The sequence below is a fragment of the Anabrus simplex genome, chromosome 6 (genome assembly GCF_040414725.1).
Source record: "Anabrus simplex isolate iqAnaSimp1 chromosome 6, ASM4041472v1, whole genome shotgun sequence".
Lineage (NCBI taxonomy): Eukaryota > Metazoa > Arthropoda > Insecta > Orthoptera > Tettigoniidae > Anabrus > Anabrus simplex.
This window is the reverse complement of record NC_090270.1, coordinates 237576689-237648777: the sequence shown is the minus strand read 5'-3', so window position 1 is coordinate 237648777 and position 72089 is coordinate 237576689. Positions and strand designations below refer to the sequence as shown.

Here is a 72089-nt window from a genome sequence, read left to right as displayed (position 1 = left end):
ATTAAAGAATTAAAGGTTATCTTGTGTAAACTAATGGGTGCTGGTTTGCATTTATTTTAATTGATTTTACACTGTCAGTGTTATTTTCTTCTCTACGGCTTTTGAGCCTCTGGCACGCATTCCTGAAGGTAAGTGTATTGTTTTATCTCTCATTCTGTTGATGTTTGTGATGTCTTATTTGTGTTTTTCCCTTGCTTTCTTTGGCATCTCACTCGTGCTAGCTTTAACTATCTTCTGGGGCTAGCACGCTATCAACCTTCATACCTTGTGGGTTTCCGTTGGGTCTGTAAGGTTAATGCTGAACTTCCGTGGGGTTATGGGTTTACCGTGCGGGTGGCGCACGCTAACCACTTATCCATCTCCTCAAAATAACCGACATCAACGACTTAAGTTGCTTTTTGGACATCGTCTTCAAGTTATCGCGTACAACTAGAAGCAATTACACATTGCATCGTCATATACCGAAGTCTTTATTATGACGCGAATACTCTATAACATTGAAAGGAAGTATTTCCTTCGTCACCAAAATATCGATAAAAACAAGCAGTGGTCATATGATTTTGAATGTGGGACTGATAACGATGTACACCTATCTGTCAAAAGAACTGGAGCAAACTCGAGCATTTTAGATTACACATTCCACTCATGTGTAATGGCGATTGCATATGTAGAAAGGCGCATCTTGTCTCGAGTTCAAATACAGCACGCATCTAGTGTCCATGTAGGTGTACATGTAGTAGTCGTCAGTTTCTGTACTTAGCCTATTCATTCGTGTACTTACCGCTGCATACAGTGCCAGAATGTGTATCCTTTTTAATTATATTATAATGAGTCAAAATAGATTTAGGTAGAAATGAAAGAAATAACGCCCTAGTCGCTTGTTGACACGTATTTCCGGAATTGGATAGGCACGAGGTTTGCTATTCGCATACTCTGCCCTGACAATATTCAGCTCCATCTACCTGTAGGCGTACGAAACGCTGCTCGCCATACAATGCCTAGACAACGCTCCCGAGGTCCCTCGCGAGAAATAGTGCATGCGCTACTCTCGAGACCTCGTCTCAGACTGCCTAACACTACTCCTAGTATTAGCACCGCTTCCATCACCAACGCCACCAGCATCCATGCCTTCTTCCCAATTTTCTTTCACTTGATCCTTTTACAAAATTCCGCTGTCTTCCTCCTCTTGCACTGTCACCTTCCAATCCTCACTCGATACAGCTCCAACGCAATCCCCATTCTTCACCACTCACTCAGCACATCCGTTTACATTGCTTACTAAATCTAGACTCCTATTAGATATATTGATAGCCATGACCATCGACTCGCTTAATTTGAATTTGAAAGGATATATGCAAATTTAACCATGATTCTTGAATTAGAATCATCTGCGGATGAAACTCATTAATTAGAAGGATAAGCTCGTGCCTCTTATGCAGTACACTCATACAGTTCCCTTGCAATACTACCATTATCAGATAGAAAAATACTATTACATTTGTCATTGATAATTTTCACAATGTGAAAACCCCGTTGTAATTCAAGCGGTAGGACTTGGGCTTTGTTTTTGGCCCCATATTCATTTCTTGATGATTGTGGATATGAACAGGTATATGAAGGGGTTTATTTGTTCACTACCCCATATGACCATTTTGGAAATCTGATTTACCTGTTACAATGCTTGTACTTTCGTCAACTATGCGGTTATGTAAAATGTTTGTAAATCCTTCCCTGGTGGTTTCGGGGTCTAGTTTGAACTTCTTTACATTCCTCTGCAAGACATTTCATAACAATTAAGTCTACATAGACTTTAAAATCAGCTGCAAAGATGGGCGAGTTCAGAGTGTCTGCGACATGAAAAGTGTGTTTTGATTTATTATCAAATCAACATTTATTTGGAAATCCATGAAATATTTGATGCAAAGCAAGATCAATAGTGTCTTTAACCCTTTAACTGGGAAACACCTGATATAATAGTATTCTCTGCTCGCCCAATGTAAAATATTGTGAAAGTAACTTCATAACCCCAGTGTCTTCCATTAGGCGTTATGTACTCACAGCCTGCTCACGCGTATGTCACAGCTGATCCAGCTACAATTAATCCTTCTGATATGAACACGTAGAGTAATAATGCACTTGTATCAGCCATATCGAACATTTCTATGTTCTTCAGGGAGATTTTATTTATAGGTTGGCATGATAAATTTGGTGTCAGTAGTTGGCATGATAAATTTGGTGTCAGAGGTTGGCGAGGAATCTTGTTGACATTGTCTTGAATAATGTCACGCAATGTGATTGTGCCTCTAAATCAATGATGGGCAATGCTCTCACTCGAGATTTGCATCACAGATCTCGGGACTGATTCTCCTGTGCTGCGATCTTTGCGATGTTGTAGTGACTACAAGTGTAAGCTTGATAATGTACCATAAGCAGTTATTGCGAGGAATAATATCCTCATATGAAAACGTGTGTACTGATAAATTCTGCCAGAAACCTGGAAAAATAATGCATGTTCACCAATGAACCCCTTAATACTATTAACGAAAGTGAAAAGAGAATGTCAGAACCTAAGCTGTTCAAGGCTTATTTGAGCTAGACATCTTAGCTGAACAATTCTGAATAATTTGTGAATAACTGTAAATAGGATTTACACCTACCTGGACTCTAGAAGAAGCATTATTCGAACTTGAAATGAGGCAAGATGTGCCTAGCCGCATATGCAACCACAATTACGCACAAGTGGAGCGCGTAATTTAAAATTCCCAAGTATGCTACAATTCTTTCGACAGAGTAGTGATGGGCAATGCTCTCGAGACAGATCCTCCTGTGCCGAGATCTGTGCGACGTCCCAGTAACTGCGAGAGAAAGCTTGATAGTATATCATAAGCAGTACTCATATGGAAATATATGTGCCGACATATTTCGACAAAAGCCTAGAGAAGTATTGCATGTTCAACTATGTGCCCCATAATACCATTAACGAAAGCAAATAATGAAAACCTACAACCTGTTTTCTAGCCACTCACCGGGTCAGGGATGGGATGAATGAAGCTCCATCTTGAGGCGAGGATAGGAATTGTGCCGGCTGACGAGGCCTGTCGCACTCCTTTGGGGCAATGATTAATGACTGACCGATGAAATGAAATGTGTTGCTGGAATTGACAGAGGATAACCGGAGTATCCGGAGAAAAACATGTCCCGCCTCCGCTTTGTCCAGCACAGATCTAACATGGAATGACCAGGATTTGAACCACGGAACACAGCGGTGAGAGGCCGACGCGCTGCCGCCTGAGCCACGGTGGCTTCCTAATGAAAGCGAATAACCCTGCATAATTTGTGAATAACTGTAGATAGGATGTACCACATATTGTCTCTAGGATATACACTTACCGGGATACCCCGCAATTGTTGTTGACAAAATAGCTTCTTCTGATTCATGCCGGGCCGGAGGTGTTCCATGATAATTCCCCTTCAGCGATGTGTATTTTTAAGTGCCGGATCATCCCAGAAGTATTTCTGCTGACGTATTTTACTTCTTTTGAGTAAACACAGCGAGTTGTACTATTTCTTCAAAATAACCTACATCCACGACTTACGAGTTGTTATGTAGCCTTTTGTAACGTGGACAGTGAATAAATAATTAATTTGAAAATAGCTTAAATAGGTTAATAGTAAATAAGTAGTTCGTGACGGATAGACGAGTATGACTAGTGTTATTCCTAAATGAAGAGTAAGCAACCATGCCAAGGTGTGAAAACAGTGAGGGCGTGGATAGACTGGTCCACCCAGAACATAATTAATAAGATATTTGTAGAGTAATTATTCATAAACCAAAAAGCGAATTATGAGGCAAATAAACATCAATTGCCAAAAATTTCCGATGGTGGAGCAGGTGATTATTCTATAAAGGCGTAATTATCATCATGCCCCAATACTATTTTATCAAGGAAAAATTTGGAACAGTAAAAGCTATAATTAAGGATCGAACCACAACTTGAAGACAGAGTAAGCGTGAAGCGTGCTGAGATAGTTCCAGAACGTCATCCGTGGTAGATACAGTAATGACAAGGAAATAAGGGAGAAATAGAATACTCTGAATATTCGTAACAAGAAGATTGATACCAAAATATATTTATAACACCATAAAAGGAATAAGGAACAACATTGAGTAAGTTTTCACTTTAGTTAAACACCTGGGATACGGTGGGTTTTTTTAACATGAAAGTTAGAAATTTAAACACATAACAAAGGCTCCATAGATCGTGACTAGATTTCAGGATACGACATAAGTTTTAACGAACTCAAAAAATATTAAGGAAATCCATTTAACACCAAAAAAGTAAGCACAATAGTTAAACGCTTCTAACTTCGACAATGAAATGCCAAGGTCACTATTACCGATGCTTTTCATGTATTTAAAAATTGTATAACGAGAAACTTCTAATACGCTCTCAAACTCAAAAGATGCTTACAAACATTTGAAGTGTGCCTGCGCTATGAGTTGAGTGTATTTTCTGTTTCAACATGGGTTGTTCCCTCTCCTGTTCCTTCCCCTTCCCTTCTCAAGCGTATCTTGGTGGCTGGTTGTGCCCAGCTTTTGTCTCTCATGTTTTATTTGTCGCTCTCTAGAGCATCTAGTTTGGGGTTCCTTTCGAACCCGAGGCTGCTGGGCTGCGAACATGGGAGCGAAAGTCGTGAGTGAATGTTGCATGTGTATATTTAGTGAAAGGTTAATGCTTGTGGCCGCGAAAGGGTGTGTAATTGGGTTAGAGTTGTGCTTCTGTGTGTGCTGTGCTGTGTGGGTGTTCGTAGCCCAGGGACCTATGACCAGTTGAAGGCCGTTTCATTTCTGTAATATGTATTTTTTAAAATATTACATTCTAGGACTACTTGTATTTCTGTTATATTACCCGTGAGTAATAGATATTCTGTTCTCTGTTGTATGAACGAGGCCAATAGACTTTTATTGGTTTACTTTTGAAAGGGTTCTTCAGTTATGGTATTGTAAATATTTTGTTACCATTGAATAAATCACGGATAAATTTACGGATGGAAAACTTCCTAACCTCGGTCCACCTCGCTTCCTCTCTGGGCATCTTCCTCTTTTCTTAGGCCCTAATGCTAGCACCTTCTCACCACTTTACAAATTTGTGACCACCAGGTTTACAGTTAAAACATTAAATGTTTTATAAAAAATAAGAACCGACAATAAATTTAATTTAGCAAAGGGGAAAGGTGTGTTGGAGGATTGGCAAGGAAAACGAAGGAAGAATGGGGCTGCATTAACTTTAGAAAGTAGTTACGCAACACGCACATAAGGCGCAATTAGTTCCCTAGGTGACAGTCACTTAATTTGATTAAACTTCAAGTGTTTGTCCACACAGAGTGTGTTGCAGCATAACTATTCGAGATTTAGAGTTATGTTAAAAAAAGGAACTCATAATACTGCGCACTCGAATTGCCACACAAAGACCTAAAGTTACAGCTGCAGAAAAAGCCTGAAATTTAAGTTATAGTAGCAGAGTACTGCATGGGTAATTGCTCACCTAGCCTGATGTAAACAGTTCAGATGAAACATTGCGTAATAAAGTAAAAGATCGTATGGACCAGCCGTTAAGAATAGAACTGCTCCATCCATACCAGTTCGTCAGTCGATGCCTGACTGCCAGTTCAAAACCAGCGCATACATTTACAGTCGAAGGTAGCGGAGTCGAGAACATACAAGAAATATGCGTGAAGTAGCCATGACATAGAAGAAGGGAGGATAAAGAGCAAACCACAAACACAATGAAATATCGGCCGGGTAACCAGGCAGCATGAATCAGATGTAGATGTAAACAGAGTAGCAGACCGGTGAAGTTAGCAGACGGAAAGATAAAGCACAGAAGTAGTACATATGTTAGGGAACACGTAATAGAATACGTTGCGTTTCGGACATCTTCTTAGTAGGTTGTGGCGTACACCTAGAGTAATGGAGCAAAGACAGTTCAACAGCGGGCCAATCAGAGGTCGCGGAACGGGTCACGTGATGCTGGCGCCATAGCGCGATAAATTTGAATGTTGGTGGGAAATTTGAAATTTGACGGAAAACTTGAATTTTGTAGGGAAATTTGAATTTTGGGTGGGAGAATGGATTTTGGCGCGAAATTCGAATTTGTAAAAAAAGTCACGTTTTTTTTGTCACCACGTGCTTTTTGACTGCTGCCAAGCGACCATCATTAAACAACAGAGCATCGCTAACCTCAGTGTTGCAATCTTGGCGGCACTAAACCTCATAGTTGCCACCTTAAGCACGCAGTGGCGAGCAATTTTAAAAATTCCACGTGCTCTTGTTAGTAAACAATGCCACATGCATTTGACAGCAGTCAGCAGGCATCTTTATACAAGAACGCATCGCTAAACTCAGTGCTGCCTCCTTTACGGCACTAAATCTCATGGGTGCAACCCTTGGCATGTGGTGGCGAGATTTTCAAACATTCCACGTGCTCTTGTTTGTAAGCAAAGCCACGTGCTTTCGACAGCTGTCCGGAGCCATCTTTATAGTAAAACGCATCACTAAACTCAGTGCTGCCATCTTTACGATACTAAACCTCATAGCTACCAACTTCAGCATGTGTTGGCGGGCAATTTGAAATTCCACGTGGGCTTTTGATAGTTGTAAGCGGCCAACTTCAATCAACAGAGCATCATGCTGCCATCTTCACGGCACTAAACCTGACGGCTACTACCTTATGGACGTGGTGGCGGGCAATTTGAAATTCAACGTGCTCTTGTTTGTAAACAGAGCCACGTGCTTTTTGACAGCTGATAGCTGCCATCTTTACGGCACAAACCTCATCTATAGGCATGTGTTGCCGGGCAATTTGAAATTGCAACTGCTTTTGTGACAGCTGTCAGCTGCCGACGTTAAACAACAGAGCATCGCAAACCTCAGTGCTGCTATCCTTACAGCACTAAACCTCATGGTTGCTATCTTAGGCATGTAGTGGCGGGCAATTTGAAAAATTCCACGTGCTTTCTGACAGCTGGCAGCTGCTATCTTTAACTACATACACATGGCTTACTGCTATCTTGACGGAAGTAAACTTTAAGGCGCGGGACTTAGCCACGCCGCAATCAAGCAAGCTAGCTGCCATTCTCAACTTACTACGATCATAGTTATAAAGCATGCTGCCCTTCTCAACATAGTTACCGAGCTGTCCTTCTCAACATACTATTATCTTAGTTTTTAAACCAAGATGCTGTTAGAGATACTGGCTATGGGCGATTGCACAAGATGGCGGCTACACATGAGCTCTTATGAGACGACCTAAGGGGCGATTGTCGGCTATACACAGGCTCTTATGGAGAAAGCTATCTTAGTGGCTACTGCAGAAGATGGCGGTTATACACAGGCTCTTATGAAGAAAGCTACTTTAGAGGCTACTGCGCAAGATGGCGGCTAAACATAAGCTATTATGACTTCCTCCTCCTCTTCCTCCTCTGTCAATAGCGTTATGTCTCTATCAAACAAGTTTAAACATGCATTCTACTGTGCAAGATGGCGGTTATACACAGGCTCTTATGACGACACCTAGCTACGAGGCTACAGCACAATATGGCGGCTATACTTAGGCTGTTATGGCCTCCTCCTCTATCAAGGCATAGCTTTATATTACTCTCGAACAAGTTTAAATATGCATTACTATAACGACGCGATCTTATGCTGAAGGCTAGAGTGAGCACGTGCTATTATTATGATTTTTTAACCTCCAGCGGTGACGTCATCATAGTTATACATGTTTAGCCATGATCGTTTTCTCAAGACTTAATAGATAGAATGAGTAGGTGTAAGGAGGCAAAGGAATGCAATAAGTACAACATATTGAATGCAATAAAATATTTATTTACAATGTACTACAACAGTTTTCGTTATGCTGCTGACAAGGTTGCTATGCTTCTTAACAGCTTTCTGCGAAGAGTGAGCATGCTTCCGAAATTTTAATGCCTCCTGAAACATTGAAATTAAACAAAACATTTAGAAATATATTATACTAAGTATGTTACGCTTTACAAAGAAGATAGTGCGGTTCTTACCTTGTTGTTATTCATGTGGTGTGTTCCTCTTCTGAATCATCGTCATCATGTACTAGAAAAGTTCATCCATACACTGTGTACAGTGTTCAATCCTCGAATTTGTCCATCCCAATGATCACCACCATTTTCCCCTTGATGCTTGTAATGACGTTGACAGGTTCTGCATAAAGCTACATCGATTGGCATCTTACTATGGAGAGGAAGGATGTCTCGAAAATTATTTACGAAAGGAGCAGCGTACTTAGATAAAAATCCTGGTGGTAAACATTGAATCAGATATTTTGGCATCTGAGATAAGGTTTGTTGTACTCTTTCTGTTCCATAGGAGACGATGTCGAAGCACACACTAATGTTGATGATAAAGGACTATTCCGTAGGAGGAGGAACGTAGCTGACCCGTGAGGTGGAGAAGGAACACGGCTATGTCCGGTCGGAGGAGGAGGAGAAGGAGGAGGACTAGGAAGCTGTTATCTTAACACCTGACACATTTAAAAATAGTGTCGGGAAGGGATTATGTTACATAATAATACGCTTACGGCGTAATTCGTCTTCTATTTCTTGAATCTCTGGTACATACACTGTGTATCCAGCATCCTGATAATCCCTTAGGAGTTGTAATCGTTCAACGAGTAAGTTAACGTCTTTACAGTATCTTACATGTGCATATGGTAACAGAGGTTTGCTAATACGTGTAGACAGTTGATGTGTTGAAAAGGGAAGAACTTGTTTTAATGCGGTATGTGCTTCTGCAATGTTATCAGCAGATCAGCAGATAAAACTTAACACGGTTTGATTGAAAGGAAGCGGTTAAATCTTCTTCTTTTTCTTCCACTGATGTATCTTGCTTCTGTTCTTGAGATGTTTGCTCAGCTACAGAACATGTTGCTGGGTTAGAAAATAAAGCAGAATGAAAAAGCTCCGATGGAAAATAAGCGTTGTGTTCTTCTTTATGAATCTCCTCTTTATCTGGTGGTGTGAGGTTAGTAACAGAAGTTGTAGTAAGCTGTGACGATGTTATATCGTTTTGATCACGCTTCTTTATATCGCGCTTTCGACATTTAGTTTATGTTTCTATGCGTTCTACTTGTAAATTACTTTAAAAAGTATGTTTAGAATTTAAATATCGTGTGAGATGATCACGTCTCCTTATATAGCAATACATTGTTTGCATGCATATATTTTGAATTTATTCTTTACAGCTTTATGTCGTTCCAAGTCTTGAAAAATTCACATCTCAAATATCACACATAAACATAATAGATATTTTACAGGTAGATATGATGTATAGTTTTACACTCCAACCGGAAAATAACAACACCGGTAAATAACAACTGCCTATCTAACTGTAAAGCTGCGTCTGATATAGAGGAGGGGGAGGAACTATGCCCGTCAGAGGAGGAGGAGGAGCAGGAGGAGGAGGAAGCGGCTATCTTTACAGCTGTTTAAGGTACGCCCTCTTACACTCGGTTTTCGAAGCAAACGCTGGGATACACCCTAACTATGGCTACGAGCCTACTACCCTCAGAGTAACAGAATTTCGTTAAATAGCACATGGTTTTTCAAATTGCCCGCTACTATATGCATAAGGTAGCGATGTTCTGCTGTTAAAATTCCGCGCCCACTTGTTTAACCCGCGAGTGATCGCTAGCCGAAATGTAACGTGAGTGGTCGCGCGTGAGACTTTCACATTAAAATAAATATGATATTTTTCACAGTTTTGTCGGGCGTAAGGCTGAAATTTAATACTGAAATGAAACGCAAGTTCTACCTTATATATTTTAGACAAAATTGAAATGAAAAATGAAATGGCGTATGGCATTTAGTGCTGGGAGTGTCCGAGGGCAAGTTCGGTTCGTCAGTGCAGGTCTTTTGACTTGACTCCCGTAGCTGACCTGCGCATCGCGATGAAGATGAAATGATGATTAAGCCCCCGTGCCAGTGAAATTAACCAATTATGGTTAAAATTACAGACCCTGCCGGGAATCGAACCTGGGTCTCCTGTGACTAAAGCCCAGCACGCCCATTTAGCTATGGAGCCGGATATAAAAATGAAATGACTAGCTGTCTATTAAAGACACAAATTACTACTCAAAATAACATATGCAATGTATATAAAAATAACTTCTGTCCTGAAGTTGTAAAAAAAACATCTCACACATGCATTATATCTAGTAATATTTACGCAAAAATCAAGGTTTCTGAACACAATAACATTTTCAAAAACAAAAAGTGCTCATAATACAAACGCGTACTACAGGAGTAAGTTTCCCGCTCCACTTTAACATAACACCAACGGCATTAGTCGTGCGATGAGAGAAACTCTCACACAGCGCGCACGGACATATAGGAACCTTTGTTCTGACTAGGGGAGGGGTTGCATACCCTTCAAATGTGAATCACTCTATTCACGACAGTTATAAACTCAGCTAGAAGAGGGAACATTCACTCCCTTTCATCACTGTGAAGTGATATCACAATAAAAAATAATCTCATATAGCGACCACTCGCGAGTTAAAGATGGCAGCTGTTGCCTTGATAGGTGTTAAAAATGCACGTGGATTTTAAATTCCTCGCCACGACGTGCATAATGTGACAGCAATGTGATTTAGCGCCGTGAAGATGGCAGCAGTGAGGTTACCGATGCTCTATTGCCCTTAGAAGTGAGGTTAGGGTCCGTCAAGATGACAGCTGTCAAAAAAGCACGTGGCTTTGTTTACAAACATACCAAACTTCTTCCGCTAGAGTGTACAACCATAGCATATGTGTGTGTTCACTGCAATCTTAGCAGGACCTATGTACACAAACTTAACGACGTAGGCGCGGAATAGCTATGTTTAAAAATCTTGTGAACGTAGCCGCAGTAACAATAGCGATGTTTAAAAATCTCGTGAACATAGCAGCAGGAAGTTTTTATTTTGTACCGCTAGAGCGTGTACACATCACCTATCGAATCGACTATCGTACTAAACTTATTCCGACAGAGCGTGCAACGATCGCATGTGTGTGTGTTTGTGTGCTGCTATCTTAGCATGATCTATGTACACTAACTTAATGACGTAGGTGCGGAGTAGCTATGTTTAAAAATCTTGTGAACGTAGCCGCAGCAACAATAGCGATGTTTAAAAATCTCGCGAACATAGCAGCAATTAAGTTTTTTATTTTCTACCGCTAGAGCGTGTACACATCACCTATCGATTCCACTATCGTACTAAACATCTTCCGACAGAGCGTGCAACGGTTGCATGCATGTGTGTGCTGCTACCTTAGCATGAGCTATGTACACTAACTTAACGACATATGCGCGAAATTTAAAATCTATGTGCTTTTGACAAGTTCTAACTACGTGGGCGTGGATTTTGAACTTCGGGTGATGACGCACCATAATACGTGAACGTGACGTTACGACCACGCGCTCTTGTTTGTAAACAAAGCCACGTGCTCTGTTTACAGCTGTCGTCTTGACGGACCCTAACCTCAATTTTACGGGCAATTGAGCATCGCTAACCTCACTGCTGCCATCTTCACGGGGCTAAATCTCTTTGCTGCAAACTTATGCACATCGTGGCGCGGAATTTAAAATCCACGTGCATTTTTAAAACGTCAAGGTAACAGCTGCCATCTTTAAACACGTGCGCGCGGAATTTTAAACAGCAGAACATCGCTAACCTCACTGCTGCCATCTTAACGGCTCTAAACCTCACTGTTGCCACTTTATGCAAGTAGTAGCGGGCAATTTGAAATTCCACGTGATTTTTAACAAAAATCTGTAACTAAGAAGGTAGTAGGGACGTAGCCATAGTTAGGGTACATCCCAGCGTTTGCTTCGAAAACCGAGAGTAAGAGGGCGTACCTTAAACAGCTGTAAAGATAGCAGCTTCCTCCTCCTCCTCCTCTGACGAGGCATATAAAGAAGCGCGATCGAAACGATATAACATCGTCACAGCTTACTACAACTTCTGTTACTAAACTCACACCACCAGATAAAGAGGAGATGCATAAAGAAGAACACAACGTTTATTTTCCAACGGAGCTTTTTCATTCTACTTTATTTTCTAACTCAGCAACATGTTCTGTAGCTGAGCAAACATCTCAAGAACAGAAGCAAGATGCATCAGTAGAAGAAGAAGATTTAACCGCTTCTTTTCAATCAAACCGTGTTAAGTTTTATCTGCTGATAACATTGCAGAAGCACATACCGCATCAAAACAAGTTCTTCCCTTTTCTACACATCAACTGTCTACACGTATTAGCAAACCTCTGTTACCATATGCACATGTAAGATACTGTAAAGACGTTAACTTACTCGTTGAACGATTACAACTCCTAAGAGCTTATCAAGATGCTGGATACACAGTGTATGTACCAGAGATTCAAGAAATAGAAGACGAATTACGCTGCAAGCGTATTATTGTGTAACATAATCCCTTCCCGACACTATTTTAAATTATCAGGTGTTAAGATAACAGCTTGCTCGTCCTCCTCCTCCTCCGACCGGACATAGCCGTGTTCGTTCTCCTCGCAGTTACTGAGGTTAGCTCAATCCCTCCTCCTACGGAATAGTCCTTTATCATCAACATTAGTGTGTGCTTCGACATCGTCTCCTATGGAACAGAAAGAGTACAACAAACCTTATCTCAGATGCCAAAATATCTGATTCAATGTTTACCACCAAGATTTTTATCTACGTACGCTGCTCCTTTCGTAAATAATTTTCGAGACATCCTTCCTCTCCATAGTAAGATGTCAATCGATGTAGCTTTATGTAGAACCTGTCAACGTCATTACAAGCATCAAGGGGAAAATGGTGGTGATCATTGGGATGGACAAATTCGAGGATTGAACACTGTACACAGTGTATGGATGAACTTTTCTAGTACATGATGACGATGATTCAGAAGAGGAACACACCACATGAATAACAACAAGGTAAGAACCGCACTATCTTCTTTGTAAAGCGTAACATACTTAGTATAATATATTTCTAAATGTTTTGTTTAATTTCAATGTTTCAGGAGGCATTAAAATTTCGGAAGCATGCTCACTCTTCGCAGAAAGCTGTTAAGAAGCATAGCAACCTTGTCAGCAGCATAACGAAAACTGTTGTAGTACATTGTAAATAAATATTTTATTGCATTCAATATGTTGTACTTATTGCATTCCTTTGCCTCCTTACACCTACTCATTCTATCTATTAAGTCTTGAGAAAACGATCATGGCTAAACATGTATAACTATGATGACGTCACCGCTGGAGGTTAAAAAATCATAATAATAGCACGTGCTCACTCTAGCCTTCAGCATAAGATCGCGTCGTTATAGTAATGCATATTTAAACTTGTTCGAGAGTAATATAAAGCTATGCCTTGATAGAGGAGGAGGTCATAACAGCCTAAGTATAGCCGCCATATTGTGCTGTAGCCTCGTAGCTAGGTTTCTTCATAAGAGCCTGTGTATAACCGCCATCTTGCACGGTAGAATGCATGTTTAAACTTGTTTAATAGAGACATAAAGCTATTGACAGAGGAGGAAGAGGAAGTCATAACAGCCTATGTTTAGCCGCCATCTTGTGCAGTAGCCTCTAAGCTAGCTTTCACCATAAGAGCCTGCGTATAGCCGCCATCTTGTGCAATCGCCCATAGCCGGTATCTCTAACAGCATCTTGGTTTAATAACTGAGATAATAGTACGTAGAGAAGGACAGCTCGGTAACTATGTTGAGAAGTTCAGCTTGCTTTATAACTATGATCGTAGTAAGTTGAGAAGGGCAGCTAGATAGCTTGCTTGCGGCGTGGCTAATTCCCGCGCTAAAAAGTTTACTTCCGTCAAGATAGCAGTAAGCCATGTGCATGTAGTTAAAGATAGCAGCTGCCAGCTGTCAAAAAGCACGTGGAATTTTTAAAATTGCCCACCACTACATGTCTAAGATAGCAATCATTAGGTTTAGAGCTGTAAATTGTAACGGTTCAAATCCCGTTACAAGATGATATCTGAATTTTTATTATTTTATCTGTATTATTATTATTATTTTATCTGTATTATTATTATTATTATGTCTGTATTATTATTATTTTATCTATGATATTATTACTATTATTGTAATTATCATTCTTATTCAATTCAATTTTGCAATGTTTGCCGCTTGCAGGATTGTACTTAGATGTATGCATATATACGTATGTGTAGAATAACACTCAAGAGATGTACAGTGAGAATTGTTATATATCAGATGTTGGATATGGCATTGCTATATTGTGCAATACTGCTGACATTTCTGTCAAGTCATCGCCACGTCATGGCTACGCCATCGTGAGCATTTAGCAATGCGCTCAGATACTCAGCCGCCCCAGTGGATTCCATCATTACATGTAATACTTGTCGCGTATGTGGGAGTAGGTCATCGTTATTTCTGGAGATTACGTAGGTGTGCCATGCAACGTCTATAAAAGGTGGATGCATATTCTAGCGTCAGTCATTAGTTAAACGGAAGCTGAACAGTGAAGAAGTCAAATGGATGAGTGGACAGTCATTATTCTACTGGAAGCAGAGGCCACAGTTGGACATTGTGTGAACGAGATGGAGAAGACTCAGTGAGCCATTAGTCTTTGGTCATTGAGAGAGTGAGGCTAAAGTTGGTCGGTCACCTAGTTGAAGATACGGACGCAAAGGCTTACCATGGAGTCACAGAGGGACACACTTGCATAGAAGTGATACAGGACAGACTTACAAAGAAGTCAGATGATATGAAGAAGAAGCAGTCACATGGATACATCACCAAATTAGGAGTGACACGTATACAGTAAACACCAGATTTAAGGAATACGTCGTAATTACACTCAAAGTGTTGAAGGTACAGTCAAGTGAAACAGTGAGGGATATATTTTGTATAAATTGTTAAATGTCCGGTCAAGAAGAATTCAAATTCATGCCTAGTTTCTTTCAGTTGCAATGTCATAATTTCATATTCTCATCTGTTTTATCGCAACAAGACTCACTATTTTTGTATATTATTTAAAGAATATATTTTGTTCTATCAAATGAATTCATAGTATTATTTCAATGACAGAATTAGATAACCTCAAATTTAATGAGGAAACCGAACGCCAATCTCCTTTTCCCAGAACTTATATGGTATGTTGTCAAAAGTAAGCTTATTACCCCACACCCTGGATGGAGTTAAGATTCTCATTCTATTATTGCTGCACTGAGTGGTAGCTGGCGCCCTTCAAGTAACGTATGTGTAAGTAAGCAGGTAAGAAGTAAGTGTGAGTCCAGTGTTCGGCGATTGTGTATTTAATTTAATGAATATTAATATTCATAATTTACAATGTAACTTTCAGATATTTCATATTTTTCAATATATATGCAGTTTTATTCAAAAAATAGTCAGCGAGTTAGGAACGTCTTACAAAAGATAGCAGCATTGAGGTTGGCGATGCTCTTTTGTTTAAAGGTGGCAGCCAACAGGTGTCAAAAAACACATGGAATTTTTTAAATTGCCCGCCACCACATGCATAAGGATGAAGTTTAGTGCCGTAAAGATGGCAGCTATTAGCTGGCTCTGTTTACAAACAAGACGACGTGGAATATCAAATTGCCCGCCATCACGTGCCTATTGTAGTAGCCGTCAGGATTGGTGCCGTAAAGATGGCAGCACGTTGCTCTGTTGATTAAAGATGGCCGCTTACAACTGTGACAAAAGCACGTGGAATTTCAAACTGCCCGCCCACCACATGCTGAAGGTGGTGGCTATGAGGTTTCAGTGTCGTAGAGATGGCATCACTGAGGGTAGTGATGCGTTCTTGTTTAAAGGTGGTTGCTGACAGCTGTCGAAAGTACGTGACATAGTTTACAAACTAGAGCACCTGTCATTTTTCAAATTACCCGCCACTACGTGCTTAAGGTGGCAACTATGAGGTTTAGTGCCGTCAAGATGCAGCACTGAGGTTAGCGATGCTCTAGTTTTCAAGGATGGCCGCTTGACAGCTGTCAAAAAGCACGTGGCTTTGTGCACAAATTAAAATTTTGCGCCAAAATACTAATCTCCCGCCAAAATTCTAATTTCCCGCGCATCAAGTAACCCGCTCCGCGGCCTCTTATTGGCCCGCTCTTGAACTGTCTGTGCTCCACTACTAATTAGACAATTATGACGTGAATACTCTTATAACATTGTAAGAAATTATTTCCTTCGGCACCAAGATATTGGTAAACACAAGGATTGATCATATGGATATTGAATGTGGGGTCTGATAATTAGCGATGGGCAGTCTTAGACGAAGTCTCGAGATTTCTCGAGACTAGCGCAGGCCCTAAATTTCGCGAGAAATTTCGAAAGATCTGGTGAGCGTTGTCCCCGCATTTTATGGCGAGCAACCTGTTCTAGGCCTACAGGTAGCCTGAGCTTAATGTTATTTGTGCCGAGTATACGAATAGCCAACCCTGGGCCTTCACCTTGCCGTCTATACGTGACAAAAAGCGGCTAGGTCGTTCATTTGTTTCATTTCTACCGAGGTCGATTTCGATGCAGTATAACATAACTATAAAGGATAAGCATTCTGGCATTGTATGCAACAGTGGGTACACGACTGAGCAGGCTAAGTACAGAAACTGACGGCTATTGTAGGTACCCCTAAATGGATACTAGAGACGTGCATTGTTCGAACCCGAGACCGGACAAAATGCGCCTAGCTGCATATGCATCCACCATTACGCATGATTGGAACGTGTAATCTAAAATGCCTGAGTTTCCTCCAGTTCTTTCGACAGGTGGGTGTACATCGTTATCAGACCCCACATTCAATAACATATGACCACTGTGTGTGTTTACCGATTTTTGGTGAGGATGTAAATAATTCCTTACAATGTCATAAGAGTATTCGCGTCATAATTAGGTACTTCAGTATATGACGTGAAAACTTCAAGACGATGTCCGAAATGCAACGTAAGTCATGGATGTACGTTGTTTTGAAGAGATGCCAGCTGTGTTGTTTATTCAAAACGAATAAAATACGTCAGCAGAAATAATTGTGAGATTATCCGACACTTACAAACAGTAGCGGTGATGGGGGGGGGGGAGGCGGTTGCCCCCACTTTGAGGAGAAATCATTACATTTGTATTCCATTTTTCTTGGCTGAATCTGGTAATTATTATTTTTAAGCAATTTATGCAAGCCCTGTTTTATTTTCAGCTCTTACTCTATTTGCTTGAGTTATTACAAATCTTTTTGGCGGAAATACGCACAAAATGTCCTTGTCGCGACTAACCGTAGTGAAGACTTTGCACTTGCTCTGAGAAAGATAGCAGCCTTTTATTTGCCAAAGTTATGGACACTGAGATATGATTCACCCGCTTGCCGCGTGCATTCGTCAGTCTGACATTCTTTTTAGTGTCTATTAGTTTCTTAGTATGTAGTCAATGAATAAATCATTTTAATTGTATAATCACGCCTAATTCTATTAAATTGCAATACATTGTAATTGTTCCTTTGATGAAAGTTTTATTGATTAGTATTCAATCAACATCTCAAAAAAACTCTTATTACCGCACTTAAGTTCATAAACTGTAACTTCTCTGTCGAAATTCGCTCAGAGAGCTTCAAAAACTTACCATTTTGTATATTGTTATTTCACTTTTGTGTACACCCCCGTCGCATTATCCCACAATCCTAGGTACTTTTTTGTTGTCTGTGCAGTTTTTGCCCCCTCACTTCTAATTCCCAATCGCCGCTACTGCTTAAAAACGCATATCTACGAAGGGGAATCGTCACAGAAACCTCGTGTGGGTGGGGGCGGTATAATATTATCCACGGTATCCCCTGCCTGTCGCAAGGGGCGACTAAAAGTGGCTCTTAACTTTGGAGTGTGGATTGGCGACCACAAGACCCTCAGCTGAGCCATGATGTTGATTCCACTTACTTGTGCCAAGTTCTTCACTTTCATATATCCTATCCAACCTCCCTCGGTCAACTCTTGTTCTTTTCCGACCCCGACGGTAGTACAGCACTCGAAGCCTAGGGCGTTTTTTTAATTTTCACGCCCTTCATGGCCCTTGCCTTCCTTTGGCCGACACCTTCATTTTTTGAAGTGTCAGAAACCTTCCATTTTTTAATTAGTGTTGTATAGGGGATGGTAGCCTAGTTGTACTTTCTCTTAAAAAAATAATCACCACCACCACCACCAGTTGTCACGGAACACCTCCTGCTTGGTCTGCACCATAAGAAGGTATTCAGGCAGGTGTACGTCCTATCTACCGTTATTAACAAATTATAACATATTGGTTATTCAGCTAAGATGTCCACCTGAAATAACTCTTGAACCGTTTAATATACTGACATTCTGTTTTCACTTTCTTTAGTGGTATTGAGGGGCTCATAGTTCAACATAGTGATGGGCAGTCTGAGACGAGGTCTCGAGATTTCTCGGGATTTCTCGAGACTAGCGCGGGCACTATTCTCGCGAGAAATTTCTCGAAATCTCGAGAGGCTTGTCCCCGCATTGTGCGGCGAACAGCGTGTTGTAGGCCTACAGGTACTCGGAGCTGAATGTTGTTTGTGCCGAGTATGCGAATAGCCAACCACGGGCCTTCTCAATTTCGTAAATATGTGTCAACAAGCGACTAGGGCGTTCATTTCTACCCAGGTCTATTTTGACGCAGTATAACATAATTATAAAGGATATGCATTCTGGCATTGTTTGCACTGGTAGGTACACGAATGAGGGGTTTAAGTACAGAACCTTACAGCTACTGTAGGTACACGCACCTGGATACTAGAGACGTGCATTATTCGAACTCGAGACGAGACAAGGTGCGCCTTGCTACATATGCAACCACCATTACGCATGAGTTGAATGTGTAAGCTAAAGTGCTTCAGTTTGCTCCAATTCTTTCGACAGGTAGCTGTACATCGTTATCAGACCCCACATTCCACAACATATGACCACTGCTTGTGTTTACCGATATTTTGGTGACGAAGGAAATAATTCCTTACAATGTTATAGAGTATTCGCGTCATTAAAAAAATAAAAATAATTCGATATATGGCGGTGCAATGTGAAATTGTGTCTAGTTGTACGCGACAACTGAAGACGGTGTCCGAAACGCAACGTTAAGTCGTGGATGTCGGTTATTTTAAAGAGATGTCACATAGCACAGCCAGCTGTGTTGCTTATTCAACAGAAGTAAAATACGTCGGCAGAAATACTTCTGGAATGATCCGGCACTTACAAACGCATAATATCAATGAAGAGGAATATGCACAGAACACCTCCGGCCCGATCTGAATCACAAGAAGCTACCCTGCCGACGATTGTGAGGAATCCAGGTAGGTGTACGTTCTAATAACAGTTATTAACAAATTATACAGGTTATTCAGCTAAGAAGTCACATAACTCGTGAACAGTTTAAGATACTGGCATTCTGTCTTCACTTTCGTTGGTATTAAGGAGCTCATAGTTAAACATGCAGTGCTTTCCTAGACTTTTGACAAAATTTATCGTCACACACGTTTCCATATGAGAACTGCTGATGATAACTATCAAGCTTGGGTTCGTATTTACTGGGACGTCGCACAGCTCGCAGCACATGAGAATCGGTCTCGAGAGCGTTACCCATCACCCCTCGAGCATTTTAGATTACACGTTCCACTCATGTGCAATGGGGGTTGCATATGTAGCAAAGCACATCTTCCCCGTCTCAGGTTCGAATAATGCACGCCTCTAGTATCCAATTAAGTGTACATCCTATCTATAGTTATTCACAAATTATGCATGGTTATTCAGCTAAGATGTCCACCACAAATAAGCCGTGAACAGTTTAAGATACGGTACTGACATTCTGTTTTCACTTTCGTTAATGGTATTAAGGGGTTCATAGTTGAACATGCAGTACTTCTCCAGGCTTTTGACAAAATGTATTGGCTCACATGTTTTCATATAGGAACGTTATTTCACGCAATTACTGCCAGTGATATCCTATCAAGTTTACAGTAGTCGTTACTAGTACGTCGCACAGCTGCACTACAGGAGGATCGGCCTCGAGATTCTCGCGAGAGTCTCGAGATCTGCGACGTCAGTCTCGAGAGTCCCGAGCAAGAGCGTTGCCCATCACTAGTTCAATATGCAGTACTTTTCCAGGCTTTTGACAAAATTTAACGGCACACACGTTTGCAGATAAGAACTGCTGATTAGTGATGGGCAGTCTGAGATGAGGTCTCGAGATTTCTCGAGACTAGCGCAGGCAGTACTTCTCGCGAGAAATTTCGAGTAATCTCGAGAGCGTTGTCCCCACAATGTGCGGCGAGCAGCGTGTCGTAGGACTGCAGGTAGTCGGAGCTGAATGTTGTTTGTTCCGAATATGCGAATAGCCAACCAAGGGCCTTCTCATTTTCGTAAATACGTGTCAACAAGCGACTAGAGCGTTCATTTATACCGAGGTCTATTTTGACGAAGTATAACATAATTATAAAGCATACGCACTCGAGCATTGTATGCACTGGTAGGTACACGAATGAGTGGTTTATGTACAGAACCTGACGGCTACTGTAGGTACACGTACCTGGATACTAGAGGCGTGCATTGTTCGAACTCGAGACGAGGCAAGATGCGCCTTAGTGCATATGCAACCACCATTACGCATGAGTGGAATGTGCAATCTAAATTGCTGTAGACTATTCGCGTCATAATCAGGTAGTTACCGTACTTCGATATATGACGGTGCAATGTGAACTGTGTCGAATTGTACGCGACAACTTGAAGACTATGTCCGAAACGCAACGTAAGTCGTTGATGTCGGTTATTTTTAAGAGATGTCACATAGCACATCCCACTGTGTTGCTTATTCAAAAGAAATAAAATACATCGGCAGAAATACTTCTTGGATGATCCGGCACTTACAAATGCATAATATCAATGAAGAGGAATCGTCACAGAACACCTCCGGCCCGGTCTACCCTGCCGACAACGATTGTGAGGCATCCAGGTAGGATTATATCCTAATAATTATTAACAAATGATACGGGTTATTCATCTAAGAAGTCCACCTGACATAACTCGTGAACAGTTTAAGATACTGGCATTCTGTATTCACTTTCATTAATGGTAAGGAGCTCATAGTTCAACATGCAGTGCTTTCATAGGATTTTGACAAAATTTATCGTCACACACGTTTCCATGTGAGAACTGCTGATGATAACTATGAAGGTTACACTCGTAGTTACTGGGACGTCGCACAGCTCGCAGCACACGAGAATCGGTCTCGAGAGCGTTGTCCATCACCCCTGTTACACGTTCCACTCATGTGTAATGGGGGTTGCGTATGTAGCAAAGCACATCTTCCCCGTCTCAGGTTCGAATAATGCACGCTTCTATTATCCAAGTAGGTGTACATCCTATCTACAGTTATTCACAAGTTATGCTTTGTTATTCACCTAAGATGTCCACCCCAAATAAGTCGTGAACAGTTTAAGATACTGACATTCTGTTTTCACTTTAGTTAATGGTATTAAGTGGTTCATAGTTGAACATGCAGTACTTTTCCAGGCTTTTGACAAAATGTATTGGCTCACACAGTTTCATCAGAGAACGTTATTTCACGCAATAACTCCTAATGATATACTATCAAGCTTAGTCGTAGTTACTGGTACGTCGCACAGCTTGCGCTACAGGAGGATCGGTGTCAGGATTCTCGCGAAAGTCTGGAGATCTGCGAAGTCAGTCTCGAGAGTATCGAGCAAGAGCGTTGCCCATCACTACGGCTGATGATGTATTATCAAGCTTACGCTTGTAGTTACTGGGACATCGCGCACCTCGAAGCACAGAAGAATCTGTCTCGAGAGATTTGCCCATTACCCCTGTCGAAAGAATTTGAGCAAATCGGTCACTTTAGATTACACATTCCACTCACGTGTAATGGTGGTACATTTGCAGCCTTGCACATCTTGCTCCGTCTCAACTTCGAATAATGCGCGCGTCTAGTATCCGGATAGGTGTACACCCTATCTGCAGTTATTCACAATTATACAGGATTATTCAACTAAGATTTCCAACTCAAATAAGTCGTGAACAGTTTAAGATATTGACGTTCTGTTTTCACTTTCGTTAATGGTATTAAAAGGGCCATTGCTGAACATGTAGTACCTTTTTCAGGCTTTTGACAAAATTTATCGGTTCTCACGTTTCCATATGAAAACGTTATTTCATGCAATGACTGCTTATGGTACACTAGCAGGTTTACACTCATAGTTAGTGGGACGTGGCACAAATCGCAACACAGAAGAATCAGACTCGAGATTCTCGCCATCCGTGACGCCAGTCTCGAGAGTATCGAGCGAGAGCGCTGCCCATCCCTACTAATAACGATGTTTCCCCACAGTAGCCGTCGGTTTCTGTACTTAGTCATCTAATTCATGAGCTTACTCCAGCGTACGATGCCACAATGCATATCCTTTGCGTCATACTGTATCAAAATAGACCTCGGTAGAAATGAAAACCCCAGCTGCTTGTTTGACACGTATTTTCGGAATGAAGAAGGCCCGTGGTTGGCTATTCGCATACTCGTCACAAACAACATTCGTCTCCACCTACCTGAATACCTACGACTAGTGATGGGCAGTCTGACATGGTCTCGAGATTTCTCGAGACCAGCGCAGGCACTATTACTCGCGAGAAATTTCGAGATATCTCGAGTGCGTTGTCCCCGTATTGTGCAGCAAGCAGCGAGCCGTACGCCTACAGGTAGTCGGAGCTGAATATTGTTTGTGCCGAGTATGCGAATAGCCAACCATGGGCCTTCTCAATTTCGTAAATACGTGTCAACAAGCGACTAGGGCGTTCACTTCTACCGAGATCTATTTTGACGCAGTATAACATAATTATAAAGGATAAGCATTCTGGCATTGTATGCACTGGTATGTACACGAATGTGTGGCTTAAGTACAGAACCTGACGGCTACTGTAGGTGCACGTACCTGGATACTAGAGGCGTGCGTTATTCGAACTCGAGACGAGGCAAGATGCGCTTGTTGCATATGCAACCTCCATTACGCTTGAGTGGAATGTGTAATCTAAAATGCTTCAGTTTGCTCCATTTCTTTCGGCAGGTGGGAGTACATCGTTATCAGACCCCGCATTCAATAACATATGACCACTGCTTGTGTTTAACCGATATTTTGGTGACGAAGGAAATAATTCGTTATAATGTTATAGAGTATTCGCGTCATAATTAGGTACCTCGATATATGACGGTACCATGTGAAATTGTGTCTAGTTGTACGGGACAACTTGAAGACGATGTCCGAAGCGCAACGTAAGTCCTGGATGTCGGTTTTTAAGATATGTCACATAGCACAGCCCACTGTGTTGCTTATTCAAAAAAAGTAAAATACATCGGCGGAAATACTTCTGGGATGTTCCGTCAGTCACAAACGCATAGGCCTAACAATGGAGAGGAATCGTCACAGAACACCTCCGGCCCGGTCTGAATCACAAGAAACTACCCTGCCGACGACTGTAAGGCATCCAGGTAGGTTTACATCCTAATAACAATTAACAAATTATATGTTATTCAGCTAAGAAGTCCACCTTACATAATTCATGAACAGTTTAAAATACTGGTATTCTGTATTCACTTTCGTTAATGGTATTAAGGAGCTCATAGTTCAACATCCAGTGCTTTCCTAGGCTTTTGACAAAATTTATCGTCACACACGTTTCCATATGAGAACTGCTGATGGTAACTATCAAGCTTACACTCTTAGTTATTTGGACGTCGCACAGCTCACAGCACACAAGAATCGGTCTCGAGAGCGTTGCCCCATCACCCTGCTGAAAGAATTGGAGCAAAGTCGGGCATTTTAGATTACACGTTCCACTCATGTGTAATGGAGGTTGCCTATGTAGCATAGCACATCTTCCCCGTCTCAGGTTCGAATAATGCACGCCTCTAATATCCAAGTAGGTGTACATCCTATCTACAGTTATTCACAAATTATGCATGGTTATTCAGCTAAAATGCCCGCTCCAAATAAGTCGTGAACAGTTTAAGATACAGATATTCTGTTTTCACCTTCGTTGATGGTATTAAAGGGGTTCATAGTTGAACATGCAGTACTTTTCCAGGTTCTTGACAAAATGTATTGGCTCACAGGTTTTCATATGGGAACGTTATTTCACGCAATAACTGCCAATGATATATCAAGTTTACAGTAGTAGTTACTGGTACGTCGCACAGCTTGCACTACAGGAGGATCGGTCTCGAGATCTGCGACATCAGTCTCGAGTGAGAGCGTTGCCCATCACTACTTTTGCAACACGTTCCTTGAAACAACCCCTCACACTCTTCTTTCAACTTGTCTATCCCATCTCCTTACATTCCTTCCTTTAATTTCAGATGGTATTTCATGACCAACAAGTTGTGGTCAGAGACCACATTTGCTCGTGGGAAAGTTTTGCAATCCGACACCTGGTTTCTGAACCTCTGTCTAATCATAAAGAAGTCTATTTGATACATTTCAGTGTCGTCAGGTCTCATCCATGTATACAGCCGCCGTTTGTGATTTTTGAACCAAGTATTAGCAAGGACTAAATTATGATCACTGCAGAATTCAACCAGCCGACTTCCTCTTTCATTCCTTTGTCACAATCGACATTCTCAAACTTTATTACCTTGTCTTCGTTGGCCTACCACTGCATTCGATTCTCCCATCACAATTAGATTTTGTCACCTTCGTATTAAATCTTCTATCACTTGATATATTCTTTTGATTTCATCGTCTGCTGAACCAGTAGACATTTGTTGTGGGCATTGGTTTTGTGTAAATCTTGACAACAAAAATCCTTTCTTTATGTTGGTTGTAGTAGCATAACCACTGCCCTATTTTCTTATTCATTATTAAACCAACTCCTGCATTTTCCCTGTTTGATTTTGGGTTGATAATACTGTAGTCGACTGACCAAAAATCCTGTTCTTCCTGCCAACATACTTCACTTATATCTACTACATGTATCAATATAGTATTTTATGTTACTACAAAGTTTTCGACGTTAGTTTCAAATTTACAAAGGAAAGCATCATGGACTATGTAGTTTGCCTATCAAATATACTTCAGATGTAGAATGCCATCAACTGAAAAAACTAAAAAATAGAGGGAGAGAATGAGTGATGAGAAAAAGCTTGAAGCCCTATAGAAAGACAGTGAAAGAAGTCACCAAGCTTGGATATGTCTTTTAGAATTTAGCAAGGCTGCTATTTGACAACAAGAAAAAAAGAAAAAAAGTAAAAATGATTGTATGGCAGTACTGACACCAAGAGAAGACATTTTCCTGTTGCTTCAACTTCCCCTTCCCAGAGTACCCTTGATTTGGCTTATAAATCACGGCAAAACTTAGCTAAGGCTGTGAAACCTACAAAGCACAGTTTGCCAATAAGCTCCAAAAAGAAAAATTGGAGTTGTTCATAGACTAGCAACACAATTTGGTCTGGTAAAAGATCCTGAAAATTGAGAAAGGAAGTTTACCAGAAAAAAAAGAAAACCAACAACAACACCCACCACTGCACTTTCAGAATTTTACAAGAGATGATATATCCTGGTGCGAGACGAAGACTAGAAAAGTGCATATAAGGAATGCTGAGGACTTCTTTAAGAAAGCTCAAGAGCTGATGTTAACCACACAAATTATATTTCTTCCAGAAGCAAAAATCCATGACATATAGACCTTATTTGACAAAAAAAAAAACTGGCAGAATATTCAGCCAATGCCTACATTTTGGCATCTTCACTGCATTCAGAGTGCTGGCCAGTACACTGCGCTCTGTAACGTGACGTCCTATGATTCAGACTGACTGCTTTTTCTTTTAACAGCAGCTCTGAAATCAGCCCAACAACGCCTATTCTTATCTAACTACCAAAAGCCTGAAAAACAGTCCAAGAATGTAGCAGTGGGGGATGGGTACTTGCCTCCAATCAACTCAGGAAATGACCAAAATATTTTATAGGTCAAGTTTCATCTATTGGCAGCAATCACTTACACTATGTTAATAAAGCTATTTTATTTCCCAGATAATGATTACGACAACGTAGATGCTAGTAATATTGCGAGCATATTGTCAGGGCCCACAATGTCACTAGAAAGCAAATATTTCACATTTGATAATGGTATCTCTATTTTTGAACTGTGTATGCCTGTGCCCCTTTTCTGTGTTTCGGGTGTGTGTGTACGCATGTGCAAAAATGTGAAATGTATCTGCTAGTTTGTACCTTAATATCATAAAGTATCCGGCACATATATTTCTGCACAGGTCCTAAATCATTCCCATTAGCATGCATACTTCCCTACAGCTGATGGCGCATATTACAGTAGAAGTACGATATAGCGAGTGCGGTATATAACGAGAATCGCGTTATAACGATAAATTTTGCCTGTCCGTTCAAAATTCCTATATTAAACCGTGCATAACTTTTCCGTTACAGCGAGAGCCCTATCACTGACGCATCCGTTATTACGAGGGATTAAGCGGGCGCTATTTTCCCGTTACCGATAATTATGCACCCCAGCGATTAGATTGCATGCGATCGATCGTCTTCGGTACCGTTTCCTTGCTATGTCTACTAGCGAGTTCTCTCGTCGACATTCGAAGGTGATGTTGGAGTCGATTAGTAATACTCGTCGACTGCTGTTCCGTAAATAAAATTCGAAATGGAGAACTTTCTTTTGTAATAGATGCGTAAATAACGTGTCCGATAGCAGCTGACTCGTTAAAAATAAAGGCTGAATAAACGATCGCTTACTGGTAATTGTAATGCTAAATACTGCAATGAAGTAAGGATGGGATAAACCTCAAGATATGGCAGAAGGCACCATTGATTTCAGAGATTAGTTTGTATTTTCTCGCGTCTGTTAAATTACGGAAAGGCTATTATCACGTAAAATTTTAGCTACTGGAGCTTGAAGTATGTTTTCATCATACGCACAGGTGACGCTGTTTGAATAAGAAAACTGAAACGTTTGTCACAAGATGCGATCGATCATCTTCGGTACGGTATAGTTTTCTCGCTATGTGCATTTGCGAGCTCTCCCATCGACATTCGAAAACGATGTTGGGGTGGATTATTATTACCCGTCGACTGCTGTTCTCTAATGAAAATTCGAAAAGTAAGGGGATAACACCTTTTCGTAATAATTGCGTATATAACGTATCTTCTTGCGTCCGATTAAATTTCGGAAAAGCTATTCCCATTTAAATTTATTGAGGTTATCATTTCTCTACATTCGGCGTTTGAAATATGTTTTCATGAAACATATACGGTCAGGTTAGGTGACGCCGTAAAGAATACTGAAATGTTTCCCACACAAGCCTCTGGAGTGATACCGTATTTCTCCGAATCCAAGACGTTTTATTCTCAGAATCTCATGTGAAAAAGCAAGGGTCGTCTTGCATTTGCGGCCTGACAGTAATCAACACCACTGGCAACTACCGCAGTAACCACGCTGCTTTTTAGCCCCGCGCGCGAGCGCACAGAAAACTCGTCGACAATAAACGACCGCCTCTTTATACGTGTTGTACATCGCTAGCCGCAGCAACCGCTTGTACAGTGACTATGTGTAATGTCACTGGGTTTCAGGAAATAGTGAAAAGGCCACGGCTACTCAACAGCAGAGTTATAACGCGTCTTCTGTACCTGACGCTTAGTATTTATAGACAGCAGGAATATATTCGTGATAGATCGTCGTATTGTGAAGATACGTAGAACAGGTATTGCCGGCACATTTTCAACGGGCTCACGGCGACGTTATGATGCCAATTTTAAGTTCATTGTTATTTAACACTCGGAAATGTAGAATAATTGTGCAGCTGTAAGAAAATACGGCATAGGCCTAACTGAAGCCAATATTCGGCGTTAGCGTGAAGACAAAGATAGCTTGAAAATGCGTACTGTACAAAAAATCATTCAGTGGCCCGCGACAAGGACGCTTTAAAAAAGTCGAAGACGAAATTCTGAGGTATGTGCACGAAAAATGCAAAGGCGGAATGGCCATACCGCGGCGCAACAAACTCGTTCGTTGACCTTCAAGGTCCGCGATTAGGCCAATACATCGCTAGAAGGAAGTTGGCCGAACCCGACAAGCGAGAGGTGCGTGTAGCTGCAGCCAGTTATATCTAACGCTGAGCGTAAGTAACAGTTTTCTTCTTTTATGACCGCATAGGATCACTGTAGTCAGTCCATCGTTCAGGTATCTTTGAATGGATTGTTCGGGCTTTGCGGTCCTCCCAGTACTTCTTCAGAACGCTTCGATCTTCGTGCCATTTCTTCGGTTGAAAATATGCGTGTCGTTGGTTTGTTTCGTGTAAGGTTACAGTGGGGTCTGTATTCTTGAGTTTTGTATTGAATTTTACAGTAAGCAAGAATATTTTCCTGGTGGATCGTCGAATTGTAGAGGCGCGTGGAACAGGTTTTGCCGACAAATTTTCAACGGCTTCTCTTCGATATTATGTAAATGTAAATGGACTTGCTTACCATTCTTTAATTTTTTTTACTATTTGCTTTGTCACACCGACACACGTAGGTCTGAGTGATGGAATAGGAAAGGGCTAGGAGTGGGAAGGAAGCAGCTGTAGCCTTAGTTAAAGTGCAGCTCCATTTTTTTCCTAGTATGAAAATGGAGAACCATAGAAAACCATCTTGTGGGCTGCCAACAGTGGGGTTTGAACCCAATATCTCACGAATGCAAGCTCACAGCTGCAGACCATAGCCGCATGGCCTACTCGCTCAGTTGATTAAGTATAAAAATATGTAATTTTTTTTTTACCCAGGCCGAGACCAAATATGTCTGGCAAATGAAACTGCCCTGAGACCGAGTATTACAGATGAGGGAAGCAAAAATGCAGTTATCAATGTGAATTTTATCTTACAATTATCAGCTATATGATCTGTTTCTTTTTCCCCCCTAGCAGTTTAATATCATTCCAACCCATACGGATTTATAGAAAGCTGATTTGGCAAAGGGCTGGAGGAATGTAGGTAGGTAGCACTCAGTCTTAATTCTGTATTGGGTGTGCAAAAGGTGTTAAGTCACTTAAACTGCAGGAGAGGAAAACATAAAATAAGACACAGTTGTGTCACTATGAATGGAAAATAGTACAAACTTTTTTCAAACATTCAAAAAATAATTATTTCTGCTATGCGAATTATACACGATCCCAAACTTTCAAATGCAATTTTCTCAAAAACACCTTTTGCACACTTAACACACAATTAAGATACGACCTTGACATTTAGCTGCTGTGAAGAAGGAAAATTTCAGAAAGTTATCTTTACGGCTGCTGATGACTGGTTGAACCCATCATCTCCCACATATACCGGTAGTTTAACAATGGGATTTGACTTTCTAAATAAAAATTACCAAAGCATTGGCCACATTTGAAACTGCAACCATCTTGGACTAAACAATGATTGCTAATTGACAGTCAAATTGTGTGGTAGACTATCCTTCAGATGATAATTCTCAATGCACATAAAACGTCAACTTTGTATTGTATAAGTAGTTCATCACTTAGGTACTTGTATATGAAAGTTAACAAGTCTGGAATATATAAGACCAAGAACCAGATGGAGATCAATAACTTTCCAAGTAAGAATGATTACAGAATTACAAACTTTCTTCAGCTTATCCCACGCATTTCTGAGGTCACTGGAAACACCCCAACTATTTTTTTAAATTTTGTCTGGGTGTCGAAGGCCAGATGTTCTTCATGACATCATGTGATTAATCAGCTGAAAATTCCAACTCAGAATCAACCGGGATTTAGACTTCAGCTGTCCAGGTAAAAGTCAGCAGCTACGTCGCTATGCTAAACACACTCCCCAACCACACAGATTACATGCCAAATACCGTAAATGTATTATTCAAGAGTCAAAATTTTCAGTTAAATCCCCTTAGATGAACGTTAAGAGTAAAGCCTGCTGTATCATCAATGCTGAACAGCTGGATACTGCTACAACGTAGAGGATAAAGAAAAGTAAAAAGGTAAGTTAATTGATATTGACCCAGTGTGTTCTCAGAACCTCAGCACTAGTTGATGTCCAGAGTAATCACCACCATCTATGGAGTGTGTAAATCAGCTTACATTACTCAATATAATGTACACAACCTCAACTCAATTATCTAAAATGTGGTACGAGAGTAAATAGGCGATGGATAAACAAGCAGAGGAGATATCTACTGGAAAATCACACATATGCATAAGGTTGATCAAAATCCAAACAACGATATGTCAACAGAAGGCATGAAATAACATAATTAAGGACTGGAGGAGGAAACATCCCACAAAAAGATTATCACAAATTTTATTACAAATACATATTTCTATTTAGAGGCAAAACTTTTTATGTAACTGAACAGAGAAACTAAACAGACATAGTAAAAGTACGAAAGGCCTTTTCTACTTCTCCATCAGTAGCGACATCAACTGGGAGCAACCCATCTCCATCTCTTATGTTAGGATCAGCACCACAATTAAGTAGGTAATTCACAACATCAGCATGCCCACAAGAAGCAGCATAATGTAAAGCTGTCTGGCCATCTTCATCCTTCAGGTTGATATCAGCTTTTAAGTCACTCACTAAACATTTCAAAAGCATAATATTTCCTCTATCTGCAGCCCAATGAATAAGACCCATCCCTTCTGCATCAGGGATATTAACAAACTTTACTCCATTCGAACTTTTTGCATATTCCAATACTTTGTCAATATTGCCTTCTTTAACCCAATCAAAAATTGTTTTATCATTATCTGCTAAAAAGTCATCTGTGTTTGACATACAACTAACAGAAACCCAACCAGCAGTGCCTTTATAAGAGGCTGCATTACTTTCCTCTGACTGAATATAATCCCAGTCTGGATCAATTTCAGTTATAACAGTGATGTAATGCTTCATTGCAGTTTCTTGATCCATGTCCCCCAGGGCATTCCACGCATCCCATTTCTGTTTCGCTTGCAATTCATACCAGTATGGACGTGGTGCATTACATGGGCCCTCTTTAGCCTGCTTATAATAGGCATATAATTCTAAAAGTTGCCTGCTTTCCAAATTTGCAACAAGATTTCTTATATGATTAGCAGCTCTCTCAAAAATCTCTGGAAGAGCAAGAGACAAATCTTCCATTCCACCTTCCGCCATAGCTGTGATAATGCCTAACTGTACAGCTAATCAATGTAAATGAAAAAGAATATAATTAATAAATTACACAGTTTGAGTAACTCTCTGATGAAACTACATTTGCTACAGTATTGTTTACATGTTAGTTACACACTAGTTAGAAGCAGGTTGAATTGAAAGTGTATTCCCTTCCAAAGAATGGTTTTGCCGATTAGTTGCATTTTCATAGCCACCTTGAATACTGAATATAACAAAACCATAGCCTCGAGATATTCCAGTGTTTCGATCAAATACTACAGAGGCAGTGACAACATGCCCAAATTCTGAAAAGTATGTCTTCAGTTCACGATGTCCGACGGTCCATGGAAGATTGCCAACAAAAAGTTTGTGAATTGCTCTGGCTGCCATGATTAAATACTACATAAATTAGTTTGATTAAATTCTAGTTATTTCTAATAGATGAATGGTATGATCCTGCATGAGAGTATTTATATCAATTCCAGAACCTGCTCCCAAATTATTTAGAGGAATGTGTTCACACTGCAAATGCCACTTATGCAATAAATGCTCAATCGACCAATCTGCACTTCGTTCTTGGTAACTGCAAAGGAATCTAGCTTGTGGGTTCTTTTCTAACAAATATGCAACAGTAACAATAATATCTTCAAAAAGTGATGGTTCATAGAAACAATCGGAACCCAGTATTAGATCAACTGGACCTAATGTAAATATACTACTAAGAAAAAGACCCCATGTAAGTCCTAAAACCCGGAACTGACTTGGCAGAAGTCCATTTACTTCACAGCAATGCTTGACGTGTTGTAAACTCTTTGGTAAGTTTGCACTATCTGTTAGTGTGACAGCTGCTCCACACTTCGCTGCAACAATCCCTGGCAGGGCAGTTCCAGATCCCAGCTCTAAAATGTGTTTGCCAGGCAATTCACGTCGATGTTCCCACAGAAACCAAGCAAGCACAGGAGCAGATGGCCAAGTATAAAAGCTGTAGCTGGCTTGCAATTGCTGAAACATACAAATTTAGATAACTTAGATCATAAAACACCAATATTTTTAGCTAAGATCTGAAATATCATTTAATTCTTTAGCTTATTGCATTAATAAGGCTTGATGAAGCTGTGAAAAATATGAAGGCTGAACTGTAGCTCTGACAGTAACTATGAAGACTGATACTTTTCCCCAGCCATCATCCCTCAAACTCACTTCAGGCCAATGTGAGGATAGATCTACTGTATATTATGAGTACTGGGACACTTACCTCAACCCTCGACCATAACATTACCACTGACAGTATGTTTCTTCACTAACAAATGCATAGAGTTGTCAAAGATATACAAAGCCCTTAACAAGAAGTCATGTAAGGCAAATATCCAGTGAGGAAAATATCATACAAGACAGTTAATTGGGTGGCTTAACATTTTTGATCATGTCATCTAAACTCAAGTGCTACAAGACTACAATGTTTCCATTATGGTAGTTTTGAGAAGTGCACAGAACATCTTCGAAAAATGTCTTGTTGATCAATTGTACCACAGATTTCTTCAGTCGTATTTTTATAGTTTCTGACTTGTTTCAGTAAACTAACTATAAAAAGACATCAGAAATATCGTAAATGGAAAGTATAGGCCTACTTCAACACTTGAGAATAAAATGCAAACTCATTATTTAAACATTAGATTTCATCAAAAATTGATAATTTTAACAGCATTGACAACTAACTTCACATCAGCAACACACTAGAAAATGATATAACTAGGGTATACAGTATATAGCAAGCCCAACAATGGTAACTATGCTGTTGATGGCGATTGTGAAAAGTGTGTGAGAATACGGATCCTTCATACACTCCATTTTCTTGAACATAAGAGAATATACCCTCCTTATAAGAAGTCGAAACTAGCCCCACAAAATTGTTGGTATTTCTTGCTCACCAGAAATGTGTGTGGGGGGGGGGGTCCAAAAAATATTTTGTTTAGCATTCATCATAAACTAAAATGTAATGTAATGCTCCATTTTTTATTGAGCCAATATGCATTTTTATAATCCCATTATCAAGTTGACAAATGCTGATTATTAAAATACCGGTAAATGAAAAATTACCTTGCACCTTGCCTAGCTGATTTGAGCATCTGCTCATTTGGTCACTGATATGGCACAATCCTGAGGATAAATACAATCTACCTGTGGTTATAGCAGGATTGAAGTATTCTAGGCTGTCTATCTACTGCCAGCAGCAATATATTTCCTAATGTAAAGAAGTCCAGGAAAAGTCTCTGCTCCCTTTCTATCCCGTTAATGATGTTGAATCCCCATTCACAAGATACTGTTTACTACAGTGTACATAACTCCATAATGACCATAAAACACTTTTTTCACCTTGCTTTTAAAAAGTCCTAATCAGGGGGTACATTTCAAATTTTAATCTATTACCGATATTTCATTTATTATGTACTTATGTACAGTTTTTTTACATGTGTCGTGTGTTTGAGTCATCAGTCCATAGGCTGGTTTGATGCAGCCTTCCATGTCACCCTATTCTGTGCTAACCTTTTCATTTCCACGTAACTATTGCATCTTACATCTGCTCTTATCTGCTTGTCATATTCATACCGTGGTCTACCCCTACCGTTCTTACCACCTACACTTCCTTCAAAAACCAACTGAACAAGTCCTGGGTGTCTTAAGATGTGTCCTATCATTCTATCTCTTCTTCTCGTCAAATTTAGCCAAATCGATCTCCTCTCACCAATTCGATTCAGTATCTCTTCATTCGTGATTCGATCTATCCATCCCACCTTCAGCATTCTTCTGTAACACCACATTTCAAAACCTTCTATTCTCTTTCTTTCTGAGCTAGTTATCTTCCATGTTTCTCTTCTTACGAAAGCTCTTCCTTGCTTGTGCTAGTCTGCATTTTATGTCCTCCTTACTTCTGCCATCGTTAGTTATTTTACTACCCAAGTAACAATATTCATCTACTTCCTTTAAGATTTCATTTCCTAATCTAGTATTTCCCGCATCACCTGCCTTCGTTCGACTGCACTCCATTACTTTTGTTTTGGACTGATTTATTTTCATCTTGTACTCCTTACTCAAGACTTCGTAAATACCATTCAGCAGCTTCTCGGGATCTTCTGCAGTCTCAGATAAAATAACAATATCATAGGCAAATCTCAAGGTTTTGATTTCCTCCGCTTGGATTGTGATTCCCTTTCCAAATTCCTCTTTGATTTCCTTTACTGCCTGTTCTATGTAAACACTGAAAAGGAGGGGGAACAAACTGCAGCCTTGCCTCACTCCTTTCTGGATTGCTGCTCTTTCCCAAAGCCCTCGATTCTAATCACTGCAGACTGATTTTTATACAGATTGTAGATAATTCTTCGTTCTCGGTATCTGATCCCAATCACCTTCAGAATCTTAAACAGCTGGGTGCAATCAACATTACCAAATGCCTTTTCTGGAGCTATGAATGCCATGTACGTGGGCTTGTCCTTCTTGATTCGATCCTCTAAGATCAGACATAAAGTCAGGATTGCTTCAAGTGTTCCTACATTTCTTCTGAAGCCAAAATGATCTTCTCCCAACTCAACTTCAACTTGTTTTTCCATTCTTCTGTAAATAATGTGTGTTAAAATTTTGCAGGCATGAGATACTAAACTAATGGTGTGGTAGTTTTCACACCTGTCAGCACCAGCTTTCTTGGGAATAGGTATAACAACATTCTGCCAAAAATCGGATGGGACTTGTCCTGTCTCATACATCTTACACACTAAATGGAATAACCTTGCCATGCTGGTTTCTCCTAAGGCAGTCAGTAATTCAGAGGGAATGTCATCAATTCCAGGTGCCTTGTTTCTATTTAGGTCACTCACAGCTCCGTCAAACTCTGACCTCAAAATTGGGTCTCCCATTTTGTCAGCATCAACAGTCTCTTTTTGTTCCAGAACCAAATTATCTACTTCTTTACCTTGATACAACTGTTGGATATGTTCCTGCCACCTTTCTGCTTTGTCTTCTTTTCCTATTCCATCTGAGCTCTTAATATTCATACATCTAGATTTCCTTTCTCCAAACATTTCCTTGATTTTCCTATATACAGCATCTACTTTTCCCAGGACCACACAACCTACGACATCCTTGCACTTCCCCTTCAGCCATTCTTCCTTAGCTACTTTGCACTTTCTATCCACTTGATTCTTTAATCGCCTGTATTCTTTCCCGCCCTCTTCATTTCTAGCATTCTTGTATTTTCGTCGTTCATTAATCAAGTCTAGTATCTCCCGAGTTATCCACTGATTCTTAGTTGATCTTTTCTTCCTTCCTAACATTTCTTCAGCAGCACTACTGACTTCATTTTTCATGACTATCCACTCTCTCTCTATTGTGTTTCCTTCAGCCTTTTCATTTAGCCCTTGTGCAACATGTTCCTTAAAACAATCCATCACACTCTTTTCTTTCAACTTGTCTAGATCTCATCTTTTTGCATTCTTTCCTTTCTTCAACTACAGATGGCATTTCATGGCCAACAAGTTGTGGTCAGAATCCACGTCTGCTAAGTTTTGCAATCCAACACCTGGTTTCTGAATCCCTGCCTAATCATAATGAAGTCTATATGATACCTTCCAGTGTCTTCAGGTCTCGTCCACGTATACAGCTCTCATTTGTGGTGTTTGACCAAGTATTGGCAAGGACTAAATTATGATTGGTGCAGAATTCAACTCTGACCACAACTTGCTAGTCATGAAATGCCATATGAAGTTGAAAAAATTGAAAAAAGTAAGGAATGCAAGGAGATGGGATCTCAACAAGATGAAAGGAAAGAGTGTGAGGGACTGTTTCAAGGAACATGCTGCACCAAAACTAAATGAAAAGGAACAATGGACAATTGTGAAGAATGAGGTCTCTAGGGCTGCTGAAGAAATGTTAGGAAGAAAGGAAAGATCAATTAAGAATAAATGGGTAACTCAGGAGATACAAGACCTGATTGATGAACAACTAAAATACAAAAATGCAAAAAATGAAAGCAGAAAAAAATACAGGCAATTAAATAATGAAGTAGATAAAAACTGCAGGACAACTAAGGAAGAATAGCTTGAGAAGTGCAAGGATGTTGAAGATTTTATGGTCCTAGAAAAATTGATGCTGCATACATGAAAATCAAGGAAACCTTTGGAGAAAGGAAAACTAGATGTATGAATATTAAGAGCTCAGATGGAGAACCACTTCCAGGGAAAGGAGAAAAGGCAGACAGATGGAAGGAACATATCCAAGAGTTGTATCAAGGTAAAGATGTAGGTGATATGGTTCTGGAACAAGAAGAGGCTGTTGCTGCTGATGAAATGGGAGACCCAATTTTGACGTCAGAATTTGACAGAGCTTTGAGAAACCTAAATAGGAACAAGACACCTAGAATTGATGGCATTCCCTCGGAATATTAATGACAGTCTTGGGAGAAACCAGCATGGTGAGGTTATTTCATTTAATGTGTAAGACAGAAGATGTGCCATCCGATTTTTAGCAGAATGTTGTTATACCTATTCCCAAGAATAGCGAGTATTAACAAGTGAAAACTACCACACCATTTGTTCAGTACCTCAAGCCTGCAAAATTTTAACACATATTATTTACAAAAGAATGGATGGACTAGAACTAAGTTCAGAGATCAATTTAGCTTCAGAAGAAATGTAGGAACATGTGAAGGAATCGTGACTCAGCATCTGATCTTGGATGATGGAATTAAGTAGGACCAGCCCACTAACATGGCATTCGTAGATCCAGATAAGGCATTGATAATGTTGATTGGACCAAGCTATTTGAGATTCTGAAGGTGATCGGGATCAGATACAGAGAACAAAGATTTATCTATAATCTGTATAAAAATCAGTCTGCAGTGATAAGAATTGAGAGCTATTAATGAGAAGCAACAATCCAGAAAAGAGTGAGGCAAGGCTGCAGCTTGTCCCCCTCTCCTTTTAAATATTTATATAGCACAGGCAGTAAAGGAAATCAAAGAGGTATTTGGGAAGTGAATCGCAATCCAAGGAGAAGAAATCAAAGCCCTAACATTTGCTGATATTGTTATTTAAGCCGAGACTGCATAAGATCTGGAGAAAGTCCTGAATGGTATGAACAGAGTCTTGGGTAAAGACTACAAGATGAAAATAAATAAGGCCAAAACAAAAGTAATGAAGTGTAGTCGAACGATGTCAGCTGATGCAGGAAATATTAAATTTGGAAATGAAGTCTTAAAAGTTGCTTTACGTCGCTCCGACACGTCTTATTGTTAATAAACTTAACTATAATAGGTATTTTATTAGATCTTGTACTGACTTGTCTAAATCTATTAAAGAAACTACTTAAAATAGTTTATGTTGGGTCCACCTTGTCAATACACATTCAATGATTGAAAATTATTTATTCTATCATACATGTTTCAGCAACAATATGTATTCCATTCATCAGTGAAGTCAACACAATACTTCTTTAAATTGTGGCCTAACAAAAGATAGTGTTATATTTTTTGTTTTTTCGCCTTGATTTTACTTTACTGATGCAGGGAATGCATATTGTTCCTGAAACATGCATGATAGAATAAATCATTTTCAATCATCAAAAGTGTATTGACAAGGTGGACCAAACAAACTATTTTAAATAGTTTCTTTAATAGGAACAAAACCTGCATTTTTTTGTCAACTTCTGCAATACCTTTAGGCTAAATAGAGATTTTATCTATAACATCGCCATTACCACACTCAAGAAGTCCATCATGATCTTCAAGAACCATGCTTGCGGACCTCAGATAAATGTTTGACATGCCTCACTCGACTGCCTACATTTAACATCATACGAACACATTATCTACTGTATCCACATCCATTATTGTTGTGAAGGTACTCTTTCAGGAAGATTGTATAATAATAACTTAAGGCAACAAAGCTTTTCAAATGTGGTGATACAGAAGAATGCTGAAGGTGAGATGGATGGATCAAATCACTAATGAAGAGATACTGAATCGAATTGGTGAGAGGAGATCAATTTGGCTAAATTTGACCAGAAGAAGAGATAGAATGACAGGGCACATCTTAAGACACAGGACTTGCACAGTTTTTTTTTTGTTTTTTTTTTTTTTTTTTTTTTTTTTTTTTTTTTTTTTTTTTTTTTTTTACAATTTGTTTCATATCGCACCAACACAGATAGGTTTTATGGTGACGATGGGATAGGAGTGGGAAGGAAGCGGCCATGGCTTTAATTAAGGTACAGTCCCAGCATTTGCCTGGTGTGAAAATGGGGAAACAACAAAACAATTTTCAGAGCTGCCAACAGTGGGTTTCGAACCCATTATCTCCAGGATGCAAGCTCACAGATGTGCGCCCCTAACTGCACGGCCGCAATTGTTTTTTTTTGAGGGAAGTGTAGGAGGTAAGAATGGTAGGGGTAGACCAAGGTATGAATATGACAAGCAGATTAGAGGAGATGTAGGATGCAGCAGTTACGTAGGAATGAAAAGGTTAGCACAAGATAGGGTGGTGTGGAGAGCTGCACCAAACCAGTCTAAGGATTGACGACTCAAATAACAACAACAATCATGTTTTTGCTTGCTTGTATCTGGCCAGGTTCAACGTGCTACAGTAATGAAGTAGACCACACAGCCCGAGTCTCAAAACAGTATATGACGGTGGAAAATAACCCGACCCCTAGGGGACCAACGGTTATGGCCACTGCCATGAATGGTGCAGCCAGGCTGTCAGATTCTGGAGAGCCTAGAACATCATGTAGTTAAGAGTCAATAGCTTCCCAGAAACTCAACACAGAAGATTCAAACGAAGTGAAAACACCAGCTTGGAATGCTTAACAACAATGCACTACTGACAGGAAAATTAAAACTGATCAACATTCTGAAAGAACAGAACACCTGCATACCGGCACTATAAGTCACCAGATACCTGGATGACATCCCAATAGATTCAGAAGGCTTTAGAATCTACAAGAGAAAACCTGCAATTAAGAACAGCTCCAACAACGATCCTAGGAACAGCATTTACAGTTAAAAGGAACATCATGGAGACCATCAATTTCACTTCACCATCAAAGAGGATCTAGCTCCTCTCCTTGTCTAGAAATGAACCCCTCTACAATTATCAATGCACATGCCCCTATAAATGAAGATAGGCGAAACCCAGAAAAGGTGGAGGACTTTTGGGAAACTTTCGAAGACACAGCTCCCAAAATCCCTCAACATGATGTAAAAATCTTGCCCAGAGACTTCAATGCTCAGGTTGGCAGCGAAAAGTGCAGAACAATCATAGGGGATTATCCGGCACGTAGACGAACAAATAAAAATGACAAATGACTTAACCTTAAAATACTGTTGACATTTTTCAGAGCCCTCCCAAAGAAGAAGAAAACATGAGTCTGCCCTAACAAAATGTTAGAAGAGTTCCAGATCGACCACATCATAATAACAGCCTGATATCAAAATGAAATTCTGAACGTCAAAGTAAGAAAGATCTCCATCATAGACTCAGACCACTACCTCTCGGAGATCAAAGGAAAATTCCAGCCAGACGGACCAAACTGACAGCCAGCAAAAAGCCCAGAATCAATACAGAGACACTGAAGCAGAAGAAACATCAGTATCTTGAAAACCTGTCTAACCTACAGATGAATAGCTGAGAAGAAATCGAAGAATCCATCATCAATGCATCTGTAAGATTGGGAAACGCTCCAAGAAGCACAGGTAGTGGAATAAAAATTGTGACAAAGCACTTGAAAGAAGATTAAACTTCAGGAAGAGGTGGAATTCCAATAAGACCAAAGAAACGGGAAAATATGACAGAAATAGGGTGTAAAAGGAGGAAGAAGAGTTTAGAAAAAACACCAGGCAGGTTTACAGAATCTTCAAAAAAGGAGCTACAGAGATACCAACACCGAGTCTTTGCTTCAAGTGAACAGATGGAAGTTTAGTTCTGAGAACAAGAGCGATAAGGAGCCAGAACACAGTGATCATCTTTATTTACTTCAAAAAAGGCATACAACTTGATTGATACATACATACGTCCATCATGATTACAGACCGTTATGCTTTTCAGCATTCAGTCTGCAAGCCTCTGTGAATTTACTAAATGTTGCCACGATCCTCTAACTAGTGCTGTGGCCTCATTTACTTCTATACCTCTTATCTTTAAACTGTTAGAAACTGAGCCTAACCATCATCGTCTTGGTCTCCCCCTACTTCCCTTACCCTCTACAATAGAGTCCATTATACCGGGTGAGTTGGCCGTGCGCTAGAGGCGCGCGGCTGTGAGCTTGCATCCGGGAGATAGTAGGTTCGAATCCCACTATCGGCAGCCCTGAAAATGGTTTTCCGTGGTTTCCCATTTTCAAACCTTAATTAAGGCCACGGCCGCTTCCTTCCAACTCCTAGGCCTTTCCTATCCCATCGTCGCCATAAGACCTATCTGTGTTGGCGCGACGTAACCTCTAGCAAAAAAAAAAATATAGAGTCCGTTATTCTCCTAGGTAACCTATCCTCCTCCATTCGCGTCACATGACCCCACCACCGAAGCTGGTTTAGGCGTACAGCTTCATCCATCGAGTTCATTCCTAACTTAGCCTTTATCTCCTCATTGCGAGTACCCTCATGCCATTGTTCCCACCTGTCTGTGCCGACACTCATTCTCGCTGTTTTCATGTCTGTTACTTCTAACTTATGAATAAGATATTCTGAGTCCACCCAGCTTTCGCTTCCGTAAATGTGGGGACAATATGAAAGCTAATGCGAATGGAAGCGTTTGCTGGACTCCTGTGCTAGTATGGGTTTAGCAGTTACAAATACATTCTTCAAGCATAAGGCTATTCACCACTACACATGGAGGCTAGGGGTACCAGATCCTGTAAGGCAAAGTTGGTCTGAAAACAGACCGATGTAAAGATAGATTCATCTGGGAGCCGACTTCCTTCTTCTTACCATTTCATTTACAAAATACTATTGATCGCAACTTTGAGCTCACTACATTAGCTTTACTGCACTTTGACTCAATCTCACTTTATTACCATCCTGGGAGAACACACATCCTAAATACTTGAAATTATATACCTGTTCCAGCTTTGTATCACCAATGTGATATTCAGTTCTGCTGAATTTCTTACCCACTGACATCAATTTAGTTTTAGGCCAATTTTCATACCATACTCATTGCTCCTATTTTCAAGTTCCAATATATTAGACTGCAGGTTTTCGGCACAATCTGCCATTAAGACCAACTCGTCAGCATACGCCAGACTGCTTACTACATTTCCACCAAACTGAATCCCTCCCTTCCACTTTATACCTATCAGCAGATGATCCATGTACACTACAAAGAGCAAAGGTGAAAGATTACAGCCTTGTCTAACCCCTGTAAGTATCCTGAACCAAGAACTCATTTTACCATCAATTTTCACTGCAGCCCAAATGTCAACATAGATGCCGTTGATTGATTTTAATAAGCTACCCTTGATCCCATAGTGTCCCAATATGGTGAACATCTTTTCCCTCAGTACCCTGTCATATGCTTTCTCTAGATCTATGAAATAAACACAACTGTCTATTCCTCTCGTAGTACTTTTCAATTACCTGGCGCATACTGAAAATCTGATCCTGACAGTCCCTCTGTGGTCAGAAACCACACTGGTTTTCATTCAACTTCCTCTCAACTACTGATCGCACCCTCCCTTCCAAGATGCCAGTGAATATTTTTCCTGGTATACTAATTAATGAGATATCTCGATAGTTGTTACAATCCTTCCAGTTCCCTTGCCTATAGATAGAAGAAATTACTGCTTTTGTCCAATCTGAAGGTACCTTACCAACACTCCATGCTAATCTTATTATTCTACGAAGTGATTTCATCCCTGCCATCCCACTATACTTCACCATTTCAGGTCTAATTTAATCTATTCCTGCTGCTTTATGACAATGGAGCGTATTTACCATCCTTTCCACTTCCTCAAGTGTAATTTCACAAACATCATTTTCCTCCTCATGAGCTCCGTTGTACGCGACACCACCATGAAGATTTCCTTTTACGTTGAGAAGATTTTCAAAATATTCCTTTTTACCTGTCCAGTCATTCTCTGGGATCTGTTATGAATTCACCTTAATTACCTAAAAACACTGTTCCTTTTTCCCTCCCTAAGATTCTTCATTACTGTCCAGAAAGGTTGCCCTGCTGTTTGACCTGGCCTTTCCAGGTTATTAACAAAATCTTCCCATTATTTCTTTTGGATTCAAGAACTATTTGTTTCGCTCTGTTTCTTTCATCTACGCATCAGCCCTTGTTTGGAGCCATTTCTAATAAACCTTTTATGCTTACAAGCTGCTCTCACTTCATCATTCAACCAAGATGTTTGCTTTTTCCCAACTTTACACACAGTTGTTCCTAGGCATTACGTTGCTGTTGCTACAACAGCATCCCTGTATGACACCCATTCTCTTTCTCTATCCTGAACCTGCTTACTGTCCACTGTTCGGAACTTCTCACTAATTATATCCGTGTGTGTACGTTGGGTATTCAGCCTGAAGGCTGGTTTGATCCTCCACAGCTATGCCAACAGCTGTCATAGATAGCCTAGGCCTAGAGATACTTAGTTCACTCCAGATCAGATAGGGGTCTATTTCATTAAAAAATCCCCGAAAAACCCATATATTCCTAACAGATTTCCTGAATTCAAAGTTGGTTAAGATATAGTCTATTATGGATCTGGTACCCCAAGCCTCCCACGTGTAGCAGTGAATAGCCTTATGCTTAAAGAATGTATTCGTTACTGCTAAACCCATACTAGCACAGAAGTCCAGCAGACACCTCCCATTCGTATCAGCTTCCATATCTTCCCCACATTTACCAATCACCCTTTCGCATCCTTCAGTTCTATTTCCAACTCTCGCATTGAAATCGCCATTAACACTATCTATCCTATCCTTGCTGTTGATCCTGACTACGATATCACTCAATGCTTCATAAAACTGGTCAATTTCAGCCTCATCTGCACCCTCACATGGTGAATACAGTGAGACAATTCTTGTCCTAATTCCTCCAACTGCCAAATCTACCCACATCATTCGCTTGTTTACGTGCTTGACAGAAACTATGTTGCGTGCCATAGTAGTCCTGATGAACAGCCCTACCTCAGACTTTGCTCTTCCCTTTTTAACACCTGTCAAGTACACTTTATAATCTCTTCCTCGTTATCTCTCCTTACCCGAATATCACTTACTCCTAGCACATCCAGATGCATCCTCTTTGCTGACTCAGCCAGTTTTACTTTCTTTCTTCCATAAGCCCCATTAATATTGATAGCTCACCCATCAAATTCCATTTCGTTCACCAAGTTGTTTCCAAGGAGTCCCTCGCCTGTCAAATGGGAGTGAGACTCCCATTACTCCCATAGGTCCGAGACTTGCTTAAAATGTTCTGAGCTCGGTAAAATCACGAAGCAGGATGCTACCCTACTTACACACAGTCCAAGTGAGGATCTCTCCTCTAACGGGTTAGGGACCACGGTGGATTGTATAGCCATAGTGTCTTAGAGGAATTTCAAATTGATAAGAAAACAAAAGAAATCGCAAAACTAACAATGACAGACGCCATCTCGAAAGTAAAGTTCTTAGGAGAAATCTCTGCTCTATTTGAAATCATGGGTCAGACAAGGAGACGAATTATCCCCGATCCTCAACATCATACTGGAGAAAATACTGAAAACCTGGGAAGAAACTCTATTGGAAGGAATAAGTGGAATACACCTGGGGAAGAAAGGACAGAACTTCGAAATAAAGTGTTTAGCTTTTGTAGATGACCATGCTATCTTATGCAAAAAGCGAGAAGACACTCAAAAATTGTTGAAAAGGCAGGTCTTAAAGGCTCTTATGAAAAGATGGAAGCACCAAAATGAGGTATGGTAATAACAACAACAACAACAATAATAATAATAATAATAATAATAATAATAATAATAATAATAATAATTTGGCTTTACGTACCAGTAACTACTTTTACGGTTTTTGGAGATGCTGAGGTGCCAGAATGTAATCCCACAGGAGTTCTTTAACGTACCAGTAAATATACAGACATGAGGCTGACATATTTGAGCACCTTCAAATACCACTGGACTGAGCTAGGATCGAATCTACCAAGTTGGGGTCAGAAGGCCAATGCCTCAACCGTCTGAGCCACTCAGCCTGGCAAAGTGAGAAGTACATGGAGGTAAAACATGGCACGGTTTAAAGGCCAGACAAGTTCAAATACCGGAGTGAATAGATCCAACTCAATGGACTGGATAAATAGGCAAATAGGGCAAGAGCCAGAAAACTAGATCTGGCTTACAAGCTAACACAGAACAGGTATAAGAAACGGGCAATATCCTACAAGCCCAAAATCTGACTTTATAACCCGGTAATAAAGCCGGAAGGATTGTACGCTTCAGACTGCCTTATTTGAAATAAAAAAGGGGAGCTGCAAAAACTCGAGAAAGAAAGAAGATCCTGAGGAAAATATTGGGACCGCAGAAGACTACTACTGACGGGACTTGGAAGAAAAGGACAAATGAGGAGCTCTACAACTACACTGAAAAGATCATGGATACAATGTGGAAATAAAATTCAATTTCTATGGGCACCTCGTAAGAATGGATGACAACTAACCAAAAAGATCTGCAGATACATAATGGGGTTAAAGGCCACTTCCAAGTGGGTAGAAGAGGTCAAAAGGGTTGTGGAAGAAGTTGGAATTACCCTACAGATTATCTACAGTAGAAGGGAGTTCAGAAGAAGTGTTGACAGTCTAAAATCATGGAGACCCGAACGGATCATTTCCAAAGAGGAAAGATGCGAAGCGAAAGAATTTTTTTTTTGCTAGGGGCTTTACGTCGCACCGACACAGATAGGTCTTATGGCGACAATGGGATAGGAAAGGCCTAGGAGTTGGAAGGAAGCGGCCGTGGCCTTAATTAAGGTACAGCCCCAGCATTTGCCTGGTATGAAAATGGGAAACCACGGAAACCCATCTTCAGGGCTGCCGATAGTGGGATTCGAACCTACTATCTCCCGGATGTAAGCTCACAGCCACGCGCCTCTACACGCACGGCCAACTCGCCTGGTGAAGCGAAAGAATGAAGGGGTTCTAGGAAGAGAAGAGAAGCCAAGGAACCTAAGTTTTATGCGATCCACAGTTGGCCAAATTTGGAAACAATGTTATGCTTTTATGTCCCACTAACTACTTTTACAGTTTTCCAAGGTGCTGAGGAGCCCGAATTTTGAGCAACTTCAAATACCACTGTTCTGACCTAGAATAGAGTTTTTAATATTGCCTAATCTCTTTGAAGATATTTCCCCTTCTTTAACAGTCATCTTTAGTTGAAGCCATTCTGATAGCAAAAAGTCCTCATTTACATCACCGGCAGTAAAAATGCACTTCCTGAAGAATCTCCTCGTTGGCATAGGGTGTTCTTACTTAAGGCAGACAGAATAAATCCAGGAATGTAATTAGTCTCATCAAGGATGGCCAACTGTAAGCAATGTGTGGTGCAGTGAATGCTAATTAAATGCATGGCTTCTTTCCAACGTACTATGAAACAGTACTTAGAGCCAGTCATAGGTTCCCACACTAGCATTACACTTTTATATTCTTTACTCAAGCCCAGTAACCCCAGCGAAATAACACTTGGACCTGCCTAAAACATCTTCCCTTATCACCCCTGTCCCTCCACTCTTCTCAGACACACAATGAGCATAAACAATCATATGTTCTTCAGACCGGGAACTGTCAGCCAAATATTGAAACACTGAGCATTTTTCCTTTTTTAACCACATTCTCTTGTATTTGTTTAGCAATGAAATAAAATGAAAAGCTTTTAGTTTTTATAATTTATGTACTGTTTTTCTCTTCATACTTAAACCCAGTTTAGTTGCAAGGGTAACTTGCTTAGGGAAGTCAGTAAAATGTTTCTCACTCATTCTTATAAATAAAATAGGATATGTTAAATAAAAGTGTCATATACTACTAACAGCGAAGGCTCTATTTTCTTAATACATCAGGCAAGTGGAGCATTTCCTGGTTGGTTCTGACTCTGCATCAAACAACATGAAATAGTCAAACTGTACTGGACTTTTACTATGAAACACAAAAGTTTCTTTTCTCAAAGAACCAGGAAACCCCACTACCCATTTTGAGTCTCTACTCTGCAGGTATTAGGTGCATGTAGTAAATTTCACGCGATCGGAATCATACACTAACCAGGGGAAGATATCCAGCCTTGCTCTTCGAAATGTTTGTTCCCCAGATAAACAATAAGAGGCCCAGTTCCACTGAAATTAGCACCTCCTACTACACTAGGCATTTTAGTTTCCATACTAGGCCTTTTACTTGCATCTCCAGTAATAAACGTTGCATGCACAAGCTCATGAGGCGTCATCGTACTAATAGAAGAATACGTTACATATATCACAGACTTATGCCTTTCAGCGTTCAGTCTGCAAACCTCTGTGAAATAACTAAATGCCACCATAATCCTCTATTTGTAACTAATTGTGTGGCCTTGTTTGTTCTATAACTCACGTCATTAAATAAATAGAAACAGAGTCTGACCATCATCGTCTTGGTCTCCCTCTACTTCTCTTACCATCCAAGGCCGAGTCCATTAATTGCCTAGGTAACATATCCTACGCCATTCACTTAGCAAGAACCCCACCACTAAAGCCAGGCTATACGTACAGCTTCGTCAACTGAGTTAATTTCTAACTCAGCCTTGATCTCCACATTCCGAGTACCCTTTTGCCATTGCTCCCACCTGTTTGTACCAGCGATCATTGTCGCTACTTTCATGTCTGTTACTCCTAACTTATAAGATTTCCTGTCCCCATCCAGCTTTCACTCCCGCAAAGCAAAGTTGGTCAGAAAACAGACCGGCGTAAAGATAGATTCGTCTGGGAGCTGACTTCCTTCTTACAGGAAATGATTGATTGCAAAATATGAGTTCACTGCATTAGCTTTGCTACACTTTGATTCAATATCACTTACAATACTACCATTATGAGGGAACACACATCCTAAATACTTGAAATTATCTACCTGTTTCAGCTTTGTATTCCCAACCTGGCATTAAATTCTCTTAGGTTACTTATCTACTGACACCACTTTAGTCTTGGAAAGGCTCATGTTCATACCATACTCACTGCAGCTATTTTCAAGTTCCAAGATATATAAAGCTTTCGGCACAACCTGCCATTAAGACCAAGTCGTCAGCATAGGCCAAACTGCTTACTACATTTCCATCTAACTGAATCCTTCGCTGCCACATTGTACCTTTCAGGAGATAGTCCATGTGAACTATAAACAACAAAGGTGAAGGATTATTGCCTTGTCTAACCCCTTTAAGTACCTTGAGCCAAGAACTCATTCTACCATCAATTCTCACTGCAGCCCAATTGTTAACATAAATGTCTTAGATTGCTTTTAGTAATTTACCCTCGGAAAGTGAAAACGACTTGTACAAGGCCGTATCCGACATAAGTCAGATAAGCATTTGAGGGGAACAATGAAACTTAAACCAAGCTTAAATCGTGTCTTTCGTCGTAGTTCTAACCTATAGATGGCATATAAATGAAATATATTTTTCAAGTGAGGCCACGTGTCTGTTATTTTTATATGAACGAAGGTTGAGTTTCATCAGTCGCGGTGCCTCATTACATTACTAAGTGCACATTGTGAGTGTTGACAAGTGTTTAAAGATAAACTGTTCAAAAAAATCTACAGGATCCTAGTTGCTTATTTCAATTATATTGAATTGTTCATGTTTGTGGGTTACTGTAGTCACGTCCTAGTTCGTTAACCATGGGCAACGGCTGAGTGGCCTAGTAAGTGGTCCTGAGAGTCGGGATACCAGTTGCTATGGAATGGGAGTGGGCATCTCGGACATATTCTGAGTCGTGGCCCTCCTTGTGCTCAGACGGCTAGGACTATACAATTCACCGGTGGTCCATAACCCGTTAGAGGAGAGATCCTCACTTGGACTATGTGCAAGTAGGGCAGCATCCTGCTTCATGAATTTACCGAGCTCAGAACACTTTCAGCAAGCCTCGGACCTATGGGAGTAATGGAGTCCCACTCCCATTTGACAGGCGAGGGACTCCTTGGAAACAACTTGGCGAACGAAATGGAATTCGATGGGGTGCTATCAATATTAATAGGGCTTATGGAAGAAATAAGGTAGAACTGACTGAGTCAGCAAAGAGGATGCATCTGGATGTGCTAGGAGTAAGTGATATTCGGGTAAGGGGAGATAATGAGGAAGAGATAGGAGATTATAAAGTGTACTTGACGGGTGTTAGAAAGGGAAGGGCAGAGTCTGGGGTAGGGCTCTTTATCAGGAATACCATTGCATGCAACATAGTTTCTGTTAGGCACGTAAATGAGCGAATGATGTGGGTAGATTTGTCAGTGGGAGGAATTAGGACAAGAATTGTGTCCGTGTATTCACCATGTGAGGGTGCAGATGAGGATGAAGTTGACAAGTTTTATGAAGCATTGAGTGACATCGTGGTCAGGGTCAACAGCAAGGATAGAATAGTGCTAATGGGCGATTTCAATGCGAGAGTTGGGAATAGAACTGAAGGATACGAAAGGGTGATTGATAAATGTGGGGAAGATAAGGAAGCTAATGGGAATGGGAACCGTTTGCTGGACCTCTGTGCTAGTATGAGTTTAGCTGTTACGAATACATTCTTCAAGCATAAGGCTATTCACCGCTACACAAGGGAGGCTAGGGGTACCAGATCCATAATAGACTATATCTTAACAGACTTTGAATTCAGGAAATCTGTTACGAATGTACGAGTTTTTCGTGGATTTTTCGATGATACAGACCACTATCTGATCTGTAGTGAACTAAGTATCTCTAGGCCTAGGGTAGAGAAAGTGAAATCTGTCTGCAAACGAATAAGGGTAGAAAATTTCCAGGACGAGGAAATTAGACAGAAGTACATGGATATGATTAGTGAGAAGTTTCGAACAGTAGACAGTAAGCAGGTTCAGGATATAGAAAGTGAATGGGTGGCATACAGGGATGCTGTAGTAGAAACAGCAAGGGAATGCCTAGGAACAACTGTGTGTAAAGATGGGAAAAGGCGAACATCTTGGTGGAATGATGAAGTGAGAGCAGCCTGTAAACGTAAAAAGAAGGCTTATCAGAAATGGCTCCAAACAAGGGCCAAGGCGGACAGGGATTGGTACGTAGATGAAAGAAACAGAGCGAAACAAATAGTTGTAGAATCCAAAAAGAAGTCATGGGAAGATTTTGGTAATAACCTGGAAAGGCTAGGTCAAGCAGCAGGGAAACCTTTCTGGACAGTAATAAAGAATCTTAGGAAGGGAGGGAAAAAGGAAATGAACAGTGTTTTGAGTAATTCAGGTGAACTCATGATAGATCCCAGGGAATCACTGGAGAGGTGGAGGGAATATTTTGAACATCTTCTCAATGTAAAAGGAAATCATCATGGTGGTGTTGCAAACAGCCAAGCTCATTGGGAGGAGGAAAAGGATCTTGGTGAAATTATGCTTGAGGAAGTAGAAAGGATAGTAAATAAACTCCATTGTCATAAGGCAGCAGGAATACATGAAATTAGACCTGAAATGGTGAAGTATAGTGGGAAGGCTGGGATGAAATGGCTTCATAGAATAGTAAAATTAGCATGGAGTGTTGGTAAGGTACCTTCAGATTGGACAAAAGCAGTAATTGCACCTATCTATTAGCAAGGGAACAGGAAGGATTGCAACAACTATCGATGTATCTCATTGATTAGTATACCAGGCAAAGTATTCACTGGCATCTTGGAAGGGACGGTGCGATCAGTCATTGAGAGGAAGTTGGATGAAAACCAGTGTGGTTTCAGACCACAGAGAGGCTGTCAGGATCAGATTTTCAGTAGGCGCCAGGTAATTGAAAAATGCTACGAGAGGAATAGGCAGTTGTGTTTATGTTTCGTAGATCTAGAGAAAGCATATGACAGGGTACCGAGGGAAAAGATGTTCGCCGTACTGGGGGACTATGGAATTAAAGGTAGATTATTAAAATCAATCAAAGGCATTTATGTTGACAATTGGGCTTCAGTGAGAATTGATGGTAGAATGAATTCTTGGTTCAGGGTACTTGCAGGAGTTAGACAAGGCTGTAATCTTTCACTTTTGCTGTTCGTAGTTTACATGGATCATCTGCTGAAAGGTATAAAATGGCAGGGAGGGATTCAGTTAGGTGGAAATGTAGTAAGCAGTTTGGCCTATGCTGACGACTTGGTCTTAATGGCAGACTGTGCCGAAAGCCTGCAGTCTAATATCTTGGAACTTGAAAATAGGTGCAATGAGTATGGTATGAAAATTAGCCTCTCGAAGACTAAATTGATGTCAGTAGGTAAGAAATTCAACAGAATTGAATGTCAGATTGGTGATACAAAGCTAGAACAGGTCGATAATTTCAAGTATTTAGGTTCTGTGTTCTCTCAGGATGGTAATATAGTAAGTGAGATTGAATCAAGGTGTAGTAAAGCTAATGCAGTGAGCTCGCAGTTGCGATCAGCAGTATTCTGTAAGAAGGAAGTCAGCTCCCAGACAAAACTATCTTTACATCGGTCTGTTTTCAGACCAACTTTGCTTTACGGGAGCGAAAGCTGGGTGGACTCAGGATATCTTATTCATAAGTTAGAAGTAACAGACATGAAAGTAGCGAGAATGATTGCTGGTACGAACAGGTGGGAACAATGACAGGAGGGTACTCGGAATGAGGAGATAAAGGCTAATTTAGGAATGAACTTGATGGATGAAGCTGTACGCATAAACCGGCTTCGGTGGTGGGGTCATGCGAGGCGAATGGAGGAGGATAGGTTACCTAGAAGAATACTGGACTCTGTTATGGAGGGTAAGAGAAATAGAGGGAGACCAAGACGACGATGGTTAGACTCGGTTTCTAACGATTTAAAGATAAGAGGTATAGAACTAAATGAGGCCACAACACTAGTTGTAAATCGAGGATTGTGGCGATGTTTAGTAAATTCACATAGGCTTGCAGACTGAACGCTGAAAGGCATAACAGTCTATAATGATAATGAATGAATGTATTTTATTTATATATATATATATATGTACATTTTCGCGACCGAAGCAAATATTGGATCATTAAACTATTCATCAAGTTCCGCCGGCGTTTGAAAGCACAGTGCCTGACGTTGAATATGTCGTGCTGATCTTCGGGAGCTGGCAATTTACTTCAATTGAGCTACTCGTCTTCGGCTTCTGCACGATTTTGGATCTTCGTATTTTTTGGATTATGCTGTGACTTTGTGCCTGATAGTTTATGCAAGCTGGCTCATTTAACTGTTCTCCGCTTCTCATAAACATTATGAGACAATGCCGAACTTTGCGTGTGCTATGCTGCTGTTCAGAACATTGAGCCTTGCTTTTTTTTTTTTTTTTAAGTGACTTACCTTTTACTTCTTCTGAATTTTACAGTGCCTATCCCCGTTATTTTATATTGCCTAGTCAACTGTTTTTATGTGGACTTGATCTTTAATTTCTTTCTTACCTATGCATTGTTTTTTGCATTTTATTTGGCTGATGATGACCCGGATTGGGGTCGAAACCGGTACCGCTTCCACTTATAATTAAACAGGAATGTAACTCTACATTTCGTATTTATTTGTATTGAATAGGTTGAACTACCTTATTTATTATTTCAATTTAATTGTGTTGACAAGTGTGTTGTGAAACAAAGAAGCTAGGGCTTACAAAGGAAGTTTGGAAACAGAAGAAATACTGAGCATGTTGCGCAGTGAAGACTCTGGTGATGAATTTATACCAGCAACAAGAGAAAGTGACAGTGACAGCAAGTTTGAAGAACCACCTACAGAATGTGACGCAGGAAAAGTTTTAGTACTTTATACTGACCTGCTATATAGGCAAACTTCACCACTACTTACTGCTAAAACAGGCCTAAAAAATGCTGGGTAATGAAATTGACTGTTTGTCCTTTGTGCATTTGTTTCTTTCCGAGGATTTTTTTAAAATAGATTTGCAAACAAACTAACCTGTATACCAGAGGGCTGATTAGTGCTTCACCTCGCCCCTTCACTATATACGCTCATGTACAGACATGGAAACCAGTAGAGGTTCCCGAGCTATAAGTATTCCTAGGTTTAACGTTCATGACAAAAAAGGATTTGAAAATATAGTGGAATGAGGACCTAATCTTCGAAACATATCTCTTTTTTCCATTTCCTCTAGTAAAAGTAAGTTGTGTCCTCATCCCAAGGTGGTGCAGTTCTTTCCAGGCACCCCTCCGATGGAGGTGAGCTGCACGTATCATTTTAACCACATACCAGCCTTCCTGCCATTCTTAAATTTCTGACTGTATCAGGAATCGACTGCATCCTGGGAAGTGTAATACCAGATATCATGCACTTAAACACTATTAGAGAATTTTGTAAAGGTATGTAACAAATTTCAGACTTTAAAATTAAGTACCTTAGAAACAGTGATCAAAAATATTCAATGATGTACAGCATTAGTTTAAAACAGTTCAGTACATAAATAGCAGGGCTGGGCATTTAAATCACCCACGCAGTAGCTGGTAGCAAACGTGTTAATCCCCGAAGTCCCCCAGTACAGTTAACAGCTTTTCTGGCACTGTCACATGCCTTCTCTAGATCTACAAAACATAACTGTATAATTCTCTCGTAGCATTTTTCAATTACCTGGCACATACTGAGAATTTGATAATGAGAGCCACTCTGTAGTCTGAATCCAACTTATTCGCAACCACTGATTGCAACCTCCCTTCCTAAACGACAGTGAACACCTTGCCTGGTATACTGATCAGTGAAATACCACTATAGTTGTTTCTATTCTTCCTGTTCCCTTGCTTATAAATATAGGTGCAATTACTGCTTTTGTCCAATCAAAGTACCTTACTAACATTCCATACTAATTACTCTATAAATCCATTTCATCCCAGCCTTCACACTATATTTCACCATTCTTTCCACTTCCTCAAGCATAATTTCACTAACATCTTTGTCCTCCTTCCCATGAGCTTGGTTGTTCATGTCACCACAAAGCTTTCCCTTTATGCTGAGAAGATTTTCAAAATATTCCTTCCACCTGTCCAGTGATTTCCTGGGATCTATTATGAGTTCACCCAATTTACCCAAAAACAGTTTTCATCTCCTTTTCCCCTTCTTTCCTAAGGTTCTTTTATTACTGTCCAGAAAGGTTTCCCTACCAGCTGACCTAGCCTTTCCTGGCCAATACCGAAATCTTCCCACGACTTCTTGAATTCAACAATAATTTGTTTTGCTGTTTCTTTCATCTATGGATAATTCCCCGACTGCATCAGTCCTTGTTTGGAGCCATTTCTGATACGCCTGTTACATTTACAAGCTGTTCTCAATCCATTAGTTCACCAAGATGTTTGCTTCCCCCCCCCCCCCCATCTTTACACACGTTGCTGGGCATCCCCTTGTTGTTTCTACTATAGCATTCCTGTATGCCACCCATTCATTCTCTTTCTATATCCTGAATATGCTTACTGTCTATTGTTTGGAACTTTTCACTAATCATATTCATGTACTTCTAATTTCCTCGTCCTGGATATTTTCTACCCTTATTCATCTGCAGAGATTTCTCTTTCACTTTCTCTATCCTAGGCCTAGGGATACTTAGTTCACTACTGATCAGAGTGATCTGTATCATCAAAACACCCCCGGTATACCTGCCTGTTCCTAACAGATTCAAAGTCAGTTATGATATAGTCTATTGTAGATCTGGTGTCCCTACCCTCCCATGTGTAGTGGTGAATAGCCTCATGCTTGAAGAATGTGTTTGTAACTGCTAATCAACTACCAGCACAGAAGTCTAGTAAACACTTCTCATTCCTATTAGCTTCCGCATCTTCCCCACATTTACCCATCACATGTTCATATCCTTCAATTCTATTTCCAACTCTCGCATTGAAACCGTCCATTAGCACTATCCTATGCTTGCTGTTGATCCTGACTACAATGTCACTCTGTGCTTTATAGATCTTGTTAACCATGTCAGAAAATGCAATGTACATCAATTAGTGAGAGGAATAAAGGTAGGGCATGTCTTCTGCGATGTCTAGTAGCCTATATGAGTGTTTCTTCGAAAACTAACATTTGTAAATGTAATTAGACTGTAATAGTAGAAAATGTTCGTAGCCGTCATCGCTTATTTGATACAGAATTATAGTGCTGAGACTTCTTTTCTGGGAATAAAGTCTTCATTTGAATCAACAGCTTATAAGACCTAGTAAAGCCAATATTCCAGGTTATACATTTATATGTAGGCCTACAGTATGTAAGTAGTTAGCATGTTTCATTTTGATGGTTGTATTTTATTTGATGTATAGGACAAACCTGATGTGATTTTTGGCAATTCTTCATCAGTATTTGAATTAGATTATGTCCATACAAGATAAAAATAATGCTGAATACTGAAATACAGAAGATAAATATATGGAATACTGAGTTCAATTACATTTTACATAGATCATAGGGTGTAAATTACTTCCTTTTAAATATTTATATGGATAAAAAGGTTTCAAATACAGGATAAATGGATGCCCAGAACAGTGGTTTCATACGACAGATTTTTTTTTTTTTACAATTTTGCTTTATGTTGCACCGACACAGATGCTCTTATGGCAACGATGGGATAGGAAAGGCCTGGGAGTGAGAAGGAAACAGCTGTGGCCTTAATTAGGGTACAGCCCCAGCATTTGCCTGGTGTGAAAATGGGAAACCATAGAAAACCATCTTCAGGGCTGCCGACAGTACGGTTTGAACCCACTATCTCCCGGATGCAAGCCAACAGCTGTGCACCCCTAACCGGACGGCCAACTCGCCGGGTAGAATTATTTTAATGTTCGGAAGATGTGAATAGAAATTTTCAAAATCCTATGCCAAGATATAATGTATTTTTTTTAAATGACTTAAGATGTGATATCATTTTAAAGTAACCTGTATATAACTGAAACTTATATAGCCTAATCGAATTTTAAATGATGTATCTAGGGCACGGTGTTGAATGTCAACCAGCTGAGAAAGCTACAGAGCACCAATTACACACCATGGAAATTTGCATGCTCCGTTGGTCGACGGGCATCACACTACTGCATCAAGTAAAAAAGACACCATCCACCAGCAAATGGGCATTGCACCCATCACTGAGAAGGCACGGGAAAAACGTCTCCAACAGTATGGTCATGTCCTACGTGCCGAACCTAGAACAGTTGCCAATTTCACCCACACCTTTGAAATTAATGGGTAATGACTACACAGACGTCCAAAGCAGCACTGCACGACACAGTGAATGCTGATATGAAGACTCTGGATTTAAGACAACGTGATGCCCAAGACCATGAAAAAGGGCGAGCCAAAATTAGAACAGCGGATCCCGCATGAGCGGGAAAACGCTAGGAAGAAGAAGACTGTTTCATAGAAACTGCTGATTTCATTACTCATCAGGATATATGTGACTATCTTATAACATAATTATACTCTGTAATAATGAAATAGTTTTAAAATTCACTAATTACCTGTCACGAAAATGCCTGAAGTGCCTATTACCTGTACGCCCAGGATAGATAAATCCACGCTCATGCATATTTTAACATGGCAGACAAAGAAATTTTATTCTTTCAATACCAGCATTTTCACCAGTGTGATCTCACAGAAAGCAATGAGATGGGACAAGTTCAGTATATATAAAGTACCTGGCTAAATATTTTCATCGTCTAACCTAAGAAAGAAAAGAAAAACCTAGGAGCTCATGTTTCATGCCTTCGTTAATTCACTGTTCTTAACTCATCTTCAAAATTTCTGGACGCTGGCCTTATCTATTTCGTTTTCCTTCTTCTGCGTATCAGTTTGTGTTGCAGTTGCTGCAATTCTAGTGCCCATCTGGTGGACATTGAACTACACTATCTGGTCGCAACTGAGCCAAAGCATGGAAATTTCTTTATGGAAAGGTTCGAACAATCACAACTCGAGACCGCACCACTGAAACCTAAGGTGTGGCTGCGCTTCATAGTTGATACCTTTGTGATATGGAGCCACGGACAGGAACAACTACAGTTTTTTCTACAGCATCTGAATAGTATTAACACCAATATTCAGCTCACTATGGAGACAGAAAACAAAGGAAAACTCCCTTTCCTCATGACTGAAGAGCATAACAAACATAGCCGGCTGGGACAAGCAATCATCAGTCGCTGAACACTCGCTGCTAGCAGGCCATGACAAATAGTGCAGCAACACCAAAGTACTGTCAACTACTGTATCTTATCATGCCCAGCTACAAAGGGAAGCCACTGAAATCCTAAAGAACACCAACAGCTTCAACCATAAGGAGGAATCTGAATGGGTAAAGAAAGCCTGGTTTCCAGTCCTAAAAGCCTTCAATACTGAAGGACACGGATGGCCGCAGCAGAACAGGAAAAGCAAAGGGTGAACAGTTGCCTGTCTCCACCAAGTCAGGTCGATGTACAACGGGCTCCTTAATGCTTCAACCATTTACCGAAGAACAGCCAATCAGTGACCGCCCCTCTAGTATGGAAGAGCAACAGGCGAGCAGCACACTGCAGCCTGCACTATACAATGAGGTGGTATTACAATACAACTTCATTCCACTGTGATCTTCGCTGCAATCGAAGTCAGCCGGAACCCTTGATAATGCTGAACGCAGTTTTCAGTGAAACACTGGGACCATCACATGCTCCTGGACCACGGCCTACAAGCCCGGAAAACAATGACACGATTTGTAACGCTGAGGCTGGTGACCTAGATGCCCCTTTAAACAACAATCATCATCAATTATTTTTCGATGCCATTTGTCGAGCGTAGCTCAAGTTTGCAAGAAGGAGAATGTGGCAGTAGGAAGGCAACATTTTGAATGAACTGATGGGAACTCTTATTTATTTTTTAATTCTCAAAATGTCAGCAAGAAAGAAGAGCATTTCGACTGGACGGAATAAAAATGTTTTCTATAGGTTAATGTAAAGTCCAGAGTGTTAACTCTGCTTTCCTGTTGATATCCTTTTGTGCTTACACCATTTTCTGTTTCTCAAACTCAACCGCTTGTCAATGGGAGCGAGGAAGCATCTGTTGTCTTTCCTGGTTGACCATCTTAGTGAGTGGACGTGCTTGCACTGAGCTCCCACCTCATGGGAACCCGCCTATCCTCAAGGTAAGCACTCTGGTTTCTTTCAGGTTTGGTTGTAAATTCACTTATATTTTAAATGTAATACTTCTTTCTAAATATGCAGGAGTTTGGCTTTGGATCTTACGTTTACCACTAACTTTCAATTTCGTGATGAGTTAGTTTTTCAGCTACCCTCACTTTCAACTCTGCTGGAGAAAAAATTAATTTATTAATTAATTTATAATGAATTAATTTTAATTTACCCATCAGGCTTGCCATCCGTTAGTTCCTGTTTCACTTTTTTCTATCTTTATTTTAATGTTCATCTCCTGAAGTGCTGTAGTTGATGACAATCTTGTTTTCTTTGTTTATGTACATTTTTAGTTAGGCCTACTCTTGGATTGTGTAGAATGGGACTAGCCCTCAGTTTCATAGACGTAAATCGTCGCAGTAGGTTTTGACATGTTTTCATTCAGGTGCCATGGCACATGTAACTTACTGTAAGTTATTTGTTTTAGCACACTGTGCACGTGTTGAGGTTATGTTCAACTTATATCTACCTCTTTTCCCAAATCATGTTACCACTAGAGTTTTGTTTAACTTTTGAGTTTTTAATACATTAAATTAGATAAATGTTAGCTCATAGAAAATTATCTCTCCAAATCTTTAAACACCAAACACCACTACCTCGTAGGGTTCCCGCTGCTTCCCGCATCATACCAGTAGTCGTGTATCCTTAACTTGCTTTTAGAATTTAATGTTGTGATGTGTTTCAACAATTTTAAATTTATTGTCATGTTTCAAATGTCTTTCTTTTAGTAGTTGTTTTACGTCAATTGCTCAAGGGCGATTACAGATTTTATTTTTCTCCTGTTTTGTGTAATGGATGTATAATAGCTGTAGTACAATGTTTTGGTTGTTCTTCTTTGTTCCAGAATTTTACTATGCATTGGTGTAATTATATTTTCACTTGTTCTGCTGTATATTTCCAAAGTTCTGCAAATGTTTGTTCTTCTCTTGCTTTGTAGTTTTTGAGCTCTTTCAAAGCTTTGTAGATGTCATGGATTGTGGGCGAGTTTATACTTTCCGCTGGTGTTTTAATTGAAGAAGAAAGTTACTGGGGAATTTTTGCAATTTAATAATTTATTAAAGGTTTCTGTTAAAATTTATGTATTTTTTTTCTATTGCTATGGGCCATCTTATTATTTTTATCTTTTAACAGTGTTGGAGGATCATATCTTTATAGTTGTATGCTAGATATTTTGTACAACTTATAAATCTCATTTTTGGCATCAACTTGAATATGTTTTACAATTACTGTACATAGAATAGCAATAAAAAAGCAAATAAGTATTGGAAGGTGGAATTCTTCCTTCAACATAACCTTAGTTGAAATATTTATTAGTAATCTCTTAAGTTTGTTCTCTTGCTATTTGTTTCTATCATTAGAAGTATATCTGAACTTAAGACCACATGATGCCCAAGACCATGCAAAATGGCAAACCAAGATTAGAACAGCGGACACTGCACCAACGGAAAAAACACTAGAAAGAAGGTTAGAAGTACAGTAGAAGTCTGTTATAGCGAGAATTTACAACGGCAAAATATTTAGTTGCTATAGCGGATTATCGTTATACGCAATTTTCCCAAATTTCAGAAAAGATACGCAAAAAGCCAGTTACAAAACCAGCGAAAAGTGCAGCGATTAAAAATGTTTCACCGTGCAAAGTGAAAGTTAAAATTATTCTAGGCTATATTACATTTGTATTTAAAGTTTCCATCCACAACACTAAATTTGAATATAGCAGTTACCTTACAGAGGCTTCAGGAAGGGAGTCCAAAGTCGCTTGCTTCAGTCTTGTGCCGGCAATGGTGTTCCTTATCACAAAATTCTCCACTCGCTGGATAGCCACCAAATAGTCTAGTTATGTGTAATTTACTGCATGAAATGATTTTAAAACATCTAAAGCACTCATATCTGCAGACCATGTTGGTACGTCTGTGATGTTCCCGTCCTCCTCACTCTTGTCAGATTCATCATGTGAGTTAGTAGGCTTAACAAGTTCAAGAATTTCACTCTCAATCAGATCCCCACACACAGGCACACCTTCGTCAGGTTCTACATAATCGTCAAGCTGACAGGTGACTTCCAGCTGAGAAGAGACATGATTCCAGCTATCTGGCACTTCGAGACAAGGAAGTTCTTCCTCAATAATTTCGCTTTCTGTTTCACTTTGTCGGAAGACAGCGTGTCTGAAACATGAAGAAACTGCAGCGGGAGATAGGGTTTCCCACGATACTGCGATACCTCGGATAGCTTCCAGTACATTCCATTTCAGTACTCGTTTTACCTCAAGCCTACACATCAATAAGTCGACCAGTATGCTACAAAAGCAGTGTTCAAGTGATCAAATAGTTGTAGCACACTGGTACAATTTGGCGGTAGGAATATCAATTTAATATTCTGTAGCTTAACATTTGGATGAGCGGGGTAATGGTCTATAAAATGAACGACTTTTCTGTTCTTCGATCCCATTCTCGAATCAAATCCTTGAAGCCACTGCTTAAAAAGCGCCAATGTCATCAATGCTTTGAATACTTGATATGAACGAGATTAAAATGGCGCCAATAAAATCCTTTGCAAGAGACCCGGTGCTGCAACGTTTGTTGATCTTTTCGTGGAATGTATTGTGTAAAACGATTACAGTAATATACAAATATTTACCGTACTTTAGTTCATGGAATATCTAGAGTTATGCAGAAAAAATAATCGATAGTTCTTAGCTAGCTTTTTACGCTGAAACGTAGAAATACTGATAATAGAAAATAAAACATGTTAAAATCTCTTGTAATAACGGATGACTCAGTGAAAGGGTTCTCGTAACCGAAGGCTATTGTACAGTTTAATATAGGAATTTTGAAGGGAAATAAACCTGTTTTAACACAGGGTTCTCGTTATATCCCGTACTCACTATAATGGACTTCTACTGTATATCTTTCTGGTATCGCAATTTAACCCTCCCTTTTTGATGGGTTCCTTTCTTTGTTTTTTTCAGTTCCAAGTGTGATTCTTCCATTTTTTTGACTCTGATACCTTAACCTGGATGTGTGTACCTTCCACTGTTTTATCACATTCATCGTTTCACCACTGGTGTTTTTTCCTTTGATTTATTAGGGCTACTTGTTCAGCTATTTGTTTTGATTGGGGAATTATTTCCTCTAGATCACCTGTCATTCATCTGGATGACATTGGCGCTTTTTAAGCAGTGGCTTCAAGGATCTGATTCGAGAATGGGATCGAAGAACAGAAAAGTCGTTCATTTCATAGACCATTACCCAGCTCATCAAAATGTTGAGCTACAGAATATTAAATTGATATTCCTACCGCCAAATTGTACCGGTGTGCTACAACTACTTGATCAGGGCACATTTAAACTCCTTAAACACTGCTTTCATAGCATACTGGGATGGGATTTTTTCTATGTCAATGGGGGTGAGTTAAAGTTTTACTGTTATTAAGTAATGATCTGATCCAGTACTCATCCCTCTCAGGACTTTCACATTGCATATTTCCATGTGGTGATTCTTATCCATAAGAAACAAAAACCAGTTGCCATTCTCTTTTTTTCCAATCTGGATGTTTCCAAGTTTTGAGCTTATTTGGTCTTCTCTCAAACATGTTGACTTTTAGATCATTGTATGTTTCCTGCAGAATTCCACCAGTCTTATGCCATTCCTGTTTGTTCTTCTTTGTGCATGCCGCTATTATGTCTAGCTCATTTCCCTTCCTAACTGGGCATTGAAGTCTCCATCGCTTCTCTGTATTCTTTCTGATTATTATCATTAGTTGGGGCGTGAGCATTTAATATCGTGTATATTTGCAGATTTTATAGTTAATGTTGAGAACCTAGGGGTGTACTCTAAGATTTTGAAATTGACCACAAATCCTATTTGAAATTGTGGACATTGTTTTTTTTACTCTTTTTCCTGGTATTCCCTTGTAAATTCTGTAAGTTATTTAACCTATATTAATAAAATTCCCCACATGTTTCGAGAACCTCACTTGTTCTCTTCATCAGCCACCAAACAATTTGCGGACTTGATACCTAATCCCCTCACAATACAATTAATATAAATTAAAAAACAAGAGTTGTCAACTAAAATAAAATATTTAATTAAAATTACATAAAAATATTTTTTTTTTACATAAAATAAATATCTCTTTCTTCTTAAAATTCTAATAATACCTCCAAATTGTTTGGTCACTGATGAAGAGAACAAATGAGGTTCTCAAAACATGTACGGCATTTCATTAATATACCTTAAATAAATTTTTACAGTATTACAGATGATTTTCAGTGGTTATTAGATTTAAGTCAATACAGACCAAAATCATACAATAATGGTTAAAATAAATCCTTAGGGAACTACGAGGTCAACCATTGGCACAGGCCCACAAGTTAACGTCAGTTTAAATACTCTATGTGATATCTGAAGCCATCTCTTTTCAGTTTTGACTTGATTTATAACTGCTAGGTTCTTCAGTCTGCCAAAACCAATCTTGAATAAATAAATTTATAAATTCCCTGGAAAAGAAAACATACGGTAACAGAACTATACCTGAAGAGAAAAAAAAAAAAAAAAAAAAAAAAAAAAAAAACCAAAAAAAAAACCTTAATTAAAATAGAATGACACATTTCGTTCTTGAAAGAAAATCAGCAGATTCCATCAAATCACACTCAAAATACTGTATTTCATATGTTTTCTTTTTCAGGTAGTTTATACAGTTATTTTGGCCCACCGAAGAACCTAACAGTTATAAAATAAATACTCTATGGATGCCTATATCTGAAGGAGGGCTGCAAACAACTGTACTAAGCCAGTAGCCATTCATCACTTACTGTTTTGGGTTTCTTCCCCCCCCCCCCTCCATTCTTGAATATTTCTTTTATATTTGTATGTAACTTATAACACTGTGCCATAAACTAAATGAATAAATAACCAGAAGCTTGTGCGATTGGGAGAGGACGAAAACTCTGTACACACACAGCCCCCTACCAAGGCAGACTGGGTAGAAAGTACAAGAGTTAAAATTAAGAAGGCTAGGGTAGGAAAGGGAGGAACAGGAAGAGAAAGGATCACTAGATCTCCCAGTCAATTTTGGGGAACACCCTGTTGGTCTGCCTCTACTCAAACACCAATCCTGCATGGATAACCGTGAGCTGGCAGAGTCCTGCAGATCAATAATGCAAGGTCAAACTACATTTTTCCGTACCAATGAAGGCATTATTTTCCCTTGCCTTTTTTTTTCCCAACAATTTACTTTACGTTGCACCAACACAGATAGGTCTTGTGGCGACAATTTGATAGGAAAGGGCTAGGAGTGGGAAGGAAACGGCCGTAATGTAATGGAATGAACGTAATCCTGAAAGTGAAAATTAAGTGGCTTCAGATGAACAAAATGATAAAGACGTCCAGAATGTGACAGCTGCCTCAGATCGCAGCAAAAGGTGCCCCAAGACCAAGATTTGCTTTTACATGGGTAAATAAGTACAGATTTTAGTGCTGTACATAGTGTCAGTGTGTTCATAGATCACCTTGTTTCCACCGGTATCACACAGGTAATCTAAAAACAAAACCTACAGGTCTAATCGTCTAAGATACATAACATTGTAAATAATGTTAGTGACCCATTACTGAAGTATAATAATCACTATCATATTGCATTAAAATGATTCTGTACACATGCATGCAGGGAATATTTAAATATCATATAGTGAGAAAAAAATACCCAGGACCGGTTACACATGTGGAGAATTAAGTACCCAGTTAAGGGGTTAATGTAAGTTAGCGACACAGTTAGGCCTACCTTTACCTACCAGAATGAAAGCACACAATACAAAAATTGCTAACATTTCTGGTGTTTATTTTATGCGTTTATGAATAGCGTTGTTAAATTATTCTTGTGTGTAATGATATAGGGTGCAGTGGATATCCTTTCCAAAAATGTGTGTGTAAAGTAGCCTTGAAGTTGAAAGCAAGGTATTTTGTAAATTTCAGTTTCACAGCAACTAGAATTGTGAGCACGAGTTTGTATGCACGCGAATGTTGGCAATAGCTACTACGGTTATTTATTCTTATGTGAGGCAAGTACGTGTTACTTTCAGTACCATACTTATTAGTTCATTTGAAAGAGTTGTTTGAGGTTTCGGAACAAATGCTTTCCACGAGTAGGCCCAACATACTTTTTCTGCATATTTCCCCCCCCCCCACCCTCTGAGAGGTAGTTAATTTATTCAACAATTTTCTTAAAACAGGAATTTTAAGAAAAATTGCGTATGGACTAAAGTGGCAAAAGCTCAGTTACTGCAGCACATTTTCAGTGCAGACATCTAAGCATGATTGCACTGTCATTTATTTCTTTCTCGCTGACTTTTCGCAGTGGACATGATCAAGTGGTGCACAAGGCTGCCAATTTTTGAACTTACAAACTTGTGTATTAGGTTATAAAAGTAAATGTACTTCTGGGGGATGGTGGGTGGGTCCCTGGCTGTTGCAGTGAACACATCTATCCTCTTCAGGGTATTCCACATAAGATTTGTAACATTTCAAATCCCTTATGACGTTATAAAACTTACGCTGCACAAACTGAATTTCTACCCATGAATATAGTAAAAGATACTTTATTCTCCTTGTAACATATTTATATTACACCAATTGTGAATGCATAGCACCAATCATTTATCAAAACGGTCCCCGTTTGCCTTTGCACAGGCGGCAACTCATAAGCCAGTCATCTAGGGCAGCAAGCACGATCTCCGAAGGGAAATCCAGACTGCCTTCACTAGGGAGCGCTTCAGGCTGTCAATACTGGGGTCTCTCTTCTTGTAGACCATCTCCTGAAGTTCAGACCACAGTCTGTAATCCACGGATTGAGGCTGGAGCTGGAGGAAGGCTAATCAGCTGGAGATATGAAGTCTAAAACATTGGCTTGGAGCCATTCCTGGGTGGTCTTGGCTTCATGTGCTGGTGCTGAATCTTGCTGGAAACTCCATTCTTAATTTTTAGGGCTTCATGAGATAAGGCATACACCTTGTCATCTTGGACGTTAAAAGATTCTTTGACAGAGAAAATGTTTTCATCTATAACAAGAATTCTCCTGTGCCCATCTTGAGCATACCTCAGCAGGAGGTGTTTTGACTTTAGCTTCCTCTGCATCTTCAGCTGGGCTGTAAGAAAGTGTCCTCTGCTTCGTCGGTAAGCTTTCAACCCAAGGTCACTATGTAATACAAGGGACACTGCTTTTTCAAAACATTTAGCTCATGAGCAATGTATTTCTGTGAATACGAGTTGGCACTACTTTCACAGGTGCTGGTGTCCTGAAGTAGCATGGTCTTCCTTGTCTGGCCTGGTCATCAAGAGTCCCTCCCAAGGAATTGCTTGATAGGGTTATGTGAATGATGTTGATCCATGAAATATCACTGTAATATTTGTCAGAAATGGAAGATAATAATGGATTTACTCAAATAAAGTCTCAAATCGGAGGTTGGTTAAGAAATAATACAAAATATTTTATTTTATAGAATACATACTTTACTGCCTTACAACTACTATTTCTGCTACGTCGCCGCACTTCCGTAAGTGTTTTGTTTCTGTAACACTGTCATGTGTGATGTCTTTGCTCACTGAAGATCTTTGGTGTAGTTTTATTGATTTTTCTCATTCGCTCTTATTTGAAGGGCTGTTGCTTTATGTGCCCTAACTGATTCATTAAACAATTTATTGGTCCAGGGATCATGCTATTTTTCTTTCAACAAAATACCAGCGCTGGGCATATGAAAAAAAAAAGACAGAATTCACAGACATAGCACTCCCATTCATCAGTGCCAGCCCTGGACCTCGAGAAAGAAACAAAAGATTGCGCAAGCAGCGGAATGCAACAGAATGGAGTCCCTTTTACAGCCCGTAAATACATATACATATTCCTCGCTAGTAACGACGGTATTTCTTAATCAACCTCCGATTTGAGACTTTATTTCAGTAAATCAATGATTACCTTTCATTTGTGACAAATATTACAGTGATATTTCGTGGATCAACATCATTGGATCATTCACGTAACCGCTTGAGAGTGCAATACACGAATGTTCTACCAATTTTCAATGTTTTTATGAAAATGATAAATCTCATGCAGATTTCCCTATCTTGTGAAGCACTATTACAGACACGGTTCTCATACTCTCCTCACTCCATCATAAACATTTTGGGAAAACAACCTCTCGCTTCTATGCCTAGATTCTCAATGCCAATGGGGGCTCATGACAGGGAAAGGAAACAATCACAATAAAAAAACAGTTGTACAGTACAGCTCAAACATATGTAACAGCACTTATGAAAAGACTAGGAACATAAAGAAAAATACTTCTAATCACAGGTTCCCTGGCAATCATAAATAAAGGATCTCTTCTGTGCACTACTTCAGATATCATTTCACGTTATTTTGGTATGTTTCTTCATCCACGATTAACAGAAGCACCACCACGGGTATAAGAGAGAGACAGAAGAGTGAGAAAGGGACATTTCAAACTATCTCCTAATCATATTTGAAATATATCAATCATCAACCTTACACATCATGCCAGAGGATGAAAAGGAATGTTATTTCTTTCATACAACCAATACAAGAAAGATAATCGTCAACGAATTACCATGAAGTTATGAACAACTTTTTACGGTTTTCAGAGACTACACCAAATTAAGATCATATTTATGCGCACAAGCTGTAATAAGGCCAATTCAAAAATATCTCACAATGGTGAAACTCGAACCATATATCGGCCCAAAACTACACACTCGAATGTGTAATAGTAAATTATCTGACTAGCTAGGTTAGAGAACACTGATCATTCAGTGGCCCTACATTTAACCCCGAACTACTATGGTGGGGTCAAGGCAGACCCTTCGAGGTATTTTCCTTGTTTGTCGCTAGGCTGTTCATCTATTTGCCACGTGCCTTCATCTATTCTTATTGCTGACCATGGCCTTGGAGGGTGTAGTTGAGTTGTGAAGGTGGTAGTAACAGTTGCGGTAAAATCGAGAGAAGGGGTCACAGTTAACCCCACAATAGTAGTTGTACTGCCCTTGTATTTTGTGAACATTGTGTTGTTTTATATGAAATCATATCCAGGCGCTTATCAGACAAGGACATTGTAAGTTATCTGCAACAATCAGATAGTGAGAAAAGTAAGAGTGAATTAGAAGCAGTAAATTTTACAAATATCAGTGCAGAAGAAAGCAATAACAATAGTGAACACAGGTACCATGATACAGGATCAGAACTTCAATCATCAACTTCTTCTGAAGAAGATGACGACTTTGTATCAGTACAAACTACTTTTATGGAGGAAAAAAAAAAAAAAAAAAAGAAGCTTCAAGTGGTCAAAAGACCCACCTGGTCCTTCAAAGACTCATAAAACTGATATAGCCTAATCGCTCATCTTCCTGGACTGAAGGGACCGGCAAGACAGAATCCACCCACTACTCCACTGGAAGCTTGGTCTCTACTGTTCACAGATGCTATGCTGCAGACTATTGTAGAATACATAAATATCATGACAACGAACCTAAGTGTAAATTATGGAGCAACAGAAACATGTAGGAACCTGCCGAGAGAACTTCGTCGGAACGTATATACTCTGGCCAACACAAGCCAAGTGACAGACGACTCAGTCCCAGTTGAGGGTGGAACGAAAACGGAAAGATGTTTTTGCTAGTGGCTTTATGTCCCACAGACGCAGATAGGTCTTATGGCGACGATGGGAAAGGAAAGGCCTAGGAATTGGAAGGAAACAGCCGTGGCCTTAATTAAGGTACTGCCCCAGCATTTGCCTGGTGTGAAAATGGGGAAACCACGGAAAACCATCTTCAGGGCTGCCGACAGTGGAATTCGAACCCACTATCTCCCGGACGCAAACTTACAGCCGCATGCTCCTAACCGCAGTCAACTCGCCCGGTAAAGATGCTCTTTGTGCTCTCATTCGCAAGACAGAAAGACCCCATGTGTGTGTGATAAGTGTAGTAGGAGAGTGTGTGTGTGTGTGTGTGTGTGTGTGTGTGTGTAAGGGACATTCTCATACCATATGCATATGTGAGGACTGTTCTGAAAACCAGTAAGTTGGGCTCCTTGTGATGTGTGTGAAGATAAGGACTGCAAGTGCGTCGAAAACATGCCTGCCATTTTTGGCGCTATTGTATATTGATGTCATTATTACTCATTTATTGCAAGTTTGGTGTATTTACTCCAGTAATTGTGTACAGTTTAACTGTCATTACAGATACTCTCACTGTTCGGAGCAGATAAGGAAGAATATTGATCTTGTTTCGAAAAATGTACATCTTTTACATTTTGTTTCAAAATTACATGATGGTTCAAAAAATGTATTATTTTTGCTGTCTGTTTATAATCATAAATATGCCCAGAGTGTTTATAGTCAGTTACAGCCTTTAAAAACTACGAACACGGTTGTAACAAAGTAATAGTAATTGTGTAGCCAAAACAAAATCATAGTAGTTGGGGGTTAATTCCAGAAATATAATCTACAACGACCAAATTAATACATAATTTACAAAAGACGCTCATTTCTCAGCAAATTACATTATATATAATTCGATCTATTTAGAGCACTAATAACCTATTCCATATAAATAGAGTAATAGAAAATCGACCACATAGTACAACTTCTTTAAAAAAAAAAAAAAAAGTTTTCAAAACTGTCTAGGTTATACTCAAACAACAAATGGCTTTCAACCAACAATTTGCCAAATAACGGGGTTATAATGAAAATTTATATCTCACCTCAGGTATAAATACCTCCAGGGATTCTACTTCACTTTCACCGCCCCTGTTAATTAATGATTTAAACAGAAACTTCTTCACCTGCTCGGTAACTCCATCGGACATTGGTATGGTATGGTCAAAGAGTACATGATCATCCTCTTTGTACATGATTCTTTTTTTTTCTTACTTGAGGAAATTGGTTGGGATTGATTGTTCTATCTCCCAGTCACAAGTCTTACTGAATATCGCACTTAATTCAATTTTAAGTTACACATGCATCACTAATAGTCTTTAGCATAATTAAAATACTTGATAGCAGGTAATACTAAGAAAAAGATATATGGCGCACAAAAACGAGGGACGTTATGCTCGCCCAGGCAACTTATAGAAGTGTCACTTCCAAGCATTCATGAAAAACAACTGAATTACTACCGCGTGATTACAACTTTATTTGAGTAGAATCAAGGTACTCGTTAAGAATAGTGATGATTTGTGGTGAAGGTTGGAATAGCAAGATTGAAATTTTCGTGAGCAAAGGTATGTTAAGACTGATTAGTTTCCGCATTAAGAGTCTCTGTTGATGGGCATATTGGGGACATTGAAAAAAATAAATGATCACTGTCGCCATTATTATAACCACAAGCACAAGAAGGGCTATTTGTTATATGAAAGCGATATTGATACACCAAGGTTAGTGCATGATTAAAACGTAACCTTATAATATTAATAATATGGCGTCGCGTGTTCTTACCGTTGGCAAACCATGGTTGTTTCGGAATAGTAGGCTGCAATTGATAATAGTGTTGTCCCTTCGTACTGTACCAGTAAAAGAGCCCGACTTTAAGATTTATTTTCAACGTAAGCATGGAATAGTTCTCAGGGCTAAACTGGATGAATATTAGCCAGGGCTTGGTACAGGAGGCAGGGTCCTATTTACAAGAAAAGTTAGAATCTGATTTGATAAGAGTTTATTCATGTAATGCATATTAAATTGCACATCACCTCATGGTAGATAGGGGTTGTCTTCCACATTGTCCTTTAAATGGCCCGGGTTTCCAGCTCACCAGGCCGCACCGGCTGAAACACGTTCCAGAAGATGCCCAAGTACTCCGTCAAGATGCGGACGGACCATCCAGGTTGGTTGCATGGAATACGCCTCAAATTCCCGATGCTCGGGATGACCTCCGATGGTTCCTGACGATGTTGCAGGTAATCACATTACCCAAGTACAATGAGGTTGATGGAATCAATGCCCACAAAACTCCGAAAATGTGTTCTTCGTCACTCGCAGAATTTATAAGTCAAAGTTCATGAAAACCTTGAATAATTAGTTTTGCTCACCACTAGTAAAATCACTAGTCAATGTTCATAAAGACTTTCAAGAATTCACTCTTTAACACTCATGGAAATGACAAGTCCATGTTCATGAAGACTTTCAATAATGTTATAGTTCATCAATGGCAAAAATTACAAGTCTTTGAGTAATCACTGGCAAAAATCACAGGTCTATGCTCATGAAAACTTCGAATAAATTTAGAGTTCATCACTCGTGAATATTACAAGTCTTTAAATGATCATTGGCGAAAAGTTAGAGTCCATCACTGGTAAATATTACAAGTCTTTGAAAAATCACTGGAGAAAATTTAGAGTCCATCACTGGTAAATATTACAAGTCCCATTTATAAAGACTTAAAAGAATTCAGAGTTCCTCAACACTCGTAAATATTACAAGTCCCATTTATAAAGACTTAGAAGAAGTCGTTCCTCAACACTCGTACATATTACAAGTCCCATTTATAAAGACTTAGAAGAATTCGTTCCTCAACACTCGTAAATATTACAAGTCCCATTTATAAAGACTTAGAAGAATTCGTTCCTCAACACTCGTAAATAAAGACTTCGAGGAAATTCAGAGTTCCTCACTGAGACTATAACCACACGAAGATAGCCTCCGACGATTATGGCAGCGAGTAGAGCCACGCTGACTACTCGACTGTGACTGACTGACTGAGTATCAGGCTATATTGAGCCCTCCTTATATTCGGTTTGGGGACATCTACGTCACATATGCCGTGAAGCTGGTTATCTCCTGAATCCCTCGACGGATTTTCTTGAATTCAAGCATTGCGACGTTTATGTGATTCCCTTTAAAATGACATGTTGCTCAAGTCGCTCCCATTATTATTATTATAGGATTTTTAAATTTTTTCTCCGTCGAATGTTCGGGAAGGTGTGACGCTTGAATCTAGAACATACGAGTTCAGGCAAGTTGCACGTGGCATGACAGGGGTGTGATCTAACTAGCCCCTGCAGCTACGTCACACATACAGCTGTCCTCAGCTTGCTCGCTCGTCCCGCTGAATGTAAACAAACCAGGCTTGCACGGAGTAATACGCGTGATGATTAAATACAATTAACTCTCAAAAAATATGCACGTACAGGCCGTAACCGATACAGTACCAGCAGAAAATCGCCATATTGTGTTCCACGCTTGATGAGCATACTGTTTAATACGTGAAAAGAAATCAGAAACCGGGATTTTAAGTTGCAATACATGTGTGATATCAGCACATGCCTCTTTGGCTGCTAAATCGGCTATATCATTACCTACGTGGTTACTATGTCCTTTTATCCAAAGTAACGTTATAGAAAAACCAGACTTCTCGAGTTGAAAAAGAAGGTACTTAACCTCGTATACATACGCATTGTAACTTTGTGAACAAGATTGTAAAGCCTGAAGCACACTTTGGGAATCGCTAAAAATATTTATTTTTCGGGAACTCAGTCTTTGAACATATAAAACAGCTTGGTATATGGCACAGAGTTCTGCTGTAAATATAGTTCAACTATTCGACAACGGATATTTAAAACTTGTGTTTGTTTGTGGATCATAGAATGCTGCTCCTAATCCAGTAGACGATTTTGACCCATCAATAAATAGATGATAATCTTGGGAATGTAATAAACCTTTAAATCTCTTTTGAGGACAAGGTCGTAAGTTAATCCCACTGGAGGATTGGATAGGTGGACAAGAGGACGCTATAATTATGGATGGACGAAATATGATAATATCGTAAATATATGAATACATGATGAAAAGCGGTGTTCGTATAATGGAATCGGGAATATGTTGCATTTCAACATATGCCGTATATATTGCAGGGTATTGGTGATTCTTTGGGGGACGCTGTTGGTAGTATTAATATAGTAATTTCAGTTTAGGGAATAGAATAGAGTTCGATCTACTGATGTGCTTAAGCAAAAAAATTTTCGCAATTTTTAATCGTCGAATATGGAGAGGCTCTTCTAAGGCTTCAACTAACAGGGCGTTAGTCGGTGTTGTTTTTAGTGTACCCATACTTATACGTAAAGCGGAAAATTGTAGTCGATCTAATGTTAAAAGATTCTGTTTGGAAGCTGAATCAATGATATGTGCACTATAATCTAAGGTAGAGCGAATGATAGCGCGGTATAGCTGTAACGCTGACAAGGGGTCAGCACCCCACGGACGTTTCGTTACTGTTCGCGAAATGTTGATATAGCGATCGGACTTTCTATTTAAATGCTGAATTTGATAATGCCATGTTAACCTTTGATCTATGTATATGCCTAAATATAAATATTGAGGGAGAAGGGGATGCTGTAATCATCGAAAATAATAGGACTTCTATCAATAACTCTTTTGTTAGTAAAACTCATTGCCGCACACTTAGATAAGGAAAGATAAAGGCCATGAGACGTTAGCCATCGAAAAACGAGGCTCAGAACATGTG

The 72089-nt window shown here is 39.8% G+C and overlaps 3 protein-coding genes across 3 annotated transcripts; all 3 read right to left on the bottom strand.

Annotated features, from left to right (window-relative positions):
* Positions 1-30395: 30395 nt before the first annotated feature.
* On the bottom strand, positions 30396-31245 carry anox (anorexia). The gene has a single exon (XM_067149240.1). The coding sequence runs from the start codon at positions 31243-31245 to the stop codon at positions 30472-30474; it is 774 nt and encodes a 257-aa protein (XP_067005341.1). The 3' UTR covers positions 30396-30471.
* A 132-nt stretch (positions 31246-31377) lies between these two features.
* Positions 31378-31632, bottom strand: LOC136875687 (SRA stem-loop-interacting RNA-binding protein, mitochondrial-like). The gene has a single exon (XM_067149242.2). It carries the CDS (start codon positions 31630-31632, stop codon positions 31378-31380), a length of 255 nt encoding a protein of 84 aa, XP_067005343.2.
* Positions 31633-31659: 27 nt separating this feature from the next.
* LOC136875685 (histone-arginine methyltransferase METTL23) lies at positions 31660-68460 on the bottom strand. The gene is made up of 2 exons (XM_067149241.2): positions 68335-68460; positions 31660-32244 (listed from the first exon to the last, which is right to left on the bottom strand). The coding sequence occupies exons 1-2, from the start codon at positions 68437-68439 to the stop codon at positions 31660-31662; spliced, it is 690 nt and encodes a 229-aa protein (XP_067005342.1). The 5' UTR covers positions 68440-68460.
* Between the last annotated feature and the right edge of the window lie 3629 nt (positions 68461-72089).

Bases quoted from the DNA above. Each gene is read 5' to 3' on its own strand.
- anox (XM_067149240.1), bottom strand. From the start codon at position 31,245: ATGGCGGAAGGTGGAATGGAAGATTTGTCTCTTGCTCTTCCAGAGATT.
- LOC136875687 (XM_067149242.2), bottom strand. From the start codon at position 31,632: ATGGCAGCCAGAGCAATTCACAAACTTTTTGTTGGCAATCTTCCATGG.
- LOC136875685 (XM_067149241.2), bottom strand. From the start codon at position 68,439: ATGTCCGATGGAGTTACCGAGCAGGTGAAGAAGTTTCTGTTTAAATCA. The intron at 32,245-68,334 runs GTGAGATATAAA...TGTATGTTTCAG, and splicing joins TGGAGGTATTTATACCTGAG to CAATTGCAAGCCAGCTACAG.